Consider the following 72,089-nt stretch of genomic DNA (forward strand, 5'->3'; position numbering starts at 1 on the left):
ATCCAAATACTTTCATGTTGCTATGATGACGTATTGTATAGGTTCCTAAGTTATCTTAAGTGTTTTACTTATATTACTAAACAATCCTAGTTAGCGTCACATAAACTGATATTCTTACTTGCATTCAATTAACCAATATAATCACATATATTCGCGCATCACATAAACATTGTAAATTAAACCCAGAACGCAATATAAGGAGATGCATTAACAGGAAATAAATATAGAATTTTCAAAATAATTCTCTTTACTGATATCTTCAGTTTAATACAGACTCTATCTTCCCTACTCACACAGCTGCAGGGGTCTGCGCACTCAGTTGCGTACTTCCACCCTAGGCCTTTGCGCACTTAGCTGCAAAGCCTCTACCTACGCTAAGACCCAAAACACTTAGACTTCTCTACCAAGACTCCAAATCTACCAACTATGTAGAGCTTACTTAGCTTCTTTTTATACAATCCCATGGTCTACGAACCATGGGTGGATCTTTACAGTTGACTTTACTTTTTAAAAAATAAGGGTAGACAACCCTTTATGACTCTTGACACCTTCGTGCTCTGCGACCAAAAAATGTGGAGACTTTACAACTTTATTACAAATTTTTCCCAAAACACGGGCTTTTAACCCCAAAACTGTCCTTGGGGGAACCCATTCCCAATAGGCCCCCAACACAAACATGGTGACTCGCCCTTGAGTCACTCTGTGGGCACGGAGATCTTGGCGCGAAGACCTCCTGTCTTGACCTGTATGATGGAAACCTTGGCAATGCATTGTGTGGCTACTTTCTTCGCTTCTTCAACCAATTGCTCGGCCGTTGGTCCTGAATTGTTAGCTTGAAGCTTCTGCTAAGTTGCTTGCAGATAAGCAAGCTTGCCTTCAATAGAGGCTGTGACCGAATAAGCCTCATCCAACTAGGGTTTCAAGCACGCCTTTAACACTGCCTCCTCGTGCTGCACTGCATCTACTTATTCTTTCAATTGTTTGACCTCCTGCAGCTTCACTAGTCTCTGCGTGAGAGCGACGGTTCGCATTGTACCTTTTACTTTGTGATAGCACTACTACAGTTCTCGCCCTTCTGTCTCTAGTCATTATACATTAGGGTCCTCCTGCAGGCTCGTTAGGACCTCAAACATCTGTTCAAAAAGTTGTGTGCAGTCTTCTATTGCACTATCTACCGCCGTTATCACCTCTATGATAGTGCTGGCACACTGCACCTTTACTTCTGGTGAAGTTGAGGGCTGGGTCTTCAACTGTAAATTTGCAATCTGTAGGTTCAACTCTAGTTGAACCCTAGCCAACTCTATGCGAGCGTCGCACACCCCTATAGCAAGCTTGCGAATGCGCACCTCGACCAGTTCTTCCTCAAGAATGGCCAACTCCCGGACCATGCGGCATGCCTCCTCCACGACCTGAACTATGCGCTTGTTTCGGTTGGCTACCTCAGTCATGGCGACGATGGAAAAGTGTTGTTGTAGGGCCATATGTTCATTATTAATCTTTTTCTCACTGATCACCTACAAAGTGCGGTGTTCGCGGGCCCTCAGCTCCACGATCACTCCATCTTGTAATAGGTGGAGCGCTGCCAAGTTCAACACCACTCCCTTGAGGGTGTTGACAGTGGTCCTATCATCTTCCTTTTCTGTGGTTAGTGCTCCATCTGGAAAAAATTTGTCTTCTTCCCTTAGACGCTTGATGTGGTCTGATGTCATCTGCGGGTCTGTGCCATGCTGCTCTATTTTCTCGTCCATTTCTTCCTCTATTTCGGGCGGAGGCGACTTCACACCTTTGTCAAAGCTAAGCTCTATTTTACCTGTCTGCTTTTTCTTCTAGTGGGCGGCATCGCATTCTACCTGGGCCTTGTTAGCGGCCTCCTTCTTCCTCTTCTAGGCTAGCTGTTCCATCTTGAGCTTGGCCTCCTCCTTTTCGCACTGCGCGACAAACTTGCTCAACCCCACTGCCAAATCTGAGGTAGTGCGCCACTCTTCCGGCCAGCGATCAAGTAATACATCAATTGCGTTGTCCATTGCCAGGTAAGGCAAGTCATACCATGTCTATTCAGGGTCCTTCCATGCCTTGATTGATACCTAATGAAACTCTACCTTGAACTCTGCATACCCCCGCAGTTTATCAAACATAGTAGGTGACAATCACAGTTTGTGATTGATAGCAATGTGGATGTTAATTTCCATCAAGATCCAGAAGCTCTTGTTGTCCTTGATGCATTGAGCATCATTGGTCTCCCACAGCGAAGCGTACTTCACTCCTTCTGGAAAGTCCGACGCGACCGAGGGGAATTGACTATCTTCTGGAAGCTCCCAGGCTACCAGCACAATAGATAGCAAGAGACACGCATAATGGAAGGTCTTGCTAAGCTCCTGTGCCTCAGGAGTTCGCAAGGAACTCCCTGCAGAGATAACCTGCCCAATTAAACTGGAATCCTTCGATGCATTGGGTTGCAAGAGCGATGACTAGTTCTAGCACTTCATCTGTGCGACACTTACTCATAACCTTTCCTGCCAAAATCTGCATGGCCACCTTAACTCCAAGGTCACAGATACTCGAGGTAACATAGCCCCACGACTTGTTCACGAGCTTGAATTTCTTCTTCATGGCCTCCACTAGGGCCATCTCGCCACCTTTTCCACCAAACATCATGGCCAGATTTTCCCCTGTGTAGGGCAGCCATGTGATCCTATGGATCAATCTTTCGGTGATGGGTATTGGCTCCTCCAACCACAGACACCCATCGTGCGCCAAGCATAGTAGCTGTTTGATGACCAATACTGTAATGGGGGTGCGATTATAGTGCGACACCCATAGCAGGTTGAGAAGACCTACGTTGTCTACTCCCCTGAGCCACTTCCACGGTTCCAATGTAGTCATCCTGGTGGTTGTGTCAATAATGCGGTGCATTAGCTACTCTATTGCTAAGTACTAGAACTTCTCATGCTCAGCTAAGTCCCAATCTTCCATTTTTAAAAGAGGAACCTACCCCAAGCGCGGTCCTTCAAAGACAATCTCGTCTGGTAGTAGAAGGGTTTGCAAGGGGACCTTTGTTATGTGGAATTTTGCATCTACGAATAAATACAATTTCCATAGGTTGGTAGCTACACCTAGAAGAATAGATTTAAAGCGTTTATCCTTTTTCTATAGAAGATAAATAAGACAAGGGACCTACTTGTTATCTTTCGCTTTCCCTTTGTCTCCTTTGTATGGCTCCCATCGCTCCTTCTCAAACTTAATCCGCTCGACAAGTACCTGCAATCATAAAAAGAGGACAAAAACCAATCAAAGTAAGAGATCTATCTACTATAAGCAAATGGAATTGAAAGCATTTACACATATAATCATCATACATAAAGACAAGAATATGGGAAAAGGTGTAAATAGCTTTATTAAGTAGAAGGAAGAGTTACAACCATGAAGTCCAATCCAATGTCACTCCTCCAGCTTGAGTTCCATCCAACATCACATCAAAAGCACAACACTCCGACAACATAACAATACTTGCTTACAATCTCAAACCTCACACCAAAAATATCTCCTTACAAATTTTCAAAGTCCAGCGCTTGATCACTTAGATGAGTGCTCAATTTATAGGAAAATGGAGGTGGTTTGGTCATAAATGAGGGTACTGACTGGCCTTCCAAACTTAGAGTTAGTTTCCATGGAGGAAAGGAGGAGAGGATAGGAGGTTACTTAACTCATTCCCTATCAAATTTCGAGCTCATAGGAGATGATAAGTGTGGGAATCGTCTAGAATACTCCAGAAGATAAGAATATTCCTAGAACCTTATGAAGAATTCACTCAATCTCTCCCAACGCAAGTCAAAGTGGGCCTAAGTGCACTGAAATTCACCCTTACATGGGTCTACTTGCACTGAAGTGCATTTACCTCTAACTAAGGTTGTGCTGGTCCCTCAAGGAGGCATTTTTGGAGGGTTTCAGGCCAGGAAACTTTCAAGGAACAAGGCATTTAAAGTGATGAATTGTTTAGGGCACGTAGCAAATAGATTAGGGTTTGATGAGACCTAATAATACTGATATGAATGTTGGGAGTGATGTTCCCAAATGGATCTGTAACATCTGCCCCCTAAATCATGAAGTTGAAAATGGTAATGTTGAGTGATGTGCTTTATAATGTGATGAGGAGGTTTCAAAGTAGATGGTGATCTGCATCAATTACAATACATAATATCATGATATTTTGGATTTTTCATGAATTGCTGAGGGAAGGCATACCCATGCTCTGCATATAAACTTTTCATTACATGTACGTAGATAGTCGTCTACAGATATAGACCCATGATAGGATGACCATCTATGTAAAGCCATTGTACAGATGATTTAGTACTTTCCTGAAATCGTAGCCCGGATGGATGAAACTAGATCCAAGGTCTTATATCTCGTTCAATCATTCACTCTAGTACGAGTCTAACCATGTGAATATGTGATCTGAAGTCAAACATGGAAAGACACCGTTTGATTACCAGCCAATGATGTAAGTTGTTAACAGACGCGAGAGAAATCACCAATAATGATAGTGATCCTCAAGGTACTGCAGTACATTATGCATGGTGTGAATGGATGTTTTGATGTCAAACACCATACAAAGTCTTTCAGTTGAAGGCTAGTGATTTCAACCTATCATCGGAAGTGAGAAACTTGCCATTGATGTATGCAAGCCTCAAGGTACTAAAAGGGTGTTTCTAAGTCAACTTCTTGGATAATGTGCTAATGTTGATAAGAAGTGACTCATCGCAGGAGGGCCTTGATGTGTCCCACAAAAACGACATGAAATGAGTGTAATGAATTTTGGAGATGGAATGTGACTGACGACACAAGGTTTAGGAATGGCAGTCATGAAAATGAAGGTTTATGAGTATTGCAAAGGATGAATTTAACTGAGTGACTTCTCTTGAACATGTCGGTGATACTGAAGGAATTGGCAGCATTGATCCAAAACCAAAGTAATGGATGGTATGATAGACCAAGGTATGATGACCATCAAGCAGATTACCCACCCCAAGTAGTCACAATGATGAAGTGAAAGTGTCATGTTCAAGAACGACCTGCTGTCATAAAGTGGTTTACCCTTTTTGCGATTTTTCCCAGTCATTGCTAACCAGTACCTCTTTATTTTTTATCAAGATTGAGGAGGATAATATATGCTTGTTGTATAATTCCACCCTTCGAGTGAATCCATCGCTATGTGATGTTTTAACAAGTCCAATGAAGGTGAAACTCGGTCTTGTCATGATGGACAAGTTTGTCGCTATTTGATGTTTTAATGTGTTTAACGATAATGATAACTCGGTCCTTTTCATGTTTAGAGAGTTTGAAAAGGGAAAAAAAGAAAACTCCACAAGTTCTTTTTCGTAAGTTTGTCTCTCAAGTCCGAAAAAGCGTACAATAATACGAGAGATAAACTATTGACCATATTTGATCAACATATTCCTTTTTCATAAATAATCTATCTCAGTCCGGAAAAGGGTTAAACTTATACTGAGTAGATATCATTTCCAATCCGTTAACGAGCTGAAAAGGACAAGCACTAGACAATCTTTTCATATTTCGAGAGTCTGAAAAGAGCTTAAAGAGGACTCCAAGGGGATTCCTTTTTCAATGTTTAACAAAGCTCGGAAAAGAGATAAAAGTATGCTCTGTGGTCAAAGTATAATTCACGATCGTGCAAGTCAAAATCTGTAAGTCAGCTATAAATCTATTCAAAGTAACACCAAACAGATCAAACATGCCTGTTTCATTAGTAAAAATAGGCAAATACTAAAGTTTACTCATTTAATGATCATGAAATAAACATAAAACAAGAATTTACCATGTCATTTTCACCATTTGATATTTACCATTCAATTTGTGCTTTGAACCAGTCTTTTACCTCGATCTTCAGCAACTGATTGCCAAAGGATCTGTCAATCATATCTTGTTCCGTCTAGACTAGGTAGAAGATCTACCCCTCCTCTTTCTTTTCATGTCACTCTTTTACAATTTTAGGCAATTTTTTTGGGTGTTTAGGGCCCCCGGGGTTAGAATATTTCACCCTGGGATCAACACAGCCTTCTACATCGAAAACTGCATTGCAGAGCACCCAAACAAAATGGTACCTGCTCTGCAGTGCATTGTCTCCTTGCATAGGCTATGCTGGGTGATTTTTACAAATTTGTTTCACTTGTTTGGCCCAAACTTTCTCTAGTTGTTTGCATGAAATGGATCCTAACTAAGATTAGGGTTTGATTTTAGGCTTTCATCGGATCAAAATGTCTATTACTTGGTGAGAAAGAGAGCATGAAGAAAAAGACATGGTTTTTCTAAATGATCTAGGTACTGTTGAGGCCCTCAGAAAGTTGGGGTTTCTCAAATAATTCAGGTTATCCGGGATGAGGCAATAATTAGAACTATTGCAGTTCTTAGTTCATGCATGGGATCCAATGGATCAGGCTTTTCACATAAGAGACAAAGTGGTCCCTATTATGATCGATGATGTTTACTTTCTTATAGGGTTGTCAAGAAGTGGTGCCCCATTTCTCTTTCAGGTTCTTCCCATAGGGGTGAATCAGTGAGGGACTATGTTCGACAATCTTTTCGGCTAGGTACATAGCCTAGCAAAGACGAAAAGACAATCATCAAAGATATTTGTGATTTGCCTTTGAGACCAATCCTTTTCACTATCACAAAGTTGGTAGGTAGTGTGACACTTCATCTAGCGAATAGATCATACATGCAATATGCACTTGAGTGTCTTGAGCCAACTATATTCAACTAGTGTGAGGTTGTACTTTCTTCACTGAAAGAGAATCTGACAAAGGTAAAGAGTGGTAAGACGAATAATTTTATCTATGGATCACTCTTAAATCACTTTTACCTTAGAGAGAATTCCATTGATGCAACCTCAACATGTAACACTGGGTGTAGCTGGTCCCAGAGATCCACGGATGTAGAGGTAGGTCGAATTGATGGCTAGACATGATGGTCCATCATCGATCACATTTTCTACTGCATTATTCAATTGGCTCGATAGAAAACACATTGTCATTGAGGAGCATACGTAGGGATGGATTTTCATGGAGATCCAGAGTTGAGTTTACCAGTGGGCACTCAATGGGGTGCTATATGTAAATTGTTGTTGACCAAGTGTTTTTGATTTTTAAGTTTCTACATGTTTTTGTGTTTTTGATGTTTCTAGGACTAACTAAAATCATTCTCATGCATACAGATGTTGGTACTATTCAACCTATGGGACATCAACAGGAGGTAGGTGGACCAACACGTAGAAATTTCAGGAGGGCAGTTCTCTAGGATTTGGATTTGGCCGAGACACTGGCAGAGTTGTAGGATCATATAGAGGGGTTAACCCTCGGTATTCTGGATATCTGGATCGAGGAGTTACCTATGAGGCTGCAATGCCATACTATTGGTGTTCTTGGCTGTTGGATGTGGCTATTGAACATGATAGCTCAGGCTGTGACATGTTATCATGAGCATCACTAGGTCTACTTAGGATGATTTTTGTATGCATTTTGAGTTTTTAGGTTAGATGACCAAGCACGTCTTGGACACAAATTTTGTAAAAAAAAATTGTATGCATTTTGAGTTTTTAGGTTAGATGGCCAAGCATGTCTTGGACACAAATTTTGTAAAAAAATTTAAACATCTATCTATTTTTTACTTTTAGAGTTTTTATATATATGGTTATGTGCAATCTGATTCAACTAATGATGTGAATTAAAAATTTACTTTTACATATGTCACAAATGTCTGTTTAACACATAGTTCGCTAATGAATCAGTTAATGTGTTAAAGTTTCTGGAAATATGTTGATATTGAATACACTCAAAATGTCTTTCCAAAAGATGAACTCTAAGGAACATACAAAGAATAGTTTGGTTTCAGATGGTATAAATGTTTGTTAGTTGCAGTACGACGAGTTGTGAGTCTAGCCTAATGATGATTCGGCGAATGCCAAGTGAAATGGCATCAGAGAGAAGTTCGATGAATGCGCTATACTCAACGATATTGTTGGTAGAATGACCAATAAAAATCCCTTGAAAACTCAAGCACCATCGGTGTAACCAACAAATGGTTCCAAAGATTCTAACATCTGCAACAAATGCAAAGAGGATTACTTAGCCACATAAAAACTCTAAAAGATGCACTGACACACACACATGTGAATAAAGCATATATACAGTGATTTTTACTACACCCAATTAAGCACAGTAGTGTTTGAGATACAGCCTGTTTTGGGGCTACAACAATGGAATTCCATCATAATCCACCAACTCGTAGGCACCTTTTCCCAAAACATGCTTGAGAATATAAGGGCCCATCCATAGTGGTTCAAATTTTCCTATTCCTAGTTTATCGGCTTCCTGATCATAAAGCAAGACCAGGTCTCCTTTTAAGAAAATAGGAGGCTTGACATTTCAGTCATATTACGCCTTGATTCATTTCTTATGCACTTCGTTAGCCAGTGCAGCTTCACGACGGGTTTAAGAGATGAAATTTCACATTGTATCGACAAAATTGCCTCCAGACCATACACCAATTGAAAGGGTGTGAATCTAGTTGCATTCCTTACCAAGGTTTTATATGCCCACAAAGCAGAGTACATGATTAAATGCTAGTTTCGTTTATGAACCCCTACATTATTTGAAGTATTCTCTTTAGGACTTTGTTGATGGCCTCAACTTGTCCATTAGCTTGCAGGTAATAAGGAGTAGAACTATCATGTGAAATTCCTAACTTAGCAGTTAATTTAGTCATCATGTGACTATGAAAATGTGACCCATGATCTATAACTATACCCTTTGGTACACTAAACTGGGCAACCACATGGTTGAAAAAGAAAAGTGCAGTCATCTCACCATTGTTGTTTAATGTAGGAATCGCCTCGGCCCATTTTTTGAAATAGTCAACGACAACTATAATGTACCCATGCCCCCTAGCTGAGTGAGGGTTACATGTCATGAAGTCAATGCCCCATTTGGCGAGTGGTCCAACAATGACAACATGATGCAATCGTGCAGGTGGTAATCTATCTTTACAGTCATAGATTTGGCATGCATGACAGATTCTAATGACAATACTGCAATCTTTGAATATGGTAGGCCAGAAGTAACCAGCACAAAGAATCCTCTGTGCGGTAGAATAACCAAATAAGTGTCCACCACAAGCACCTAGATAGAAATAATTCAAAACTTTCTCGGCTTCCTCATGTGTGATGCACCTCCGTAAAATCGTATTGATACCATGACGGTAAAGAGTGTCACAAATTATCAGATAATATTTGGCTTGGCATCGGATATGTCACTATTACGAGCGAGAGGTAACCGGCTGAAAAGTTTGGGTCTGGAGATAAATCAATATATCTCCATACCACAGGTCAGATAATGAAATCAGAAAGAGAGACTCATCCAGAATTGATGGTTCTAATGTTGAATCAATGGTATCCGAGGGAAGGTCGCAAAGAAGTTTGGTGAAAACTAGAGATTTCTTTAATTTGGATTTGATGAATTCCAAATCAAATTCCTGCAAAATGAAGATCCATTTTGAGTATTCCCCCCCAAGCAATTGACGTGACAAAATATATGTCATAGGGTTTCAATTCGAAATGACAGTGGTCTTTCAGAGCAAGATATAGTGGTGAAATCTCTGTACCACTTGAACAACAGCCAGAGCTAATTTTTCGATGTAAGAGTACTTAACTTCTGTATCGTTGAGATTGCGGCTCTAATAATATATTAGATGTTAAATCCCATCTTCTTCTTGAACTAAAACCATTCCAATGGTTGTATCTACAACATCGAGATACATGAACTAGTCGTTTTGATAATTTGGGGAATACATTAATGAGGCTCTAATCAAGGTATCTTTAAGAGCATCAAAGGAAGCTTGACCAGGTTGTGAATACACTAAGCCAGTGTAAGTCTAAGCCATTCTATTAAAAGGTAAATGGCCTGAGGTTTTTGGACTCCAGGCACACGTGGTTGTTATAAAACTATTTGACAAGGCTGAATCTATAAACCTGAAACTTGGGGGTTTGAGGTTGAAGGACCAGCTTGCACAGGTTGAGATATAACAACCTGAGCTTGTGACTATGATAAAGTTGTAACAACAGGCATTGTAGGTATGGATGAGACAGATTGCGTAGGTTGTGATGGATGCACAAGCCTAGGTTGAACGGGCATTGTTGGCTGCCACTAATAGACAGTCATTCCAGGCTGACCTAAAGACGACTTCATACCGACATATGGTTTCCCCCCAGAAAATGGATGATAAGGAGATTATGCATATTGTTCTCTGTATGGGGGTAGTCTAGTGTAAAGCAGATACATAGGAAAATAACCAGATGAACCAGCTTGATATTGACTTGATGGGTCCAGTTGTTCAGTATCCATTAATGATGAACCATATAAAATTCCTATAGAGGACATTAGTGAAGACCAAGGGCTAGAAGCAACACTTGAGTGGGTTCCAGATAAAGATTGGTAACCCGACGGGACGCACAAAACACCATACAAATGTGACTTAGGTGTCGTAGTAAAAGTCGAAGAGGTTGCGATAAAAGATTCTGCCGTAGCTATAACAGATGGTACATTCTGGGATGTTGACTTTACCATAATCAAAAGTCCAAATAAATTTCCTAACAAATCAACGAGTGTCTGAAAGTAATCAAGATCAAAAGGAGTAGTAAAATGAGGAGTATGAGGATATAGATAAAGTCCAGTTCCAAAATGGAATGGAGTTCTGGGTGTTTCTACCTCAGGTTCCTCTTCTATTAAAATCAAACTAGGTGGAAGGATTTCACCGTCAGGTCCATAATAGATTTCCAGTATTTGTTCCTGAGGTAAAGAGGAAGTATTGACAGTTATGGATGTCTTAGGATGTACTGGTTGATCTTCTTCTAATATGGTAACAACTTCTGATTGTTCAACCTCAAGATCCAAGTGTTCTGGTAAAAGAAAAGGTTCAGGTTTGGCTTCTTGAACACTTTTTGGTTCAGAAGTAACTTCTGATTGAACAGTGATATTTTCAGGATCAACTTCTGGTTGAACAAATTCAGGTTCAGAAGAAATTTCTTGTTGAACAACTTCAGGTTGAGAATCAACTTGTTATTGAACAACTTGGATTGCCATTTCACTAGATTTAGTTCTAGTATCCTCAGGTAATTGTGGAGATTCCACTTCAATAATTGATGTACTAGTAACTGTAGGAGTAACTGGGGTCACAGTACTTACTGGTATAGGTGTTTCTAGTAATTCAGATGAAGAACCAGAAGTTTGTGAAGTACTGGATTCAGTCAAACAAGACTACTTTGACTGGATAGGTGTAGCTTCGGGCGGTAAAGGCGGTTTACTCACTGTCCTCCACGAACGATGAGGTAAGGGTTGATGTTCCTCCATGATTTTTGATTTATTTTATTACAAAAAATAAATAAACAAAAAGGGGTAAGCTAGGAAAAAGGTTTACCAAGCAACTGTGAACTACAGAATACCTCCCAACGAAAAGAGAACTATGGGCAGTCAATCTCCCTGAATGTTGTGTTCGGTGTATCAAAGTGTACAAGGCGCCCGACTCGGTTACCTAAGGATGGATAGCAACCTAGTGTTTTCCTCCCATATATACTTGAAATTATGCGGAGGCCCAATCTGTATTAGCACTGTCTAATGCGAAACTGCACAGTGAGAGCATTCCTTTATACTTTATGTACTGTAACATCGCCCTATATACTCGAAGGTACGTGGACGAGTTATGATATACTCACGTACGTGGAATGAGGTATCAAACTCGGAATGTATCGCAAACAAGTCAGCGATAGCTGCTATATTTTACGACTTCGGAATACGTCTCTAGCCTAGAACCTCTAAATGTTTTGCGTTAGGTGACAATGCTCCATTAGGTTAATTGAGGTTAATTTTAATTTGAGCTTTATTAAGAATTTGCCTTTCAAGGTTCACCACGTGATGTATTTGAAATTCCTAGAATGAAACTAGTATGATAAGAATTCTTTTCATTCAATTTGATCAATGCAAACCTTAGCTAGCAGGGAGAGCAATCAGATTATTTTAATCAAAGAACAAAGAGCACATCTAATGCAATTTCCCTAAACTATTCCTATGAGCACACTCAAACTTTTCAATGCATAATGCAAATTTTTCTTTTCAATTCCCTTAATGTTGAAATGAACAAAAGGAAACTAATGCACATACAGTCAATCAATCTTTTTGCAAGAATAAAGACTTTACGACAGTTCCTTTTCAAAAGAAATGAAGACTTTTATGACACTTTCTTTTGAACAAAGATTAATCGACTAAAATCTAATTTTGACAATGAATTGATAGTGATAAAGAAATCATTTAAGAAATACTAAACAATCAAGGCCAAAGTAGGGCTAGCAAAGTGTTATAGACATTTTTGGGCACTACAACCCCAAGCATAAATGTCCATAAACTAAGGGCTCCTAAGTCCCTAAAAGTGTTGTTTCATACCCTAAAGGAACAAGGTCAGCTGATTACATCATCTCCTAGAAGTTCCCCATGAAAAACTACTCAGAACTGGTCAAAATTGAATCATCTCACTTGCTCCATGGCCAGGGTGCGATGCATCGCACCTTGTACACACGGGAAGTGCGATGCGTTTCAAAAAGCCCTTCTATGGGGTGTGATGGACGAGAGTAGACAAATGGTGGAAGCAGTTTGCTAAGTGGATTATCTTGGAATCTTCCAGAAACTTCTCCTGTGACACTTGCCTCTCAGAATCGCCCAAGGATGAGTAAGAGATCAATGAGATCTCCAAGTGGAAGCAAGAACTATCAGAGAGAAGACACTAATCAAAAACCCAGAGCTGACTCACACCTCTGCAAATATCTATATATAAATCTCTCATCCCAGAGATCCAGAGGTTGGAGGCTGGAATTTTGCATCTTGTAAGGAATTGTTGTTGGTTTCTTGAGGCAACATCATAGTGTTGGGTGATCTAAGCTTTGCATGAGGTGAAGAAGGGCTTACTTGCTGAGAGGATGATGCTAGGTCAAAACAACTGGTTGTAACTCTCTTGGCTCTTTCTTGATTATCAATAAAGCTATTCAAGTTTTCCTCCATACTCTTGTGTAATTTATGTTTTGTGCATTTGTATGGTCAATTTACATATGATCCTAGATTGTTTATGATAATAGATCCATGTTCTTGTATAGTGTTATGTTGCTTTGATTCTACAGGTACTGTGTGAAGCTGGGTATACAAGAAAGCAAGTAGCAAAAGACTATCAGAAGAGAGAGGAATCGAGCAAGGAACCAAGCGCAAGACAGAGGTTGGTCTCCTTTATTCTTCTCTCATCTATCTTTCATAAAGGAAAACAAAAGTAGTTTTACTTTGTTTCTTTCTAAGGTAGCTACTCGCCTTAGTGGGATTAGCAGTTCTGCATAGACACTTTTCCCTGTAACAAAACGGCGACTCCGCTGGGGAGCGACTAGGTTGTTTGTTTATCTACATTTGTTTACTTTATAAACTTACAGATGGAGCCTGAAGTTGAGCCAGGTAACCTTCGAACTACATTTGCTATGCAAATGCAAAGTAGATAAATGCTGCTTCAATCAATCTCTGGGTTTTTTTTATGAATTAAACAACTGATTTACAAACTCTCTAATTTCCCTTGTGGTGGCTCTAGTAACCTCCTTAGATCTACCCCTGTGATTGATTTACTTATTACCACTTGCTCGGCCAAAATCCCTGAACTGAACTGCAAACTGTGACCCGGAACCCAATCAAAGTCTCGTACCTGGTCCAGCGCACTGTCTGTTCTATGAATCTCAAATTCAGCGCACTTCCCGAGTGTAGTAGGTGCGCTGCATTTCAAATTCAATGTGTTATAGGTGTGCTGATCAGACAAGACCTTGTTCCTAAATTTTGGTTTCTGTGTTCACTCTTTTCAGATCTATTCAGGAGTTTTGTTGCCTGTAGTCAGTGCAACTCTGTTTGAAACCCCTTTCCTTGTTGTTATTCCGCCTCCATTGTGCAAAGAACTATAAATGTTTTTATGTATTTGTTGAGTCATTTTCAGTTCTCCTTTACAAAAAGGTAACGTAATTGTACTGTCGTTTCTTGATTTGAAAGTGTCGCAAGTGTCGTTTTCAGTCATAGAAGAGAATTTGATAGTTCTTGATAGTCAATTACCCTGTTACTATTGTATTCGATCTGAATTAATAGTTTTTCTAGTGTCGAAAGCAAGTTTTCATTTCCAAATCGCAAAGTGTTGTCATTGTCTTCATTTTGATTTTGAAAAGAAACTTGTTAGTAATTGTTGCTTTGAAAAATAATTCAGATTTGCGCATTAGCTTTCTTTTTATCATTCACATATTAAGAAGGCTAAAAAAAAATACATGCATGTGCATTTGCATTTAGACTATTTGATTGCTTTGATTTAGGACAGTGCATTTAGTGTGTGCTCTATGCTCTTTGCTGAAAGAACGCCATTTCTCTTTCCTTAGTAGCTAGGATTTTCATTTCACAAAGAAGATAAAATGACTGTTTATCATCTTAGATTGAATTTTAGGAATTGTACATCTACATCACGCGGTGAACCTGAAAGGCAAATTTCTTAAGCAAGATCAACTATAAAATAAATTTAATGAATCTAACAACGCTTTGGAACCTAACGCACAACATTTAGAAGTCTAGGCGAGAGACGTATTCCGGGATTGTAAAGCCTAGTAACTGTTGTTCTCACTGTTGGTTGGGTGATTCCTCCACTTTGAGACGATAAGTGCTAGTACGGACTTGTGCTCCCACGTACCGTCGAGTATATTTTGGGAGACCACAATAGGCTTAATCCTTTATCCATAGGAAGCCGTGTCTGCCGCCCTATCGGTCGCAATGCACTGAACACAACATTCAGGAAGATTGACTGCCGTACCGTAAAAAGTACTCTGCAGTTTTGCGATTGGTTTGGTAATCCCTCTGCCTAGATTTCCAGAGCAGTCCCTTTTGTTCCTTTTCAGACTCCTTAACGGAAAAGGTCCATCTGAGCACTTGTCACTTCAGGCTCATTAAAAATCGAAGGCGACTAGAGTCATCTTTTGTTTTTTCTCGACTCTTAAAAATTGAAAAAACAAGTTGTGTCAAAGCGTCTAAAATTCATTTAATTTGGAATCATTTTCCCCTTTATTTTGAGTTGATCGAGTAATCCGCAATCGTGGAAGAAAGTCAATCAAAATCGTTAGAAAATCTTTTGGATAGACTAGATATGTCTGACAACCGTCGACATCCAGGACTGTGTCATCTGACGCGGCAGCGGCAGAGCCTCCTGCTGCTACTCCAACGATGTTCACCAGTATACCATCTGTCCCGGTAAGTTATCAACAACAAGCCGGAGTCCAATCAGGGACTGTTGCGATGACATGGTCAGTTCCTATTTCTTCATCCGGATTATCATCTGGTATTTCTTATGTTGAAACTCAACAAATTGATCCAATGTGTCTTCAAAGGCCAATCTACCCCTTAAGTACTGGATTGCCACCATATGGAGGGCAGTATGCCTTTTCATTGTTCCCTCCCGGAGAACAACCATATGGGAGTTTACAACAAAGTTCAGGTCAAATTGGAATTACATCCAGCGGTTGGGTACCAATACTGCCTCAACGACCAAGGGTTGTATATTCAACGCAACCAGTCCACCCCGTGTCGAATATTCCCACTATACCTGCTATGGTGACTGCATCGCAAGTACAAGCGCTACCTGTTGTATGTCAACCCCAAGTTTCTCAGGTTGCAATACAATAGCCTCTTGTCTCAACGACTCAATCACAACCTCAGGTTAGTGCCTCCTTATCTAGAGCGATTCAGGCTCAAACAAGTACTATGACTCCTCATCTTGGTCAATCATCCAGTATTGGACAACAGCAAATGGTCCAACAACCATGGCTGATTCAATCTCAACAACCGCCATTCCAGCAATCATATCAAGGACCTGAGCAACAAGTCTTTGTAAGTAATGGGCAACCGCATTTCCAAAGCGGTTATCAACAACCATATTATAATGGTTATGCCCATCAACCTTATCAAAGTTACCAGCATCAAATACATTATGCTGGTATGCAAAGACCCACTGCTCAGGCGATTCCATCTTATCCTGGGTATGCTTCGCCTAACCTAAATCAACAGTTTCCCTTTGTAGCAACTCTAGAATTACCAGATCTAAACCGACTGACGAATGATCCAATTGCTTATGCCCCTTGGTGGCCGACGATTCTGCATAAACTTCCGTCAGATATTCCTAAATTTAATGGAAATCCGGGTGAAGACTCGTCGAATCATGTGATGACCTTTCATCTGTGGTGTTCATCAAACACCCTAAACGATGATTCGATTAGGCTTCGCCTTTTTCAGAGGACGTTAACTGGTCCGGCAGCAAAATGGTATATCGAATTACCCAGAGCTTCGTTTGACAACTTCAGTGCCCTAGCCACAACCTTTTTAACCCATTTTCAGTTACCAATAAGGTACGAAACAGGAACAGAGCTTCTTACCAATTTCAAACGGACAACAACCACTCACATATCTGATCATATTCATGAGTGGCGACGTCGTCGTAGAATGGTAAAAACGTACGTTCCTGATCAGCTTTTAGCTGAATGGTTTATTAAGTCATTATTACCTTCCTTTACAGAAGATGTGGCAAAGGGAGGAGTCGTCACTGAAGAGAAAGTTATTGCTCATGTGTAATATTTAGACTTGATTTATACTCAGTCTGGCACGCTCTACAATAAAATCCCTGACGCTCCCAGACCGGAATTTTCCGTTCCTCCTCCTCCTAAATCGAACAATGACTCTCATGCCAACGATGGCGTGATTGGTACTACAAACACGAAATCAACAAAGGCTACATCTAAAAAGGCCCGTAAGATTTCTAGTCAAAATGCAAATGAGGAACTTCTTGCCTCGGAAGTAAATGCTGTGTTGACCGACAAAGGCAAACAACTGAAGCAACCAGGGGGCAAGAAGAAAAAGAAAGGGAGAAAAAAGAAGCAGGATGAGTCATCTCCTGAAAAACCTTCTGCAAACCCTTCCGGGCAAAGGAAACCGCCTGTGGGGTGTCAGATATGCGATGAGGATCATCAGACGAGATATTGTCCACATAAAGCTGAAGTTAAGAAACTCTTTAAGAGTTCAAAAACCTCAGCGGTATTGACTGATCCGTTTCCAAACTCAGGAACCAAACTGGTTGCTAATCAAAATGCTTCCCGATCCCAAGTGCTTATGTTGTCTATCTCAAAGCAATAAAATGATGCTTTTACAAGGAATAAAGATTACGGGAATCAACACCTATCAAACAACAAGGCTAATGATCAACCTAGTAGTTCGACAACAACTTCAACCGAAGTTGTGCCACCCATCATTCCTAAACTAACGATAAATCCGCCAAAGGGAGTAGTACACAAATCGACATTTAATCCTCGTGCCAAAGTAGCACAGAATTATAATATAGTAGAGGACCTGGCCCAATCGCCGTCCGCTATGTCGACACTTGATGTACCGCAAAATTGCCTCTCCCGAAAGCAGGATCTATTATCAGTAATAGGTGGGATTGACCCAACAGATTCCAATCTTGTATCCTTTAATCACAAAGGATATGACCCTCAGTTACCAGCTCAACTAGCTTTCCTTATTCAAGTGAAAGCCCTCAACAAAACTGTTCATCGAACAATTATTGATGAGGGTGCATATACATGTATTATGTCGATGAGTTGCTGGAAAAATTTAGGCTCACCACCCTTGTCGCGATTATCAACAATGTTAAAAGCATTTGATGGACGATCATACACTCTGTTGTCGCGCAGATTGGCACGACAACGCTCGGATCGGGGGCTGTCACTCTGATCCCCGATCCCTCCGTTTAAGCCTGTCTACCGCGGCTAAGGGGGGTAGACCCTGTGAGATGATGAGACCAACTGTCGACCAGTTGGTTGGGAGACACGAGATACGATAATAAAAAGCACTCGAAAGATTTGTTTAATTTAGCAGACCAGTGCCTTGTGGAGTTAATGTTTAAATGATTACTTGTTAAATGATATAAAAAGATAGACCATGAACAACAATCATCTATCATCAGCTAAAAACACAATGCTCTTAGAATGACAAAAACGATATCCGGCAACTGAAAATTTTGAGAAGATAAATGCTTAAAATCACCACAAGAATCGTACATCATTTACCAGATATTATGTTCGCATCTCGGCTTGAAAATTTTAGATTTCAGCATAAAAGATATAACGTGAAAGCAACTGAAACTGGCAAAATAAAATTTCCGCAATTTTTTTTTTTTTTTTTTTTTTTTTTTTTTTAAATTTTTTTTTTATTTTTTTTTTTTTATTTTTTTTTTTTTATTTTTTTTATTTTTTTTTTTATTTATTTTTATATCATAAAAATCTACTAAAAATTAAAACCTAAACAAAAAATTAAAGTTAACATCTACATATGAAATGAATCTAATTAAAATAAAACAAAATTTAAATCTAACTAAAATTAATCTAAAAAAAACATAAAATAAAAATAAACTATATAATACTAAGAACCTAAAACTATACAAACATTTTTATGATTTTTTAACTATATGAAATCTAACTAAACTCAATACTAAAAATCTAAACTATAACATTTCGATTTTTTAATTTTTTATGAATCTATGAAATCAAAATCTAACAAAATAAGCTCAAATCAAAATCTAAAAAAAATCTACGTAAATATACAAAACCAAAAATAAACTAAAGTCAAAGCTACCCTAGACCACGCATATACAATGGAATACGGCCTGCAATCAAAATATGTCACGGGCGGAGGGTTTACAATGGACCGAAAAATGGAACAGCACCTACGCTAGCAACTAACCCGCAGACTACGCAAACACACGAAAATCATTCAAATACGCTCAGATTTAAACGATACCTCTGGCGATGACCAAATCTGAAAACGTCAATGACTAGCTGAGCGATGAATTTACCTGCTGCGATGGATTGTTATTCACCTGCGGTTTCCAGATTTTCTGACGGCGGACAGCTTATGCCTGCGGGTACCTTGCTTCCACGTAAAACCTGCATATGCTGAACGATGCTGCCTGGAGCTTTCACGGATTTGCCCAGAATCGTGATGTCGGCTCAGAGATTGAATGCATGAAATATTTTCAGGGGACGGCGGCGATTTAAGGAGTTTCTTGCATGAATGCAGTGGCAGCTTTCACTGATCACGCCCTTCTCTCTGCGTGCTTCTCTGCCCAAAAATCCAGCGTATAAATTACGCCATTTGCTGTGCGACTGACGGCTCAGGAAAAATAAATCTGCCACAGTTAAATATGCAGCGAATCTGCAATCACATCATGAGATCTGTCTGTGACGCATCATCCTTGAGAAAATGGGTGGGTGCAATACGTCCATATGAACTCTACAGCCTGGCTACGCAATCTCATGTGGATGTCAAGCAGGATCATCTAAAATGCATGGTGCTACACCCCCAGTCTGGACCACATGATGCTTTTCAGAACATAGATAAATTGTTGCTTGACGGGATTACGCGGAATGACTCCTGCAACAATAAAAAGATGGCAGTCTTGATGAAGAGCCTGCAATTTCAAGGAAATAAAACCCTAACGAAACAAAGACTGAAAACCCTAATGAAAAACTGTACAGAACAAAAGCTTAAAACCCTAGAACAGTTTATTGATGTACAGATTTGGCAATAAGAGCAGAATATTTTCGAAATATCAGAAAAACTTGAACTTCACTGTGAATCATAAAGAAAATCTCTCCATGTAAAACACGCAATAAAATTTAAAAGATTAACCCAGGGCACAATCAGCTGGGCTCTGCACAGAAAAGCCTGTGGGAGTCGGCTGGTTCAGCCCAGAACTTCCCCAAACGCCCACCTGTACCTTTTACCTAAAGATCTCCTGCACACTTCAAGCAAACATCAGTAAAGAGGGCAAGAAATGCTGCTAGATCTCAAGGAATAATGGAGATACCTGCCATTATTCCAGAAACCCTACAACACTCAAACCCTAGCACGTGAGCAAGATACCTGTACTCACAATGCTCTGAAAAATCAGCTATTTTAAACTGCTGAAAACTGAAATATGCAGGAAAAATGAAAATCTCACAGCGATTCCAGAGAGTAACACCAGCCAGTTTTGAACCCCAAAGTCTTTTTATTGATCAGAAAATCAGATTTACAAGAGAGCTTTCAGTACAGACTCACAGATCAGATAAGCCCTAAAATGACCCCCTAAGACCCTATATAAAGGAAATGATCCCAACGGCTAGTTTTGGGTGATCCATGTTGAAGCGATCTCGACCGTCGATGAGGGTTAAGGCACCCCTTAATCTCATCCGTCGATTTTATTTAAAAGCTATTTTTGCATGCATTCACAAAAATATTATTATTTTATTGCTTAGGGTTTTTGCTTTATGTTTTTTAATTTTTTATTATTTTTTTAATTTTTTAATTTATTTTAAGATGGATCATCAAACTAAGCCGTTTGGATCATCACCTAGGACCTAGGACTTAAGACTCATGAGGGGATTTACAACATTTTCAACCCTCAAGACACATTACATCATGATTTTTACAAAATTACACCTTAAGGGACAAACCCATTTAATACAGACCCTCATAAACCACCCAGTTCTGCGACACCACGATAATCTAGCAGATCAACACACTAGGATTCTCCTAAAGTTCTAATGACAAAATCAATCCCGGCTTTGGGGTCAGGTTTGAAGGAAAACTTTGCCGATCCGTGGATCGGTGAGACAAAAAACCTTCCGGGACGTAGATTATCATCAGAAAGTTAGGTCCACCTAGGCAAATTACATACATGACTTCATGTCTGCTAAGATTATTTACAATTAATACATGCAGACTGGGTTTACAATCAGAAAGATCAAACTGCTGATGATGGCATGGCACGGACATGCTGATCAGGTGCTGCTTCTTCTTGTCAAGAAAAGACGGGGTGCACTGCATGGGAAGTTGACCAGTAGGGGTCAACACACTCCATACGGGATTTTAAGTAACTTGCAAGTTGAACTAGGGGGCAAAACAGTAGAAATTGATGTTGAAGTAATCAACGGAAACCTCGATTACAACATCGTACTAGGAAGGCCCTGAATATATGCCATGGCCGCAGTTGTGTTGCCCCACTTCAGGAAGATTGCATTTCCCTTTCAAGGAAGAATTATAATCATCGACCAACAAACATTTCTCCCCAATAGTTCACAAGTTACGGGAAGCATTCCAATGATCCATCGAAGCAATCATTCGCTTCAAAATATCGGAGTAGGTCTCCTAAAAGACCCTGCCTTAATGGGTACTTTTTCCCTACCGCCTCCGAGTAATCTGGCGGAAGTGGCCATAGTGGAAACCTGCAATATGAAATCTTCTATATCTAATGGATTCGGAAGATTCCTAAACATTTTGTCAGCATGGATCATTTCCATTTTAGAAATATTGTAGCAATCAATTTTCTTGGCCTGGGGGGCAAACCCAAATCAATGCTCATTGAGTGTTTGGATAGATAGGTCTAAGGAATATGGCACCTCTTTAGATCCTTGGTCGCATGTACATTCTACAGACGAAGGAATCATTCAATCAATGATGATAGGAGAGGCACCATGGGAAGATTACCACCATCACTCCCATCTTCTGGATTACCACGAAGATTATTCCAGCAACCTTAATCATCCATCAGTTTTTGACTTTCTATGAAATACTGTAAATATGGTGGATTCCGAGGACGGTTCTTATCTCGTGTCGACCTCGTTAAAAAATGAAACAAGGAGTCATGAGGATAGTTCTTTTACTGTGTCAACAAACGACCCCCTTTCCAAATCGAGTCTTTGATTATGATCTCGTAAAATCAAAGTCGAGTCTTTCGAAGACCTCGAAGGTAAACCTTCATTCCAACCATCGAGTTGAATGCAATGAAGCTTGGGGGGCATGCACCTCGATTTGCGTTATTATGCTGGGAGCATGCAAACTTATCACGAGCAATGTTTCTGCAAAGTTCAAGCTCATTAAAAAATAAACCTAGCCACGAGCAATGTTTCCGCAAAGTTCAAGCTCGTTAAAAAATAAACCTGCATCGAGCAGTTTTAACGCAGACTTCATGCTCGTTAAAAAATAAACATAAGCAATGAGCAAATGTTTCCCCCAGCGTTTAAGCTCAATAAAAAATGAACCAATTTCCAGTAAATAACCGTCGTGAATGTAGTACTTCAGCCTTTAAAGCCTTGGTCGTGTTCTCATCATCACCTCCACTCTGTATTGGCCGATCATTCACCTCCATTTGATTGTTTACCCCTTTTGAGGAACAACTGTGAAGAGTGATCCTGTTAGCCATCCTTGTAACACTACCGTGATTGGAAAATTCCAAACCTTACCTGGAATCAGCTGCTACCCAAATTTATCACTCGTTCCTCAAAGACGAGTCTCCTTTAATCTCTTTTCAACTGACTCGTAAAATGTGAAAAGATTGTCGAGCCATTGGCCTCTCCAGCTCGTTAAAGGGACCAGAAGTGCTATCCCTCCTTTAGATTTTAATCTTTTTGGACCTAAGGGATTATTACACAAAAAGATCGAGCACTTGTTTTGATCGGATCGTTAAAAGTATCGAAAATTCATCCCTTCTGTATTGTTTTATACTTTTTCGGACTTAAGGGATTAGATGACGAAAAAGGATTTTTAGAGTTTCCTTTACGTGCCCTTTTCAGACTCTCTAAAATCGAAAAGGACCGAGTTATCTTTGTCGTTAAACTCGTTAAAACCTAATAGCGACAAACTTGTCCATAACAGACAAGAACGAGTTTCATTATCGCTAGGCTCGTTAAAACATAGCGATGGGTTTTCCCGAAGGGAAAATTATAGAACAAGCATATGTTATCCTCCTCAAGCTTGACAAAAATAAAGAGGTACTAGTCAGCAATGACTGGGGAAGAATTGGGAAGAAAACTTGAAGAAACTTTGTTGGTAGCAAGTCGCTCTTGAACATGACACTTTCGCTTCGCATCCAAGTCGGGTTGGGTTGTTCCATTCACTAGTCACATCACCATGGTCACATCACACCATCCACATTTGGGGTTAATGCTACCAATCCATCATGTCAGTGTCACCGATATGTTCAAGAGAAGTCACTCAGAGAATTCACCTGTGTCTCACCCGCTGCAATACATTTACGCTCCATTCTTTCATGACCGCCACCCTGAACCTTATATCACCAGACCGTTTTCACCTCCATTAAAATCATTTGCTCCGTTTCGTGTCATTGATGTGGGATTCGTTAAGGCCCTCCTATGATGGATCGCTTCTTGTCGACACCAGCCCATTATCTGAGAAGTCGATCTAGGAACACCCATTTCAGTACTTTGAAACTTGCATGCCTCAATGGCAAGTTTCTCACTTCCGGCGACAAGTTTACATCAATGGCCTTCGACCGAAAGATTTTGCGTGGTGTTCGACGCCAAGTCCCTTATTCACACCACGTGAATTGTACTGCAGTACCTTGAGGATCATTATCGTTATCGGTGATTCCTCTCGCGCCTGTTAACAACTTACATCATTGGCTGGTAATCAGGCGATGTCTTTCCATGTTCGACTCCAGAACATCTCTCACATGGATCGACTTGTACTTTGAGTGAAGATCGAATGAGATTGAAGACCCCGGATCTAGTTTCATCCATTCGGGCTGCGATATATATTCAGGAAAATAAAGACATCAAATGTACATCATTGCTGCACAGATAATCATCCAATCTAAGGGATGATGGCTCTACCAGAATCATCAGTCTACACTCAGACGATTGTCTGTCCTATGTACATGAAGATGAATTTATAAATCTGAGCATGGGAATGCCCGCCTCAGCTAGATCATGAAAATATTATGAAGATAATGTATTGTTTGTATCTTATTACAGGTCGCCTTCCAGCTTGAAAAAACTTCGGATCCTCATGATAAAGCATTTCACCCGACATCAAAAAGATTAACAACCTCATGCTTTAGGGGGCAACTGTTATAGACATTTTTGGGCACTTCAACCCCAAGCATAAATCTCCATAAACTAAGGGCTCCTAAGTCCCTAAAAGTGTTGTTTCATACCCTAAAGGAACAAGGTCAACTGATTACATCATCTCCCAGAAGTTCTCCATGAAAAACTACTCAGAACTGGTCAAAACTGGATCATCTCACTTGCTCCATGGCCAGGGTGCGATGCATCGCACCTTGTACACACGGGAAGTGTGATGCATTTCAAAAATCCCTTCTATGGGGCGCGATGGATGAGAGTAGACAAATGGCAGAAGCAGTTTGCTAAGTGGATGATCTTGGAATCTTCCAGAAACTTCTCCTGTGACACTTGCCTCTCAGAATTGCCCAAGGATGAGTAAGAGATCAATGAGATCTCCAAGTGGAAGCAAGAACTATTAGAGAGAAGAAACTAATCAAAAACCCAGAGCTGACTCACACCTCTACAAATATCTATATATAGATCTCTCATCCCAGAGATCCGGAGGTTGGAGGCTGGAATTTTGCATCTTGTAAGGAATTGCTGTTGGTTTCTTGAGGCAACATCATAGTGTTGGGTGATCTAAGCTTTGCATGAGATGAAGAAGGGCTTACTTGCTGAGAGGATGATGCTAGGTCAGAACAACTGGTTGTAACTCTCTTGGCTCTTTCTTGATTATCAATAAAGCTATTCAAGTTTTCCTCCATACTCTTGTGTAATTTATGTTTTGTGCATTTGTATGGTCAATTTACATCTGATCCGAGATTGTTTATGATAATAGATCCATGTTCTTGTATAGTGTTATGCTGCTTTGATTCTACAGGTACTCTGTGAAGCTGGGTATACAAGAAAGAAAGTAGCAAAAGACTATCAGAAGAGAGAGGAATCGAGCAAGGAACCAAGCGCAAGACAGAGGTTGGTCTCCTTTATTCTTCTCTCATCTATCTTTCATAAAGGAAAACAAAAGTAGTTTTACTTTGTTTGTTTCTAAGGTAGCTACCCACCTTAGTGGGATTAGCAGTTCTGCATAGACACTTTTCCCTGTAACACAAAGGAAACAAAAATTCATTTCAGAGACAACAATCATTGATCTTTCAACAAGGAAAAACATAAGGAAATTTGGGAAAAATCAAGTCAAAGGTGGGATTTTTGACCTAAGGAGGATCAACACAGCCCTGAATGGGAGATAGTGTACTTTAGAGCATTGTCCTCAAGCCAAGGGTGCTCTCCAATGCTCTATCTCCTAACCAAGCCTGCATTGATGCTAGAGAGGCCATTCTAGGGGCTTTCAAGCACAATTTTTACCAAAAAACACTTCAAAAAGGTTGAAACAAAATCAATGGAAGCAAGTAAAGTCTACTAGGGTGTACTAGGATGAACGTAAACCACCTGGAATGATGATTTTTCCCCAGCAGATTCACCAATTTGTTATGTTGAATTTTGCATCTACAACTAAATACAATTTCCCTAGGTGGGTAGCTACACCTAGAACAACATATTTAAAGTGTTTATCCTTTTTCTATAGAAGATAAATAAGACAAGGGACCTACTTGTTATCGTTCACTTTCCCTTTGTCTCCTTTGTGTGGCTCCCATTGCTCCTTCTCGAACTTAATCCACTGGAAAAGTACCTACAAGCATAAACATAGGACAAAAACCAATCAAAGAGAGAGATCTATCTACTATAAGAAAATGGAATCGAAATCATTTACATATATAATCATCATACATAAATACAAGAATATGGGAAAAGGTGTAAACAACTTTATTAAGTATAGGGAAGAGTTACAACCATGAAGTCCGATCCAATGTCACTCCTCCAGCTTGAGTTCCATCCAACATCACATCAAAAGCACAACACTCCGGCATCATGACAATACTTGCTTGCAATCTCAAACCTCACACCAATAGTATTTCCTTACAAATTCTCAAATTTCAGCCCTTGATCACTTAGATGAGTGCTCAATTTATAGAAAAATGGAGGTGGTTTGGTCATAAATGAGGGTATTGAATGGCCTTCCAAACTTAGAGTTAGTTTCCATGGAGGAAGGGATGAGAGAATAGGAGGTTACTTAACTCATTCCCTATCTAATTTCGAGCTCATAGGATATGATAAGTGTGGGAATCTTCTTGAATGCTCCAGAAGATAAGAATATTCCCAAAACCTTATGAAGAATTCGCTCAATCTCACCTAGCGCAGGTGAAAGTGGGCTTAAGTGCACTGAAATGCACCCTTACATGGGCCTACCTACACTGAAGTGCATTTACCTTTGACCAAGTGTGCTGGTCCCTCAAGGAGGCATTTCTGGAGGGCTTCAGGCCAAGAAACTTTCAAGGAAGGAGGCATTCAAAGTGATGACTTGTCTAGGGCATGTAGCAACTAGATTAGGGTTTGATGAGCCCTAATAGTACTGATCTAAATGTTGGGAGTGATGTGCCCAAATGGATCTGTAACAACCTTTCTCTCGTTAATGTCCTTTGGCACCTTGGTCTCCCCCTTGCGTGAAGGGACGTACTCGGGAAACTTAGTGATAGGGTAAACACCCTGGACTTCAACTTCCTCCACTTCTATCCCCATGTCCTCATCACCCATTGGGATGTCCTCAATTTATTCCTCCTCCTGTGCAGTAGGCTTGTCCTTCGGTGGGTTTCTTCTCGGCAATGCACGCACCGGTATCACAACCTGATTTCCCTTCTTATCCTTCGTGCTCTCCTTGGTTTGGGTCAGCTTCGGTCTAGGTGTCCGTGGTGATTTGGAAACTTTAGCTAATACCTCTGCAACCTCTGGAGCCACTCTCTCTGCCTCCCTAAAAACCTCTGGCACATCCCCCTCGGCCATCACTGCTTCGATGTCCATATCTTCTGTAGGTGTTGACATGATTCTATGCAATAACTCCTATGTCTCCTTTGGCAATGTCTCAAATACTGAGCTGGCTATCCAAGCTTCGAAGTTTTCACGATTCATGAGTGCCTAAGAGCTCAACAACTCAATTTTCAAAATTCCAAGTGTTTTTTGTTGGGCTTCCACCTGTAATTTATAGGACATTTTGAATTCAAATCCAACCATTCCCCCCACATTCGGTTCATTAATGCCGGATTGGTGGCAAATTTTCAAGGATCTTACCCATAAAGCTTGTCTTAAATGCCGGCCACTCACTCCATTTGGCCGAATTTCTACTGTCAAATCATGAATAGTGACTTTAACGGTCACTTTTCAGCTGACCTATGTGATTTCTCCCTTGGTAACATAGTTCCCTTTGCACTGTCGCGAACCCTGTGACATTTTCTCACTCCTCAAAATCCTCCAATCATGCAGTTCCCCAACCTGGGTAGTGTAGTTTATAGTCCTGCACCTCCTTTCAGTTGCCTAGAGCACTAAGACTATGCTACCCTCATATAGTCACCTGGCTAGATCACCGGTGTATGGCTTCAATCAGCTGCCATTCACCTTTCCTAGGAAGGGATCTCCATTCAATTTAACCAACTGAACTGCTCCACCATCGGTAATCTCCTTAATGACATAGGGCCCTAACCAGTGCATTCTGAATTTTCCTGGAAATTTATTAAACTTGTTGTTATATAACAAAACCAGATCATTTACCTTAAAGGTGGAAAGCTTAATGTGCCGATCATGCCATGCGTTTTCGTGCTGCTTTTGGACCTGTTGGTGAAATCCAGCTAGAAATCTCTCTTCCTCAAGCTCAGGCAACTGTGTGAGCCTTTCTTCCAGGGCTCCACAATTCGTCATACCCATTAGTGCCACTATGCATAGACTAGGCACAATGTATTCCATGGGCATCACTGCTTTAACACCATATACAAGCCTAAAGGGTTTCTGTCCAGTCAACTTTTTGCATGTCATCCGATAGGCCCATAGTACCGCGGGTATGTGCAGGTCCCAATCACTTTGTTGAGCATTGCAAACCTTGGTCAGCGTGTTCTCCAACACCTTATTGAATGCTTACACCGTCCCACTAGACTGTGGGTGATAAGGCATATTTTTCTGGTGATATACCTAAAATTCTTCTGTCAGCATGTTGATCATCTCGTGCAGAAAGTGCGTACCACAATCGCTCATCAGAATCTTCGAACATCCAAATCGCGTGAGTACATACTCAAATAGGAACTTCATAGCAGTCATGCCTGTTCAATCCTTCACATGTTGTGCCTCCACCCATCAAGTCAAATACTCAGTCGCGGTGATAATGTACTGTGCTCTCGTCTTCTTCCCTCGGGGCTGAATGGGTCCCACAAAATCTATCGCCCATTTCTCAAAAGGTTGTAACATCATATGTGGATTCAGAGGCAACTCATCTCTCTGTGATGGCCTACCAGTCCTTTGACACACATCACATGCCTTATAGTAAGCTTTCGAATCTTGATGGAGGGTTGGCCACCCCAACCCTGCACATAGAATATTATGCACGGTCGCTCTTCCTGCATAATGGCCTCCCATGGCACCCCCATGAGCATCTGCGAGGATACTACTTCTTTCAAATTCTGGTACATATCGTTGTAATACTTCATCAGATCCCATTTTGTACAGATGTCCAACAATGACAAAAAAGTCTGCTATGCGTACCACTAATTCCTTCTTCTACTAGACAGTGTAACCTTTCGGGGTGATTCTTGTCATTAGGAAGTGTATGATGTCTTCAAAGTGACCATCCACAATGCGCACTGCAAATAGCTACACGTCAGGCAATCCCTCCTTCAAATTAGTGGGCTCTTCCCTCATTTCGATGTGCGATAGATGGTCTGGTCCCGCGTTTAGCCATCCAAGCTTCACAATAACCTCAAAATAATACTCCTAGAACAATAACAACCACCTATAGATTCTCTCCCCCAACACAAGCTTATTGACCAGGTATTTCAACGTGAAATGATTCGTATACATCTTAAAATGTCCACCCAATAAATAGTGTCTAAACTTTTGGAGCACGTATACCATGGCTAACCCTTCGCGCTCAGTGGTGGAATAGTTCTTCTCAGCCTTGGATAACCCCCTACTTGTAAATGCTATAGGATAGTCCAATTCTCCTCCGCCAACCTGTGTCATTACTGCTCCGAGTGCTATACATGACACATCCACATGTACATGAAACTTCTTCTTCCAATCCAAGAAGACTAAAATCAGTGCGGTGACCATTTTTTCCTTCAATACATCCAAGATTTTCTTATAGTCCTCGTTCCAACAGAATGTGACATCCTTTTTCAACAACTTCTCCATAGGCGCGATGATCTGGGCATAGTCCTTGATAAACATCTGCTAATATCCAATATGTCCTAGGGTTGCACATAGATGTTTCACACTCCTCGGTGCCTCCAAGTTAATTATCACTGCGATCTTCACGGGATCTCCCATCAATCCCTGTCTACAAATGACATGACCCAGCAGAGTCCCAAAAGGAACACAAAAAAGGCATTTCTTCAGATTGAGCGCAATATTGTACCTTTGACAAGTATCTAGCATCATGTGCAAACTTGCCACATGGTGTTTTACCAACCCAAACACAGTTCAGTCATCAAAGTACACCTCCAAAAACTTATGAATGGATTCTTTGAATGCAGCAATGACTACGCGCGAAAAAATCGTAGACGCATTCTTCAATCTGAAAGGCATTACAATGTACTAAAAACATCCCCATTCAGTCATGAAGGTCATCTTGCTTCCATCCTCAAGTGCAATTTTAATATGATGGTACCCAGAGAACCCATCAGTGAAGGATTACGTTTCCTGGCCACCTACATTATCCAATACCTCATCAGTGAATGGAGTCGGGAAATGATAATGTATGCAAGCATCATTTGACTTTCTAAGATCCACACATATCCTTATTTCATCCTTCTGCTTCTTTTCCTATACCACCATTTGGCTTACCCAATTAGTTTCTTCTACTGGCTCAATGATGCTTGCTGCAAGCATCTTGTCTAGCTCTAAGCATACCTTCCCCTTATACTTCGGATTAAGATGGTAAGGTCTTTGTTTAACTAGCTTTGCATTGGGTTTTAACGTGATCTTTAGAATGCCCAGGTCTCCTATTATCCCTTTTAGCTCTATAAACTTGGTAGGGAACAAATCCTGGTATTTGCAGAGCAATTCGGCGACCTTATCTACCGTTGCATCATCCTAGTAATTTCCAATCTTCGTGAATTTGGGTTCCGCCTTCGTACCAATATTTACCTGTTTCATTTTCAGTGGTGCGGTTATATAGGGATTCTCAATCTGCGGTCCCTCGACCTCGCAGTGAACCTCAGTTTTAGGGATATTAATCTTTTGTGGATCCTCATCTTCTTCTTCAGCAGTCACATTATAGCATTTCAGCGCATGGCTCAGTTGAGTAGTCCAATCGGGTTGAATCAAATCCAGAGGATCGTGCAATATCATAAAGATTGTTGCTTTAACTTCTTGTAGCGCTTCGTCAATATAGTCAAACCCATCTTCAAAGCTGAACACCGTTATGAATCCTTCACGCAGAATATCACATTCACCTGTACCATAGCGGAGCTCCATCTCCAAGTACCAGTTCATCGGGATGACATCCAAGGTGTGACAGAACAAGTGCACCCATTCAGGTTGGGGCTTCGCTCCATAAGCCTTAGCCCATTTGGCCAAGTGTGCACACGGGTCATCCTTCTCATCATATTTTTCTATCATTCATACCTTTGGCTTCCCAAAGCATGTTCTTATCTTCCTCCTACACTCGCGTCAATAATCAAATCTACCCTTATGCGTACCCCACCATCTTGCAAGTGAGCGCGTAGTGCCTAGTCCAAAGACTGGAAGCATTGCTTTTCTGGTACCTCCCTCTCAGATGCAGCCAAAATACATCTACATCATTCAGGCCATCGTAAGTGGGCAGATTTCTTACCTTTGACGATACACAATGCAAGGACTAGGTCATCATGTTACAGCTCAACGTGGTTACTTCATGTAGCTGATTCTGCCAGTGCTCTAATTCTTCATCAGAGTCTCAGGTGCAGGAACTCTCATGATCCCATGTAATTCGTCCATCCTCTGTCGGATTCACCCAATCTTGGTCTCACACTATTATCTTATATATGCAGTCCAAATCGTCATCACTCTTGTAATCATGGACTAGTTCAGTATAGCGTTATCCTTCAGTAGGATCTAGGGGTACTACTACACAAAGCGATTTTTTTCAAATATCATCTTTCACTTCTTTAGGTTGATTACCCCGTTCATGTCAGTATCCCAATCAATGCCAAGCAGCACAGGGTAGTGGTTGCTGTCATCCACAATTTCTATTACTTCAAAGTCAGCCAATGCGTTTGCCCCTTCAATATCTATAGTCACTCCTTGTAGCCATCCCATGGGGATGATATTTTGCTGATTTTCCATCCTTAACTGAATCGGAGACCACTGCAGCGCGGGTCTCCCCATCCACTCCCAAGTTTTTTTTGGTAAAACGTTCATGTCCGACCCCAAATCCAAAATAACCTGATCCATTTCATATTCTCCTATTTGCACAGTCAGTCTCATGTCACGCCCTGTCCTTGCTTTATGCTTACCAATCTTACATACCACACACGGTTCACTTGGAGTGTTTCCGTTGCATCTATTTATAAGTTCCTGTAACCCCTTCACAGCCTTTCTATCATGCAGTAGCTTCGTGTAGGTTTATAGAAAGGTTGTAAGCATAGAAGGGTCCATTTCCTGATCAGGCTTAACCCTGCACCCTGAGGTAGAGGCCTTAGCGAAGCTCTTCTTTGCTTCCATGAATGTTTTACGTGTGCGCTCCAAATCAAATTCAGCCTCTTTCACCGGAGCTTTGCGAATCCATGTGTTATCTTTGGGATGTTTCCCCTTATCATCGCCCGTTGCAATTCCACTTCGAAGCACTATATTCACATTCGTATCCTCTTTGCAAGGATCAAACCTCATCATATACAGGTTTTGAGTCGGCTGAGGTGGTAGCACCCCCTTGTCACGTATCCTTGCTATCAGTGTAGGAAAATCCTCAATCTCATGATCAAACTGAGTATAATATTTTCACGATGGACGTGTCTGGTTAGTGCATTCACAGGCATAGTGTCCTCGTCCTCCACAGTTGTAGCAGATTAGCTGTCCCAGACCTCTAGCAGGTCCTCCTCTGCCTCGGCCTTGTCCACGCCCCTATAATCCTGCTTGTTCCATCCCAGCACTCTAGTCAGGGGGCTATGTTTCTACCTTAACCCTATAGGCAAGTGTTCTATCCATCATTAATTCGTAACTTTGATAGTTGCACTCATCATGCTCTACTGACCTGCAGAAGTTGTAGAACAGTTGTTGCGGTGTTTGTACAAAGTTTTGAAGCAAATGACAGTTATTCGTCATATGTTTCCTTGCTATTTGACATATAGCGCACCACAATGCAGGCCCCGTGCTCGGTCCTGCTTGGGCTTCTGGCCTCAAAGGCATCATTCCTCCTCCTACAATATAGTTTACAAAGACCGGGCATTGGTCTTTGTCTTGCCCCTAACCCTTACATTTCAGGCACCATATCTCTTCGCGCACCTCCGGTCAAACTTTTCTGTCCCGCTTCAAACTTTGCATTTCAAGGCAAAGATTTTGCAACTTTGCATGGATTTGCTGAACTCCCAGATTCAGATCTTGCATCAGCGTTTCATACAGTCTTATTTAAATCTCCAAGGCCTCTGCTTGAGTCATAATTTTTTGTTGTGACAGTGCAACCCTTAGGTGAGGCAAGAGCGAAGCCACAAACCATTTACGGTGCTGTCCATCTGTTAAGTTCATATTCGCTTCATAGATTTTACACTTCAATATTTGATCCAATTCCCATGGTGTCTCACCCGGTTTCATCACGATTTCCTTGAACCCCACAATCGACTGTGCCTCAGATTTAAGCCTACTAAACTCTTTATTTAGTGTGGTCTGAATCTTTGCCAAACAAGCATTTGGGTTATCATTAGAGTACTTGATGTACCAATTTAGCGCATGATCCTGCAAAGCACTAACCAATGTTTCCTTCTTCATGTGATCATTTGTGATACCGTGAGCTTCCCATACAACTTTCACAACAAACCAAAATTGGTCTGGGTCCTCATTTCCCAAGCCCTTAAACAAAGGTAGCTTCACTAAATTTGCCATGTTGAACTACAGTGGAGGTGGTGGTGGTATAGGCGAAGGTTCAAGTGACGGTGGTGAAGTTGGGGGTGGTGTAGGTGGAGGTGGCAGTCACAGGAATCCCTGTCTTATTGACTGAACTGCACTTTGCGAAGAAGCCTGCGCTGCTCCCTATTCATCACCCAACAGGGGTGAAATAAGTGGGCTATATTCAAGACCCTTTCTTCCTTCGTTCCTGTAAGTATTTCCACTTTGCGTAGCTCTGAACATCAAGGTAGCTGCATAACCCATTTTTCGCACAATAACATCTTAATCTAGGTATTCAAATACTTCAAGTACTTACCTCACAGACCTTTGAAAAAGTGTCGCTCTGCCTCACTGTAGGTAACTGAGGTATTGGCCACAAATTCAGTCACAAATCCTCCTATGATGCAATCGAGCCAATGATTGACAGCACGAGCGATCTTATCCTCAGAGGCTTCCAGTCTCTGTACTAACTCTGGGGTCTAGACAATAGGACCGTCAAGTCTCCACCTTCCTTGGCTATCTGCTAGCTTCGCGATCCACTCGTAAAGCTCAATCAGAAAGGAACAAAAAAATATGTTGTGGATTTCTGTATACAGGTAACTATCTAGCCACTATTCCTTTGTCAGCCGTGTATTTATGTTCTCCTGCGCCGCGAATTTGTGGATCTTCCTATCCAACCATTCTTTGACCTCTTTCTTAGTTTGATTCCAGTGATACGACATCACACATCTCTCATGCAGATTTCGGTCCCGGCAACCGAACCATTTGTTGGTCTTGTGGGGCTTGACCCAGGTTTAGCGTTAGATAGCCAAACAAATCCCTACACTACTAGCCCTTTTGGCATCAACCCATGGAGTGCAGATCGAAGTCTCACCCAAAGCAGTATGGGTGGATGCTGGAACCAATTTTCCGCACCTTGAGATGGTCGTGATGTCGGTTTATACCATCTTGTTCCTACTTTCACGCAGGTCACTAGCTTTAGGGCTCTGTTAGTCTACCCATTTATTCCACCCTTCAGTACCTCCACGAAGGTGTACGATTAACCTTCACGCAACCTTAACCTGCGATCCAGGTACTTTCGTGCTGCTATGACAACGTATTGTATAGGTTCCTAAGTTATCTTAAGTGTTTTACTTATCTTACTAAACAATCCTAGTTACCGCTGTGTACACTGATATTCTTAGTTGCATTCAATTAACCAATATAATCACATATATTTGCGCATCACATAAACATTGTAAAATAAACCCAAAACATAATAAAACTAGATGCATTAACAGGAAATAAATACACAGAATTTGTAGAGTACTTCTTTTTTTGATATCTTTAGTTTAATCCAGATTCTATCTGCCATGCACACACAGCTGTAGGGGTCTGCACACTCAGCTACGGACTTCCACCCTAGGCCTTTGCGCACTCAGCTTCAAAGCCTATACCTATGCTAAGACCCGAAACACTTATACTTCTCTACCAAGACTCCAAAACTTCTCTACCAACTACTTAGAGCTTACTTACTTAGCTCCTTTTTATACAATCCCATGGTCCGGGGACCATGGGTGGATCTTTACAACCAACTTTACAATTTACAAAATAAGGGTGGACAAACCTTTATGACTCTTGACACCTTCGTGCCCTGATACCACAAAATGTGGAGACTTTACAACTTTATTACAAAATTTTTCCCAAAACATGGGCTTTTAATCCCAAAACTATCTTTGGGGGAACCCGTTCCCAACATGGAGTTGTCGGTTGGAAGGAAACCCATTGGCAGCAAATGGGTGTTAAAGAAGAAGACAAATGCAAAAGAAAAGGCGAACAAATACAAGGCTCGATTGGTAGAAAAAGGTTATTCCCAGGTGCTGGGAATTGATTTTGGGGTAGAACAGATGGATGTGAAGACAACATTTCTTCATGGGGATCTGGAAGAGGAGATCTACATGAAGCAACTTGAAGGCTTTGCGGTGAAGGGTAAGAAAGAACTAGTATGCAAGTTAAAAAAAGCCTTTGTATGGGTTAAAACAGTCACTGTATGTGATACATTTATACGGGGACTTGGCTTCACCAGAAGCAAAGAAGATCACTATGTGTATTTTAATTTAATTGGTGACCTTGTTATATATCTGGTCTTATATGTGGATGATATGTTTCTGGATGGAAATGAAAAAGAAATTATCCAGGATTTGAAGACCCAATTGTCCTCCAAATTCGACATGAAAGATTTTGGTGCTGCAAACTATATTTTGGGCATGGAAATTAAAAAAGATCAGGCAAAGAGGAAGCTTTGGTTAAACCAGAGGAAGTACATCGAGACAATACTGTAGAGGTTTAATATGCAGGATAGTAAACCAGTGAAGGTTCCTATTCCTGTAGGTGTAAAGTTATCTATTGAATAGTGTCCCAAGATACAAGAAGATGAAGAGGACATGTCCCATGTTCCATATGCAAGTGTAGTTAGAGCCTGATGTATGCGATGTTCTGTACTAGACCAGATGTTGCACATGCAATGGGAGTATTGAGCGGGTTTATGTCAAAACTAGGGAAGGAGTACTGGACATCAGTGAAGCGAGTTTTCAGGTATTTGCATGGCACTAGTGATTATGGCTTGTGCTACGAAGAAGAGACCATGATTGGACAGATTGTTGGATATTCGTGGCTTTGTTGATGCAGACTGGGCTAGAGATCTGGATGAGAGAATATCTACAAGTGGGTGTGTGTTTAACCTATTTGGAGGTGCAGTCAGTTGGATGAGTAAGAAACAATTTGTAGTGGCACTATCAACTACAAAGAAAAAATACATGGCAACCACTCATGCAAGAAAGGAAGTAGTTTGGTTGCAAAGGTTGTGTTCAAGTATGGGGTTAGTACAAGGAGTTATAAGGATAGACTATGATATCCAAAGTGCAATTTTCTTGGAAAATAACCTTGCTTACTATTCAAAGACAAAGCACATTGATGTTCAGTGTCACTTTGTGAGGGATATGATAGAACACAAAAAGGTGTTTCTAGTAAAAGTGGACACTTTGAAGAATATTGCAGATGCATTGGCAGAATCTGTGAGCTCTGAGAAGTTCTCTTGGTGTAGACAAAAAATGGGTGTTCTAGGGCTGGATAAATGACTAAGCTCTCCTGTGGCCCTCTGTGGAAAGAAAACAACAAGTGGGAGAATGTTGGGTTGTGTTATATTTTTTGGACCATATATTAGGTAGGCGGACCTACTTATGGTTTTGTGCATGGTTTTCGCACATGGTTTTGGGCGCGATGGTTTTCAGTCCATGGTATTAGATGCTTCAACATGATTATATACTTATTGTAACATTGAAAGGAACATAATGAAAAATCAAGTTGGTAGTCCCGGTTTTGGGATCTAGGGGAAAATCTATGTCTATATGTGTTTTATGTGTTATGCTCTCGCATTGTTTATTTTCTGTGTTTTAGAATTCATATGTAGGTAATTTCTGTACAAGGTTAATACCTACAGATTGTAGCATAAATGGTTATGTTTTCTTTCTACTGAATTTACGATGATGATGGTAGTAAAGGATATGTAAGCTCTCTATTGATATCATGATGATGATAGATTTGATGGATATGTATGTTTCCATTGATGTTATGATGATGATAGCCGTGATGGATGTGTTCCCTATGTTACCTACTTGCATTAGTTTTGGTTCACAATGAACAGATGTGAATGATTAGGTGATGTTGATGATGCTATTATGACAATGACTAACACTAAGAAACCTTTTTACTGATGATTATTGAGTATGACAAGAAAACACCAAAGGCACTTGCATATGATGAGTTGATGACACCTGGTTTGATGAAAATATATATTATTTTATCTTTGAAAATATAAGTCAATTTTGAAACCTACTATATATGTTTATCTGTATTTTGATGATATGTCAGTGGTTGCAGGCACAAATTTGTTGCATGACCGAATGAATCACATATGGGTGATGGGGTTGTACGATTAGATGGAACTGCATGGGAGGGGTGGGGCAGTGTCCCTGACCTCACCCACTAGCATTCCCGCCATGACTTGGGTTGGAAAGGTTGAAACACCTTTGCCTTGAAGATCACGATGTCATGAGGGCAAGTGCCAAAGTTGGGTTGCTCATGAGGTTTTACTGGGGTGTGCACATCAAGGCAGATTCCTTGATCCCCGACAACACTAGTCTCACTATAGCAGGCAACATAAAAGATGATAGTGGTCTCTTTTGTTGCACCTATACTTTGCCCTCGTAGCCACTAAATGCTTGAAGGGCAAGTGGCATGGCACCCTTGGAACTTCAAGGGAATTTCTTGAAGGGAATGACCAACGTGGCACCATTGGCATCAAAAATAAACTATTAGGCGTGACACCCTTGGAACTTCAAGGGAAGTTCTTGAAGGGCACGTCCAAACTTGGCACCCTTGGAATAATTAAATAAATAAATATAATCAAGATATGAAAACCATGTAAATTCACATCAAGTGGTAAATGATGATTAGAACTGAGATAGTTAAATCAAGAATAAAACTTGGGTTAAGGGGATCATAGGAAGAGATAAAATATTTTACCTTAAAAACTCTACCCTTCCCATGTTGGAAAATATTAGGTAGATAATATAATTTAATTAGGTAAAGAGGGGAAAGAGGGACATAAATGTAAGGATAAATATTAATCCTAAAATAGTTAAACCTAATTAAGAGAAGAGGATGGTGAATTAAAATAAGATTAATAAATTAAATTTTAGAGAAATTTAGAGAACCTCCATGTGGACACAACCAACATAAGAATATCCATCAAAGAGATAACTTGAGTTAAATTAGGGAGTAGATAGGGGATCAAATCTTGAATTATCAATTGGCTTTAGAAATGAACACAAATTAAGGAGTTAAAAAAGGGGTCAAGAGACAACTAGGAGAAGAAATAGGAATCTTGTGAGGTGAGGAAAAATATTATTTTTATATTAAAATTAAAAAAAATAATAATTTTGGAGATGCTTGATGAGAGAGTGACACATGGGTGGGTGAATAATAAAAATATTGGGTTAAAAAAAATAATTAATTATGCATGAAATGCCAAGTGTCACCTATGAGGACTCCTATAAAAGAAAGGGTAGGCCATGGGAGAAGGGACTTTTCTTTACCCTACTGTTGGATGGATGAGACTATGTCAGAGTAGTGACTACGAGCTATAGTGAGTTTGGTGTGGTAGAGAAATTTAGAGAGGGGACTCTTGAGCCAAAGAGTGCTCTCCTCTACTAGCTAATACATTCTGCCGTTATACAACCCCATTATAGCTTGGGGGTCCACGAAGAAGGAGAGTACCCAAGGAGTAGGCTGGGAGGTCAACCGGTGGGTCATTGCATTCGTATTAAGCACGTCGACATTCACACTTGGAGGCGACCAACAAAAAAGGAGGGAAAATAGTGGCAAGTCAAGTTTGAATCTCGTCTCCTGGTGAACGATACCTATGTTGTTATAATATTCTTTTGTATGACTTCATTATGGTTTTAGTTAATAATATGTAAATTTGATGATATCTTCAATGAAGTGAAATTCAAAAAAGTTTTATATAATGCTCAATATTTTTGAGTTCCCAATGCTATTTTCTTATGGTTGTATTTTTAGTTTGTTTAAAAAAAATAAAAAAAAATATGGGGTTGGTCCCTACATGAGATGTGGAAACAACACAACTATATACCACTCTTTGTGTTGTTCATTGGAGATCTGGAATTTGACTTGTCCCAGTAACCATTTTAACCTTTGATCTACATCCCAAGCAGTCTCATTGATTGATTGCTTAATTTCCTTTATTTCCTTAATGCACTATGACTGTGACTTGGGCTTCTTAAACTCTGTGTTCAGTGTGTTCTTTGTCTCAGCTAGCGAAGTAGATGGGTTTGTTGTACTTTGCTTGATATACCATGACAACGCTATGTCCTTCAGCGTTGTGCTTTATTCATATCTTCATCATTGATTTGTTGTGATTTCCACACAACTTCTATGACAAACCAAAATTGATCAGGATACTCTGATCCTTGTCCCTTAAAAATAGGAATATCCGTTGCATTAGCCATGTTAAATGGTGGAGGTGGAGGTGTAGGTGTAGGTATATGAGGTGGAGGCGAAGGTGGAGGTGAAGTGGGTGGATGGGGAATCCCATAAGTGCCTTTATTATCTGACTTTGATGCACCTCTAGGCGTATTAGGGTTATTTCTTTCTTCTTTGCTTTCTGATTCACCCAATAATGGACTAGACTCACCCTCAATGAATTTGTCACAATCTATTTTGAACCTTTTTCCGCATCATGTAGATCCAGTCTTGCTTTTAAAAATCAATTCATAGGAAATACACCCTTTTGACGTAAAAACATCTTAACCCAGAGCTTTAAAGAATTCAGATACTTACCTCGTGGACCTTTGAAAAATCAGTGCTCAGCTTCACTGTAGGATACTGATGTGTCCATCGCGAATTCAGTAATAAAGCCTCCGAGAATACTATCTATCCAGTTTTCAACAAATCTTGCGACCTTATTTTCAGTCTCCTTAAGTCACTTAATCAGCTCTAGGGTCCACATAGTAGGATCGCCATGTTTCCAATAGGGGTCGTTTGCGTCTAGTTTTGAATGCCACTCATGCAGATCGTTAGCGAATGATGTGAAAAAGATCTCAGGTTGTTCTATATAGATATACCTCTATAACCACCTTTCTATCTACTGACACAAATTTTTATTTTCCTATGCTGCAAATTCATGCAACCATTTGTTGGGTTTGGAGGCTCAGGCCTAGGTTCAAAGTTAGTTGTGCTCACTAACAGAACCCTATATTACCAGCCCTTTCGGCAACGATCCACGTAGCGCAGACTGCAGTCTCACCCAAGGCAATATTGGGGGATGCTAGAACCAAGTTTCTGCATCTAGAGGGGCTATGTAGTGTGGTTGTAGGGTTTCTTTCAATTTAGGGCTTAATCTGACCTTTGCGAACCATTAAACTTATTGTTACAGTCATAGAGAATTTTCCTACTTAACAGACTTGTAAGCTGCGCGTAACTAGTCTAACATGCATTATTCATCATATAAAATAGTATTTGAACCTTCGCGATGAAATTACAGAAGAAATATACAAAAGTGAACCCTAATTATGTAAAAATATAGAAACTACGTGAACATATAAAAATACACAGATCCATTCCAAATTCTTCTTTATTATCTCAAATATTCACATATACAATCTTTCTGACCCTGCGCATGTATTTGTAGCAACCTACGCACACAGCTACGGAATTACCAAGGTCTCCATACACACAGCTACATGAGTCTTCCCCTTCACCCGAATATAAAAAGATATCACAAGTACAGATTCATAATCATATCATAACATAACATGAATTCATTCATTTGACTCACTAAGACATCCCTTTATATATCTTTTACTCTTACAATACCATGGTCCGCGAACCATGGACGAAGCTCAAAATAGCCGAATATATCCCATTCCTTTACAAAATAAGGGGCTTTAACCCACCCTAAAGCCATTTTGACTCCTAGAACTCTGCGTGAATCGCACTCCACTCCTCAAAATGCCGAGACTTTACATGAATTAGACAAAACTTGGATGTAGGGGACCCCTACCCAACAACTTTTGAATGAATAAATGGACCAAAACCCTAAAAAACCCTTGAGGCACTCTGTATTTGTATATTAAACAATTCAAACTTATGATTTAAGAAAAAATTGACACTGGATTTTGAAAAAAATTAACCAAAAAAGATGTAGAAAAGAGCCATTTTGTGTATTAGTTAGAATATGCCCTTATTGAATCTATTTTAAAGACAATCTCTATCTACTAAGGTGGCCATGTAAATTAAATGATGGGTAAACATTGATAGGCATCAATCCATAATAAGCATCAAAACACTTACCACATAATACATCTCATGTTGCTAAAATTATAAAAACATAAAATCTAACTAAATTATAACTTTTTTTTGAAGTATTATTACTCTTGCTAATTATAAATGTAATTAATATATAAGTTAAACATATATACATTTAAAAAACATGAAACACGATTCTTAAGTATGAATATTTATCCCCACTTTATTATGGAGATCTTTAATTTGTAAATAAAAATTGTTACAATACCATGGGCTAATACCATGGTTTATCAATACCACATGCCCCAAATCCATAACTCACTTCATATGATTTTTTTTTTTAATTAATCAATTTGATTAAAAGGGAAAAAGGGTTGATAAACTTAGTAAATTTGATCTTGCCAAGTGGTTTTGTGAATATGTCGATGATCTGATCTTCTAAAGGATAATACTTTGGTTTAATGGTGCCCTTTGCAATGAAAGTTCTGATGTAATGATATTTGGTGTCGACATGCTTTGTTTTGGAATGGAATATTGGAATTTTGGAAAGTTTAATAGTGAACTGGCTGCCAATAATAAATGAAGTGGCTTCTTGTTGATGAATTCCCAAATCCTATAAAAATATGTGTAGCCAAACTTTGTCACATGTTGTTTTCCATGATGAAATATATTTTTCCTTTGTTGAAGAAGTTTTCACTGTATTTTGTTTCTTACAACTCCAAGAAATCATTATTGATATGATATTCATTAAATATCTCAATGTTGATTCCCTATTATTCATATTTTTGACAAAATTTGCATCCGAATATCCAAAAAGTATAAAATTCTTATTCTTTTTGTATAACATGCCATAATATTTGTACCCTAGTGTTGTGTTGTACAACAAACCCCCCATTTCATAAACTTTTTATACAAAATCATAATAAGAAATGGGTCCCTTTTGAAAATAAACTTAGATGTGTGAATAAATTGGTATTAACCCATCATAAGAAAAAACCTTATCAAAAGGATTAATGTAAATGAATTACTTTAAAATCCCTTTTGAATAGGAATAAAGTGCATCTTTTAAAAATTATAAAGTTCGTCGTTATTGTGATAAAGCAATCGCAAGATCGCATATCGCAATGAAAAAGGAAACATATATAAAGACACATCTATTCACTCTGATCCAAAACAGTAATCTCAATCTGATATCGGGAAAATAAAATCACAAAGCACAATGAAATAGCCCCCTGGATGTCTCCGATGTGATAAAGCATATCGCCATCGGTGATCGGCAATAAAAAGTCAACACATGATTGAAGGCACTTGAATCCTTCGATGCGATAAGGCATATCGCAATCGGCGATCGGCGAAATCACAGTGGCACGGCAATAAAGCCCGAACCCATTCCCCGATTGCGATGCATTAATAAGGCGCATATCTCAAGAACATATTTAAAAGGCTTGCATGCATTGTATCACCTTTCGGTGATCAGAAGATGTTTAAGACAAATATTAAAGCCTTTCCTTTCACGTTACCGATCGCCGATTGCGATTTACTTCTGATTATCCGTCAAAGAAATCTAAGCCACACTTCAATGAATCATTTGGCATATAAACGACGTGATGGGCATTTAAAACCTCCTTTACCATGATTGACAGGTTAAACGGCTAATCAATGAAGCAGTTAAGGGAAGATTTTCCTTTAGATTTTATCCACGGCAATTTCACTATAATCCATTATCACCTACTGATCGACGTAATTCTTTCATATTAGTCTATAGCAGCATTTCTCTGTATCATGTTTTTCTCATCGCTTGTGCAGAACTCCACTGAAATAAGGAATTTGAAACAAATGGGAAAGAGATCAAAGAAATCCGCAGCAGCAGCGGCTCCTACAACAATAGTGCAGCCAGCCAAGGATCTAGGGCCAAGCAAAAAAGGGTTAATCTTAGACACTACGTGCCTCGACCTTGGAAATACTAGTTGGGAGAGCATTTACAATTTAATTGAAGCAGAGGAGCCCGAGGAAATATCAGAAGAAGCCACGATTGACTCAACTAGAAAATCGGAAGTGTCCCTCAAGGATTTACCATGTTCATATTTGCACAAAATAGCAGCACGAGAAAAAATCCTCCCATATACTGACGTAGTGAGATGGGTGGTAGAGGAAATTCCAGTCTCAAACAGAACATTTTTCACAATTGATGGGAGGGATTTTGGCTCGTTTCAACCTGAATATCTAAAGAAAATGTATCACTTACCTGAGCCTGAAAAGCGGTACAACAAAGTCTTCCTTGAAAAATTTGCAAATGAAAACGAGACAGAATCGGCCCCGATTAAGCAGTGGAGACATAATCCCGAGAAGCACAAGCATGAATCATCAGGTAAGTACTCCGTGGACTCATTAGCTTCTCCTTACTGTTATGCCGAGGCTATGATGTGTAGAATGTGGGGGATACATGATTTTGCCAAGTTTACTATTGAAATGGTCCCTCTGATGGAGGCAGTCATCAACAGTTATGTGATGGATTGGGAAAACATTTTGTCCGATAAATTAGCCACAACAATTCTCGAATTCAGGTCAAATTCACGAAAAACCACCAGGACCATTCCCCCTTTTTATTATAGTGCTTATATTATGGATACTCTCTGTTTTAATTCTGAATATCCGATACTTGGATGGAGATATACTCCCGAAGACCCTAAGCCAATCCACATTTATCATCAGATACTATGGAAAGATCACTGCAAAGATCATTTGTACAAAATTTGTAATGGTTTTATGTTTCCTATCTACTATGCCATTTTTGATAAACCTGCCCCTAGGATTTCCGAGGAAGCATGGATCGACTTGACTGTTGTAGGAAATTGGTTCGGAGAAGACAAATTCACCTATATAAGGCTTTTTGGTAGCCTTACAAAACCCCATATTCTTCCCTTATATGTGCCCGATAAGCTATTAGCTCAGGAAATGGCCTATCAGATAACAACAGAAGGGACATCCAAAACCCTTAAGAATTCCAAGAAGTAGGTATGGCCTCATTTCCTTTGAGATGTGGTGTTTACACTCTCCATGATTACAAACATGCAGAGAAGGAAACAGAAAAAATAAAAATGCTCAATCTTGCAACAATTCCAAACAGACAATATGATCCAAGAAAAGTTGTCTATAATGTTCTGGAGCAGGCCAAACTTGCAAAGTTTGATCATGAGAAGGATGACTTTTATGACCTATTTTCCTTAGCAGAATCAATATTTCAGGTAAAAACATTGGCCAGGATCAGGTATCAAGATAAAGGGCTGGAAGTGTTTAATAGGCTTAGAGAAAAGAGGTTGCAAACTCTGCCTCTAGACTTATTAGTCACCGCTCCGGCAATCCAGCCAAGCAAGCCTGAACAACAAACTATTGACAAATCTCCTACTGTAGAAAAAATTCCTGAGAAAGGAAAAGAGCCAGAACAATAGAAAGAACAGGAAAAGGGCAGTGAACACATGGATATAGATACTCAGATTGATCCCAAGCTCCTTAAATAATGGCAACAATTCGATTCTATTATAAGCAATCCTGAGAGTTCACAGGGTTTCAGTACACCTGAAGTGACAATTGGTCACAAGACAGCAACAAGTACGGTTCCAATTGAAGGAACCAACGGCCTACCCACCAGCAAAGATGTAGAAATAATTCCTAAGGATCCATCGGATGAAATTGTTTTGCAAATAGAAGACATACCACCATTAGATGTCTTTTACAGTCCTAAACATAGGGCTATAGTAAAAAGAAAAAGGAAAAGGAGAAGGCTTGATCAATCTTCCCTTTTACTTGTACAGATAGAGATGGCTAATGTGGTATGGAAAGAACAATTCAATCCCTCCGAAGACCTCACAAAACTCTCTCAATACGCTAGGGCCTATTCGGCAGCCACTATGGATAAAGCATCAGAGGTTAGCAATTTATTAAAAGAAAAAGATCAGATAATTATTTCATTGGAGGCATAGGTATCCGAAAAATAGCAGAGAGTAGATCAATTGGAAGAACAGTTAGCAGCTCAATAGCAAGTAAACAACCAACTAAATGAGCAATTGCTCAAGGAGAAACAGAGGATAGACTAAAGCGCAGTGCAGAAACAAAAAGAATTATCCACAACATTGGCCAAGCCGAAGACAATGAATGAACAGATGAGTAAAACAAAATATTAGCAAATCGCTCAGTTATAACAACAGATAGAAAGGTTCAAATTTCTTCCTCAACCAGCAGAGTTCAGGTCCGAGGCTCTCTAGATCAATAAAGCATTGATTAAGCAGCTAAATTTACTATGTCATAATATTTCCCTTGTTGAGCCCCTCTGTGAGATTGCTTCATCAATGATTGACAAATCAGTTGACGCCAGGCAGAATTTGGAACAGGCCGATGAGACTTTAACCAACTTTCTTGCTTGGCAAGAAACCAGTGAAGGGAAAGCCGCAAATCTGCCTAAAATTCTAGAATCACACAAGGAGATCCTTTTCCTAGAATGGCAGTCGCAATTGATGAAGGCAGAAAGGGAAACTTCAAGATGCAGATCAGCAACCAATAATTTGATCGAGTTAATAAATGATACCCTTTATATGTCTAATTTGATTTCACAATGCACTCCAGGTAAATTTCCATCAGCCAAAGCATTGGAACAGACATGCAATCAAGAATTGGAAAACAAGGAAAGATTAATCGTCGGCATTCAAAGTTTAACTTGGGATACCTTTTGGTTCTTCCTAGTTAAACCATATAGTCAAAGGGCAGCATTCAAATGTTTAAGCGATGTGATTGGTTATACGATTCCCGAAATTCATGATGCTACGTATTCAGCCCAACTGCATTCTCATCTAAGTCACCCTCCAGAACTGCAACCAATGCTTGCTATCTGCCAGCTCAAACCAAAGGATGATTGGCCAAAACAGTGAATCATTCTACGGACTGCAAATAGGCCTATTTCAAGGAGATTCTCATGAGTTGGTTATACCACCTAATAGCATTTTTATTTCATAGTCAGTTAGCATAGATAGTATTTATAGACCCTTTCATGTCTTTAGAAAGGGTCCTCAATTTTTGTATCAAACTTGGATTGGAAGTCACACTATTGTGCTTCTGATATATATTTTTTATGAAGACTGGGCCTATATTTTGAATTTTAATGAAGGATGCTTTGACGAGATATGCACTACTGTTTTTTGTGAGAGTATTTGTAAGTTAAAAGGTAGAATCTGAATGCGATTGATATCGGGAGGGATCCAAATTACATATGGTACTATTATCTGTGTCTTTGCTCCATTCTTTTATATGAATCAACATTTATTTAATCTTGCTATCATTGGATATATGTATGTGTTTTAACAACAGTCCTTATACTTATCACTATTGAATGTTTAAGGAATGTTATTCTTTCAAGCATATTTATGTCAATGGTATATGAAGAATAGTGTAATAATGTTTTAATGATTACTTTGTTCAACTACTTGAACAAAGTAATTATCATATGAATGAATGTCTTTGTTCACCAATGGAGTCATCTATATGCCTATTTGTAAATAAAGATCATCAAAAGTTACACTAAAGTCGAAATTTCCCGGGATAGTTTAGTTGTTTATTATTTTACATTTTAGAATAAATCATTCACCATTATCATTAGATAATAGATAATCAACCACTTATCCATCCTATTTACCAACCATTGGGAAACTGGTCCCATTATATCCAGTCGGAGCCACAAAACCAAATGGAAAAGGAGCTGCCTTTAAGGTCCGATGCAGTGATTTTCGAGGCATCAACATTTTTGGTGCTAGAAGGAGGGCATGAACTGTGAATGGCGAGCGAACCCAAACCTACAACCCATTCTGAGAGTAAATCTCCCTCCACTTCACCTCCGACCTCTCCTTTGCATGCTGGAACTCCAGCCTTCAAACGAGAAGAAGAGGAGTCAACTACCACTGCTCAACCACAACCTATCTCAGACATATTAAGCTCTGAATCTCCTGAAGTTCAGTCTCTTATCCATAAACTTCAAGGCTTTTAAATATCACCACAGAAATCTGAGGTATCTTAAGGCAGTCAGACTTCGCAATTCATTCCACCTCATCACCTCACCAGACTTCAGAGCAAAAAGCTTGGTATTGAACCAACTGAGTGTCATTTACCGAAAAGGAAAAGAGAAAGAAAAACAACTGAAGGATTTGATAGTGAGACTTTCTCATCGTCATCCTCCATTTCATCTTCTCTAGTGCGAAGTCAGCCATCCACTCCTCCATTACACATTGTTGTTCAACAGGGATCAAGAACTTCAACATCCCAACCTACTCAAACCTCAATATCATCTCCTTCCCAAACATTTGGAATTTCATCGCCAATATCATCTACTATTGGTTCTACAATGGTTCAGAATCCACGGAATAATCCTGGTGTGGTCAGGATGCCTACACCATTACATTCAGTGCCAGCACACCCTGAAAAATGGTTGCCGAAATTTAATCTAGATGCAGGAATACAAGCCGATGAGCATATTAACAACTTCATGTTGGCAGTTAACTTAAAAGGAGTGACAGAAGAAGATGTTGTTGTTAGGCTTTTCCCTTATACTTTACAAGGATCAGTTGGGTCTTGGTATTTTTCCTTGCCCTTAGGATCCATTACAAGTTGGAACATTTTTCAAGAGCAGTTCCTGACTAAGTATGGTGATGACAGATCTCTAGCAACTCTAATCAATGATCTCTCAAATCTTAGGATAGAATCCAAAGAACCTATAAAGGAGTTCAATTCACGGTTCAATAAACTCTTGAATAAGATTCCAACCGCCTCTAAACCAAGTGAGCAAATCAGAAGTGAATGGTACATAACAACCCTACCTTCAAATATAGCTATTTTTGTAGATAGAGCCGCTAAACCAACTCTAGCTGAAAACATGAAAGAGGCACTTGCTGTAGAGAAACACATTATTGCTTTAGAAAAAAAGACTGCTCTTGAAGATAGAAAATCCAAAAAAATTTCTTTCAAAGATGATTCAAAAAAGAAAATGCCTAAAGATCCATATGATATGGAGGGTCTCCAAAAAGTTCTCAAAACTATGTCAAATGAAATGGTAGAAATCAAGAAGCAAGTAGTTGGGACTTCAATAAAAAGGCCATTTAGAAACTTTAAGAAACCTGAATCAAAACCACCAAATACTATATCCAATGCAGATTCAGATCCCGAAGAGGAAGAAGAAGAAGAAACAGTTTTGTCATCTGAAGAACCTAAGGAAGAGGAGACTGTAGAATGTCATGGGATGTGAGACTTTATTTTGCCTACTTCCGATATAGAAAATGAACAGGAAGCTTTCCCTGTAACTACCAGGAGTAAGGGTACTCCTGAACTTGTTCAGATAACTTAGAAGAAAAGGAATGCAGGTACTACTGCTACCAAAGAAAAGGTTCCCACAAAGAAATCTACAGCGATACCATCCCAAAATCAGCCATCAGCTTCAAATCCACCTCCAACAGCTAAGACATTAGTAGTTACTGATTCTATGGACTACAATATTATTGAAGACATGAAGAAAACAAAGGAAAACATCACTATGTTTGAGCTTAGCAAACTCAAGTATCAACAAAAACTCCTGCTTAAGGAGTTAAATGCTGTACCTTCTTCTCCTCTTCCCAATGTTGTATTGTCTAAAGCTGCTAATGAGTCAGGTAAACCACCTCCTGGTAGAGTAGAAGCTACTGATGCTGTTTTAATTGGGGATAGATCGAATTCCCATACTCCTCCTTTCCTCTTAACCTACGAGATCTATAATAGAAATCTACACAATTGTTTGATTGACTCATGGGCTTCCTCTAATATAATGCCAGCTTCAGTTTGTTCCAAATTGAACATTAAACCCCAAAAGTCCGCAATTCATAATGTACAGTTGGATAGAACTAAGGTTCAGGTTTTAGGAGAAATTAACTCAGTTACTATTAGGTTATCAGCTGATCCAAGAGTGGTTCAGAGAATCGATATTTTAATCGCTGATATACCTGAATTCTATGGTTTGATTTTGAGTAGAGACTAGTCTGAGAAACTCCACGGTTGAATTTCCACCGATTGGTCCCATATGTGGCTACCTTATAAAGGAAAGCCAAATCAGATTAAGATTGATCGAGAGAAACACATGACCCATACTGTTACTGAATTCGAACAATAAAATCAACCAATAGCATTCAATAACAATATATTGGGGAATTACTCATTTGAATCATTCTTTGGCAATCTCACCGCCCAACCATCACCTTTCTCAATTAATAATTTCACATCTCAAATTGAAAATTTTTCACAAATAGATACATCAAGATGTGTTAAAATTGCTGAGGAAACTGTAAATAAAACTGTAGATAAATCTTTGTTTTGGTCATTATATTTTGATGGGTCTAAATCTAGTGAAGGTGCAGGAGCAGGATGTATTTTAGTTAGTCCTGAGGGGGAAAAGACCATGTTATCATGTAGATTGGAATTTGAATGCACAAACAATACAGCTGAATATGAGGCCTTAATTCAAGGACTCTACAAAGCAATTGGTCTTAAAGTTCAATATTTGAAAGTGTTCGGTGATTCAGAAATTGTTATAAAACAAGTTAGAAATACAATTCATTGCCTTTCTAGTCACCTTAAACACTATCAGTCTTTGGTACAGGACCTTATATCTCAATTTTTAGCATTCAATATTTCTCCCATCCCTAGATCCCAGAATGCAGCAACAGATTTACTAGCTAATGTTGCTTCCAAGCTCCTTCCATCTGAAGATTACAGCCCAGACAGATTTTCAGTAGAGTTAATTTTTAGACCATCAATTCCTGATAATGTCACTAATTGGCGAGTGTTCAATCACGATGAAGACATTTTAAATTTCTTAACTTCTGACAAATCCTATGATGACCAAATTATTGATGAAAGTGATCATGACCTTCAAATGAAGGAAAAGCAAGAAGAAAACTCAATACTTAAACCAGTGGTCAAGCTTGAAGATCTTTATGACATTAAGGACAGGTTTAAACAGGTTACTAATTCAAAACTCCAAAGTTCTACTTTGAGATTTGAATTGATAAACCTTGGTACTGAGCATAATCCTCAAAACATCAATTTGGGATTAGGACTTTTCTCAGAAGAAAGAATTGCATTCATTAAATTACTGCATAGATAAAAAAATGTCTTCACTTGGAAATATGATGATTTGAAAACATACGATACATCCATCATTCAGCATACTATTCCAATGCTTTCTGAACAAAAACCAGTGCAACAGAAGTTAAGGAAGATTCATCCTAACTTAGAGAGTCAAATAAAAGCTGAATTAAACAAACTCTTGAAGGCTAAGATAATTTTTCTTGTTAGACATTCAAACTGGGTGTTCAATATGGTGCCAGTTAGAAAGAAAAATGGCGACATTAAGATTTGTATCGATTTCAGAAATCTTAAAAAAGAAAGCCAAAATGATAACTTCCCTTTACCTACCATGGAGCAAACACTCCATTCAATAGCTAGTTCTGAGTTAATGTCCTTTTTAGATGGTTTTTCAGGGTATAACCAAATTTTGGTCCATCCTGATGACAGACTTAAGACTACCTTTAGAACCAAGTGGGGAACTTATGCCTACCAAAAAATGCCTTTCGGATTAATTAATGCTAGAGCTACATTCCAAAGAGCGATGGACATAGAATTCAAAGGATTGATCAATAAATCAGTAGTTGTCTATTTAGATGATATTACTGTATTTTCCAATAAGAGATCAAATCATTTACATGATTTGAAACAAATCTTTGAACGCTGCAGAAGGTATGGTATTTCACTCAATCCAAAAAAGTCCTTTTTGCTCTTAATCAAGGAAAGCTCTTGGGCTTCATTGTCTCAAAGGATGGTATTTATATTGATCCAAATAGAATCAAAGAGATTTATGATATTCCATTCCCTCATAATAAAAAGTCCATGTAGTCATTTTTAGTTCAAATTAACTTTGTAAAAAGATGTGTTCCATATTTCTCTCAAATTGTCTTACCATTACAAACCATGATTAAGAAGAATTCCGTGTTTAAATGGAGGGCTGTAGAAAGAGAGGCATTTTATTCCATCAAATAATCAATCATAAATGCTCCTGTTTTGAGCACTCCTAATTTTTCAAATCATTTCATGCTATATACCCTTGCATCTTATTCATCTTATGCAGCAGTGCTGACACAAATTAACGATCAAAACTTGGAAGCACCAATATCATTTTATAGCTCAAACCTTCAATGTGTTGAGCTTAATTACTCCGAATTTGAAAAAGAAGCCTTTTCTGTAGACAAAGAAATTAAACATTACAGAACCTTTCTCTTAAAAGCTCACACAAAAGTTATAGTTCCTTTTTCGGCAGTAAGACAGTTACTAGTTCAAAGGGAATTAGGAGAAAAGAGAGCAAATTGGGTCACAGCATTACAAGAATATGACTTGGAAATCAAACCAGCAAAGATTGTCAAAGGCCAAGGTTTTTGCAGGTTGTTAGCAGGAGCATCCAATATTCAGGAACCTGAAGGTACAAAAGATACTGAAGAAATCAATCAGATAAGTATCACTAATCCTGAATCTCAATACGTAGATCTGATTTTCTATTTGAAAAATGGATATGCTCCTTCTAATCTTTCCTATAAAAACAAACGTGCCATAAGATTGAAAGCAAAAAACTTCATAATTGTAGATGATGTGTTATTTAGACGAAACTATGATTCAATCTTGTTAAGATGCTTAGAAAAACCTAAAGCGCAAAAGGTCTTGCAGGAGCTACATGACAGACTAGCAGGAGGACATTTTGGAGTTGATACAATAGCTCACAAAATCATTCATGCTGGATATTATTGGCCCACCCTGTTCAGAGATACTCATGAATACGTAAGGAAATGCCAAAGTTGTCAAACCACTAGTGGAAGACAAAGAAAGCCATCTTTCCCTTTGTAACTGGTCAACATTGAACAGCCTTTTGAATAATGGGGATTTGACATCATTGGAGAAATCACTCCACATTCATCGAAACAACATAGGTATATCCTTATAGGCACTGATTACTTCACTAAGTGGGTTGAAGCAATTCCTTTGAAGCCAACAAACTCTGAGGCAATTATTGAATTCATAGATCAGTTCATTATTACCAAGTTTGGTGTCCCAAATGCTCTTATTTTTGATAATGCATCTTACTTGTCTGGAAATTCTATATTTGAGTTTGCTATCAAAAGGGGATTTAAATTGAAGTATTCTGCAAATTACTACCCTCGGGGTAATGGTTTAGAAGAATCCACCAATAAAAATCTTATCAAAATCATTAAGAGAACTATCGAGCAGAATCATAAAAACTGGCATAAATCTTTAATATTTGCACTATGGGCGGACAGAATAACACAGAAGGCCTCCATAGGCACTTCTCCGTTTAACCTAGTATATGGAAAAGAAGCTGTTGTATTAGCAAACTTGGTACTCCCATCACTAGCTTTAGTGCAGTTTATTGAAGAAAGTCCCTCATCTTCTATTCAACTAAGACATGATCAAATTCTGAAATTAGAAGAAGAGAGAGAGAAATCCTGAATTGTACATGCAAAACATCAACAAATTATTAAGTCATCTTTTGATGCAACTTCAACCGGCTCAAAACATTTACAAGTTGGTGATATAGTTTTGAAGTGGGTCAAAGCCCATGAGGATAAAGGAAAACACACTAATTTCCAGAAAGTGTGGCTTGGACCATTCCAAATCAGCGAGAAGATAGGCCCTTATACATTCATATTACAATATCTATCAAGAAAGAGAGATTCTCTTCCTGTTAATCGCCTTATCTTGAAAAAATTCTTCAATTGAAGAGGTAACCCATTCTCCCTTTGTAAATATTCAATTTTCAGCAGAATTTGTGTGCATAACTTATTTTGTTTAGAATCCTAAAAAAATAAAGTTGTAAAAAGCCTTTCATTGGTCTTTGCTATATTGAAAAAGTTACTCAAAGGAAAATAGTTTTGATATTTACTTTTAAGAAATGGAAGCCTTAAACGAAAAGGAAATTTCTAGGAAATTAAGTATATTTAGATTCTGAAAACCCCATTTTATTTTTGTGAAATCTTCTCAAAACTTAGAATTACTGTAAATCATTTTAATTTTTTCAAAAAGCTTGAAAACGGTTATCAATACAAAACAGAAACTGATTCAATCTTAGCATCTTCAACTCTCACCCTGTCATCCATATTATCTTAAGGAGAAAATTATTCATCCCATCCATCAAAGTTTATAATTACTCAGAGTGTAATTCCAAAATGTGTTTTATATAAAAGATAAGAGGTCTTATTGTAAGCCTGCTTACTATGATCATGGGGGAATAGTTCAACTGACATTACCAATACTGCATACCAAAACAGGCAATGGCTTATAATTATAAGACAAGGGGTATCATCACAAGCCAACTTGTTCAGTTAAATTACAACCAGTGAATGGCATTGTCAACAGCTAGCCACCAAACCAGGGCAATGGCTTTTTATCTTACAAAATTAAGAAAAACAAACTAATATAAAAAATATGGAAACATATCTTTTGGATTCATTCTTTTTAAGTATGCTGTGAAATGGATGGAATAATGAATAGTCAAATGGTAAAAAGGTATCCCTGTTGAAACTATAGACGTTTGCTGGCAGCAGAGGCTCTACCTATGACAAAGGAGTCATTATAAAGCTAAGTTGGAAATGTCTTTTGTTTTATTAGTATCAACCAATTAAGGCTGATTTAAAACTTAGAGTGTATTTAATTTTAGAAAAGAGAAGAAAATAGCAAAATCGTTATCATTATATTCAGAATTTATGATTACCTAGTTATATTAGATTTTCTCTATCAGATAAGATTCTAGATTAAGAAAGTTTAAGTATTTTAATTAATTTCTCAGAGGTAACTGTTTCTCCCAGTAAATCGCCAATTTTTGTGCTGTACAACAAACCCCCCATTTCATAAAATTTTTATACAGAATCATAATAAGAAATGGGTCCCTTCTAAAATAAACTTAGATGTGTGAATAAATTGGTATTAACCCATCATAAGAAAAACCCTTATCAAAAGGATTAATGTAAATGAAGTACTTTAAAAGCCCTTTTGAATAGGAATAAAGTGTGTCTTTTAAAAATTATAAAGTTCTTCGTTATTGCGATAAAGCGATCACAAGATCGCATATCGTAATAACAAAGGAAACATATATAAAGACACATCCATTCACTCCGATCCAAAAAGGTAATCGCAATCGGATATCAGGAAAAGCAAATCACAAAGCACAATGAAATAGCCCCCTGGATGTCTCCGATGCGATAAAGCATATCACCATCGGCGATCGGCAATAACAAGTCAACACATGATTGAAGGCACTTGAATCCTCCGATGCGATAAGGCATATCGCAATTGGCGATTGGCGAAATCACAGTGGCACGACAATAAAGCCCGAACCCATTCCCCGATTGCGATGCATTAATAAGGCGCATATCTCGAGAACATATTTAAAAGGCTTGCATGCATTGTATCACCTTTCGGTGATCGGAAGATGTTTAAGACAAATATTAAAGCCTTTCCTTTCACGTTACCGATCACCGATTGCGATTTACTTCTGATTATCCATCAAAGAAATTTAAGCCACGCTTCAATGAATCATTTGGAATATAAACGACGTGATGGGCATTTAAAACCTCCATTACCATGATTGACAGGTTAAACGACTAATCAATGAAGCAGTTAATGGAAGACTTTCCTTTAGATTTTATCCGCGGCAATTTCACTATAATCCATTATCACCTGCTGATCGACATAATTCTTTCATATTAGTCTATAGCAACATTTCTCTGTATCACATTTTTCTCATTGCTTGTGCAGAACTCCGCTGAAATAAGGAATTTGAAACAAATGGGAAAGAGATCAAAGAAATCCACAGCAGTAGCGGCTGCTACATCAACAGTGCAGCCAACCAAGGATCTAGGGCCAAGCAAAAAAGGATTAATCTCAGACACTATGTGCCTCGGCCTTGGAAATACTAGTTGGGAGAGCATTTAAAATTTAATTGAAGCAGAGGAGCCTGAGGAAATATCAGAAGAAGCCACGGCTGACTCAACTAGCAAATCGGTAGTGTCCCTCAAGGATTTACCATGTTCATATTTGCACAGAATAGCAGCACGAGAAAAAATCCTCCCATATACTGACGTAGTGAGATGGGTGGTAGAGGAAATTCCAGTCTCAAACAGAGCATTTTGCACAATTGACGGGAGGATTTTTGGCTCGTTTCAACCTGAAGATCTAAGGAAAATGTATCACTTACCTGAGCCTGAAAAGCGGTACAACAAAGCCTTCCTTGAAAAATTTGCAAATGAAAATGAGACAGAATCGGCCCCGATTAAGAAATGGAGAAATAATCCTGAGAAGCACAAGCATGAATCATTAGGTAAGTACTCCGTGGACTCATTAGCTTCTCCTTACTGTTATGCCGAGGCTATGATGTGTAGAATGTGGGGGATACATGATTCTGCCAAGTTTACTATTGAAATGGTCCCTCTAATGGAGGTAGTCATCAACAGTTATGTGATGGATTGGGAAAACATTTTGTCCGATAAATTAGCCACAACAATTCTCGAATTCAGGTCAAATTCACGAAAAACCATGAGGACCATTCCCCCTTTTTATTATAGTGTTTATATTATGGATACTCTTTGTTTTAATTCCAAATATCCGATATTCGGATGGAGATGGACTCCCGAAGACCCTAAGCCAATCCACATTTATCATCAGATATTATGGAAATCTCACTACAAAGATCATTTGTACAAAATCTGTAATGGTTTTATGTTGCCTATCTACTATGCCATTTTTAATAAACCTGCCCCTCGGATTTCCGAGGAAGTAGGGATCGACTTGACTGTTGTAGGAAATTGGTTCAAAGAAGACAAATTCACCCATATAAGGCTTTTTGGTAGCCTTACAAAACCCCATGTTCTTCCCTTATATGTGCCTGATAAGCTGTTAGCTCAGGAATTGGCCTATCAGATAACAACAAAAGGGACATCCAAAACCCTTAAAAATTCCAAGAAGCAGGCATGGCCTTCATTTCCTTTGAGATGTGGTGTTTACACTCTCCATGATTATGAACATGCAGAGAAGGAAACAGAAAAAATAAAAATGCTCAATCTTGCAACAATTCCCAACAGACAATATGATCCAAGAAAAGTTGTCTATAATGTTCTGGAGTAGGCCAAACTTACAAAGTTTGATCATGAGAAGGATGACTTTGATGACCTATTTTCCTCAGCATAATCATTATTTCAGGTAAAAACATTGGCCAGGATCAGGTATGAAGATGAAGGGCTGGAAGTGTTTAATAGGCTTAGAGAACAGAGGTTGCAAACTCTGCCTCTAGACTTATTAGTCACCACCCCAGCAATCCAGTCAAGCAAGCTTGAACAACAAACTATTGACAAATCTCCTGCTGTAGAAAAAATTCCTGAGAAAGGAAAAGAGCCAGAACAAGAGAAAGAACAGGAAAAGGGCACTGAACACATGGATATAGATACTCAGATTGATCCCAAGCTCCTTAAAGAATGGCAACAATTCGATTCCATTATAATAAATCTTGAGAGTTCATAGGGTTTCAGTACACCTGAAGTGACAATTGGTCACAAGACAGCAACAAGTATAGTTCCAATTGAAGGAACCAGCGGCCTACCCACCAGCAAAGATGTAGAAATAATTCCTAAGGATCCATCGGATGAAATTGTTTTGCAGATAGAAGACATACCACCATTAGATGTCTTTTACAGTCCTAAACATAGGGTTGTAGTAAAAAGACAAAGGAAAAGGAGAAGGCTTGATCAATCTTCCCTTTTTACCTGTACAGACAGAGATGGCTAATGTGGTATGGAAAGAAGAATTCAATCCCTCCAAAGACCTCACAAAACTCTCTCAATATGCTAGGGCTTATTCGGCAACCACTATGGATAAAGCATCAAAGGTTAGCAATTTATTAAAAGAAAAATATTAGACAATTGTTTCATTGGAGGCACAAGTATCCAAAAAACAACAGAGAGTAGATCAATTGGAACGACAGTTATCAGCTCAGCAGCAAGTAAACAAACAACTAAATGAGCAATTGCTCAAGGAGAAACAGAGGATAGACCAAAGCGCAGTGCAGAAACAAAAGGAATTATCCACAGCATTGGCCAAGCTGAAGACAATGAATGAACAAATGAGTAAAACAAAAGATGAGCAAATCGCTCAATTATCACAACAGATAGAAACGTTCAAAAGTCTTCCTCAACTAGCAAAGTTCAGGTCTGATGCTCTCCAGATCAATAAAGCATTGATTAAGTTGCTAAATTTACTATGTCATAATATTTCCCTTGCTGAGCCCCTCTATGAGATTTCTTCATAAATGATTGACAAATCAGTTGACGCCAGGCAGAATTTGGAACAGGCCGATGAGACTTTAAGCAACTTTCTTGCTTGGCAAGAAACCAGTGAAGGGCAAGCCGAAAATCTGCCTAGAATTCTAGAATCGCACAAGGAGATCCTTTTCCTAGAATGGTAGTGGCAATTGATGAAGGCAGAAAGGGAAACTTCAAGATGTAGATCAACAACTAGACATTTAATCAAGTTAATAAACGACACTCTTTATCTTTCTAATTTGATTTCACGGTTCACTCTAGGTAAATTGCTGTCAGCCAAAGCATTGGAATAGACATGCAATCAAGAATTGGAAAAGAAGGAAAGATTAATCGTCAGCATCCAAAAAGTTGGAATACCTTTTGGTTCTTCCTAGTTAAACCATACAGTCAAAGAGTAGCACTCAAATGTTTAACCGATGCGATCAGTTATATGATTCCCGAAATTCATGTTGCTACATATTGAGCCCAACTACATTCTTGTCTGAGTCACCCTCTAGAATTGCAACCAATGCTTGCTATCTGCCAGCTCAAACCAAAGGATGATCGGCCAAAACAGTGAATCATTCTACCGACTGCAAACAGGCCTATTTCAATGAGATTCTCATGAGTTGGTTATACCAACTAATAGCATTTTTATTTCATAGTCAGTTAGCACAGATAAGTATTTATAGACCCTTTCATGTATTTAGAAAGGGTCCTCAATTTTTGTATCAAACTTGGATCGGAAGTCACACTATTGTGCTTCTGATATATATTTTTTATGAAGACTGGGCCTATATTCTGAATTTTAATGAAGGATGCTTTGACGAGATATGCACTACTGCTTTTTGTGAGAGTATTTCTAAGTTAGAAGGCAGAATCTGAATGCGATTGATATCGGGAGGGATCCAAATTACATATGGTACTATTATCTGTGTCTTTGCTCCATTCTTTTATATGAATTAGCATTTATTTAATCTTGCTATCATTGGATATATGTATGTGTTTTAACAGCAGTCCTTATACTTATCACTATTGAATGTTTAAGGAATGTTATTCTTTCAAGCATATTTATGTCAATGGTATATGAAGAATAGTGTAATAATGCTTTAATGATTGATATTTTCAACTACTTGAACAAAGTAATTATCATATGAATGAATGTCTTTGTTCACCAATGGAGTCATCTATATGCCTATTTCTAAATAAAGATCATCAAAAGTTACACTAAAGTCGAAATTTCCCGGGATAGTTTAGTTGTTTATTATTTTTCATTTTAGAATAAATCATTCACCATTATCATTAGATAATAGATAATCAACCACTTATCCATCCTATTTACCAACCATTTGGAAACTGGCCCCATTATATCCAGTCGGAGCCACCACACCAAACGGAAAAGGAGTTGCCTTTAAGGTCCGGACCGGGTGGTTTTCCCCAATGTTGATGCAGCGATTTTCGAGGCATCAACACCTAGATATACCGAAGAACCTATTTTGCTGCACTCTAGTGGTTTTCCCTTGGTTCTTGCATAAATATTGAGAGAATACTGACTGCATATGATAAATTTGGATGATTGGTTTTCAAATAAATAAGGCTTCCGATCAATTTCCTGTAACAAGTGTTGTTTACCAATCCACCCCCTTCAAATTTTGAAAGTTTTAAATTTTGTGCCATTGGGATGAGAACGAACTTTCTATTTGGTCAAACATTTTCAAATTTTTAGATGCATATTGTAATTAACTAATGAAAATGCTATTTGAATGTTGGAATACTTCAACTCCAAGACAGAAGTGAAGCAATCTAAAATTTGTTACCTTGAATCCATATTGTAATTCATGTTTCACTTGTAAAATATGACCATCATTATTCTCAGAAAGGATCAAGTCATCCACATACATTACCAATATCACCATATTTTCAACTTGTTGACACACTTACAAAACATCAACTAATTTACTTTGTTAAATATTAAATTTTTAAGGTAAAAATCCATTTTAGCATACCAAGCTTTTGGAGCTTGTTTCAATCCATATAAAGCCTTGATTAATTTACACACTTATGTTCCTATCCTTCAAGCTCAAAATTAGGAGGTTGAGTCATATATACTTCTTCCTGCAAGTCTCGATTGAGAAAGTCACTTTTAATATTCATCTGATGTAAATTTTGTCCTTTTTGTGTTTCCAAAGAAATTACCATTTTAATTATGTTCCATTTTGTTGTAGGTACGAATGTTTCGTCATAGTTAATCCCTTATTTCTATGCAAAACTCTTAGACACAAGTCATGCTTTATATTTTTCAATCATTCCATCTAGTTTATACTTGCTTTTGTAAACCCAATTACATTTGATGGGTTTTACATTTGGAGGCAATAAACAAGTTTCTAGGTACCATTTTCAATAGTTGAATTATATTCATTAATCATTGCTTTTTTCCATTCTTAGTTGAATTATATTCATTAATCATTGCTTTTTGCCATTCTTCATGTTTTACTACCTCTTTGAAAGTTGAGGGTTAAGTAAAACCATTTATTAATAAGGAATTTTTTTCTTCTACCCTAGCACCACTTCGTGTTCTAGTTTTGTTAATTTCATTTGGATGAACATCTTTCATAAGTTTTTGGGTCCACTTTGTCAATCGATGTTGACTATATTGGGGATTTGAATGATTACCATTGTGAAAAACAAGATTGACATGAATAAAAACTTTGCTTTCCTCTGGAATATCTAATTTGTCTCCATTACAATCTTCTCAACTTTCATTTCCTAAAGTATCATAAGAAAATTTTGACTAAGATTTAGAGGATTTTTTATGAAGAATCATCATTTGTTTTTGGTAAATTCAAATCCATTTCAAACCATTATTCTTTTTGTCTCCTTTTTTACTTTCCTTCCCAATTTTTCAAGAATACTTCCAATTTTTGAAACATTTTTTTCTTTGTGTTTTTCGATGATGACATCTCAACTTACAATAAATTAACCATTAGATAAAAGATATCCTTTTTTATCCTTGGAATATATAAGAAGCATACACTTCATACTTCTTGATTCTAGCTTAGTTCTCTTTTCCTTCAGAACTAAAGCATACCAAACTAAACCAAAATCTCAAAGATGTTTAACTTTTGGTTTGAAACCATACCGTGCTTCATATTGGATGATGCCATCAAATCTGAAGCATTGGGAGATCTATTTCTTAAATAAGTTGTAGTATGTACTATTTCAACCCAATATGAGGCACTTAATCCTTTGAAATTTAACATTGATCTCACCAAAACTTGATCCTTTAAAATTTAACATTAATTCTAACAAAGTTCTAGCCATCCTTTCTGTTACATTCCACTATGGAGTATCAAATTTTGGGAATTTCCTTCTAATCCCCTTATCTTTGTAATATTTTTAAAATTCATTTGAAGTGAATTCCCCACCATTATCAATGCTTAATGTTCCAATATTTTCTTTGGTTTTCTTTTCAACTAGATGACAAAAACCCTTTAAATTTTCAAATGTTTCTAACTTTGCCTTCAAAAAATATTCCCAAGCCATTTGACTAAAATCATCAATATAAGGAAAAAAATACTTGCATCCTCCAATAAATCTTTCTATACGTCCACAAATGTCATTGTGAACAAGCTGCAAAAACTTGTTTTCTTTCCATGATCTTGTAGGGAATGTTTATTCTATTTCCCATAAATGAAAACTTCACACTTTGCATTATCCTTTTAAAAGTATGAAATCATTTTACTATACCTTGTTTTTGTAGTGTAGAGAGGTTGCCAAAGTTTAAATACCCATAATGTACATGCCATAATTTAATGGGTGAAATATCTGAACTTATAACTCCCACAAAATCTTTATTTCTAGGAATGAATTTTCCTATTAATATTAGAAGCTTGCCATCTTCATAACCTGCCATGATTTCTTTAAAATTTTGTTTGAGGGAGTTGATTTTCACTAGTCCATCTTTCATAATAATTTGATGTCATACTTGAAGAATCACCACTAAGGATAATAAATTATTTTTGAATGTTCATACATACCAAAACTTTGAAATCATTCTCTCTCCAATTCTAGGAATAAAAATTTTCACACTACCCTTTCCATGTGGTGTATGTTTTGCATCATCATCTAAGAAAATTAAGTTTATCTTGCATTCCTAAACTGTCCAAAATAAGGCGTTTCTGAATGTCATGTGTTGAGTGGAACCTCTATCAAATATCCATGTATCTTCATAATCACTCTTAAAAGAGAAATATGAGACTAAAGAGCTTAATTATGTATCTTGAAGAGTAATACATGTATATTTAGAATCATCATTTCCATATCAAGTTGAAGTTGAAGGTTGCTTGAATTTTTAGATATTATCAATTAATGTCAAATAATTTTCAAAATAATTAACAACTCTATTGCAATGTCTACATACAACTTGAATTAAGTCTCAACTTCATCCATATTGTTGATTATGATTAGGATGCCTCTTTGATTGACTTCTTCTGAAATTGTTTTATCCCTATTGAAATTTACCTCTTCCTCTTCCTCTTTCTTGTCCATGTCCTCTTCCATAATTATTTTACCTTCCATGATCACTTTCTTTTCCATTTTTACTTTCACTTCCTTGAATTTTTCCTCTGCCTTGTCCTTTAATCGATGCCATTGATTATGAGTTCCTTGACCTCTATTATTCACTCAAGTTCTTCTTCCTCTTGAACTTTTAGTTGATGAATTACTTGAGCTTGCACTTGTAAAGAAGACATCTTCGCTGTTGAGAAATGAGGAAACAAGAAATTCCAGTTTAATTTGTCCTTGAATTAAACTAGAAATTAAATTTGAATTCTATTCTCATAGCAACTTAAAATAGTTAAATTAAGTTTATTAAACTTAATTAACTTAGGAAATTTGAGTTGGATGTCTTTTTGAAGTCATGTATATGTTCTCCCTACTTTGTAGGAGTCGAGTGTGAGTTAATTGTGAGTTGTAAAACAGAAGACTCAGGTTAATGAGTCAGCTCAGTTAAATTAGTTCTCAAACAGATTGAGAGAACTAATAGTGAGTTAACAATCAGTGGTGACACTAATGGACTACATCAGTGCTACTCTAGTTAACTGAATATTTACTCATCAGAAACTCATGCATGTCGATTCTGAGAAAGACCCAGCTGAGACTAGAGTGTAGGGATAGTGTACTATTTGTTTTAGATTTTTCTGAGTTGCACTGATAGTGCATGCAATCAAGAACTGATCCTTGCAGGATTTCACTATTTTTAGAGGCTTTATTTCCATTTAAATACAATCTATCCTTCATAGGAATTATACATTGGAATAGAGAATTAGAGAGCTTGTGAATTGGCTAAGCTTTGGCCTTGAGCTTGCTTATGATTTGTGTTGTCGCACAAAGTGTCTAGGCACAAAGTGTCTAGGTACTGGAACCAAGTTTTCGCACCCTTGGGATGTCTTGATGTGGTCTGGAGGAGTCACGCACCATTCTGGGGCCTTATACCACTCGACTTCCGCGTAGATCCAGAACAAGGCTAATCCTTACTACTTATTAATATTGAGTTTGTTACAGATCAGATCTATTCCTTACAGTCTTTAAGCAAACATTTAATAGAGAGAACCAATGCGCGCACTCAGAAATGTGATAGATTTGCATAAACTCAGAACATAAGCATAAGCGCGTAGATCAAACATATATGTAAACCAGAAATTAACCAAATCCATAGTATTTCAGAATCAACTTATCTTTATTCAACTCTTTCGCCAATACAACTAGATTTTCCCTATGCACTCAACTGTAGGGGTCCACGCACACAGTTGTGGCCTCTACCAGGCCTCTGTGCACATAGTTGCAAAGCCTCTATCTCTCTACCACCACCCTCAACTCGGACTTACAGACACAGAGAATATTGTCTTCACAAACCCATACACATCAAGATCCAAAAAAAGACTACCAAAAACCAAAACTTACTTCTAACCATAGAGCCTTGCAGCCCGATTCACTTCTTATTATTTTACATTATTTTCGAGCGGACAACCCTTTGACTTGACTTCTTACAATTCGCACTTCGCGGAGTCTTTACCTTACCCTTTATCCAAAATTGTGGGCTTTGAGCCCCAAAACAGTTACGCGGAGCCTACGCTACCCAAAAACGCTTCCAGCGTGATGGAACCATTAAGCTTAAAGTAGGAAGCGCGGTCCCAAACTGTAAAAGCCACGCTAACCACCCTCAACCCAAAAAAATTTCAATCCCTCCTTGTTACACAGTAATTTGTCACCATTGGTCACCGTCCCTATTACCCCTTTCCCGCACTTTGGAGGACTCATTCCGGGACCTGTGAGAAGTGACGTAACTTGAAAACACTTGCATTATGCTCCCCTAAGTATGGACTTCATATGCCTTGAAGACATCTCCTGTAGATTATCCTTAAAAAGTCCCCTTTTTCCATTAGCGTGGATCCACAGTGTATCACCCGCGCCAATGGGGGAAATTCTCCAAAGAGGGCGTGCCCGTTGGTGCTCTGTCTCAGAATCTTACCCGCACCAACCAAGTTTGGAAAAGTATTTTATCAAATGCACACCCGAAAGTTTTTTCCTTTCGACTCAAGAGGCTTTTTAAGGATAATGCCAATCTCATGGATGTCGAGATTCATCGTATCTCTATCCATAATAGCTTTTCAAGGATAATGCTTATCCCATGGATGTCTGGATTCATTGTATCTCTTCCTCCTCCTCCATCTATAAAAGCTTGTTCTGGTGCATTTGACAAGCTAGTTTTGAGCATAGGAAGAATTATACTGTCAGAAGTCTGAGAGATTGCTATAAGAGTCTTCTTTGTATTCATAATCAAAGAGAGAGAGGCTTGTTCCCAATCCTGGCAAGCCTTGCAAGACATATGTAGCTGATCACCCAGCCAAAGGAGGATTTGACGTCAGAACTACAGTTGTATACTCCTTTGTTGATTATCAATAATAGATTACTATCATTATGGTTCCATTCTTGCTATTCATTATGATGATGTTTGGATTATATCTTTTCTGACCGATATATAATTGCATCTATTGGATTTTATGCTTGTATTCGTGTCGTTCTTTGCATGTGCAGGTGTCCATTCACGGAGATCGTGAGGATCGTGACCGGCCGGAGCAAAGGAACGGGAGTGTCAACTCTTCTACAACACTAGCGTTGGAATCCAAGTAGGTTCTCATAATCTACCTTTAATTTGCAATTAGAAACTTGCGTGGTAGCATTGTTTGATTGTTGCTAGACCCATTTTGGGCTAGTGGGATCGCCTCTGTCTGCAGAGGGGATTTACCTCTCCAACACTCCTAGCTACCTATTCTATGGGTGAAATTACTTAAAATACTATGAAAATGTAGAGGAATGACATATCACACTCCTTGCTTGAATATTATGTGAGTTTAGGGGAAAATGTGCTCTCCAAATTACAAAATGACAAATGGGAATTTTATTTTTACTTTTGGAGTTTATATAAGCTTTTTTGAGTATTTTTACCATTTATGGCACATATTTACCTATATTTGTATATGTTTCTTGAACTGGGTAACATTTGTTCACATGTGTAGTGACAGGTTATTACTAAGTAGCGATGGTAATTGATTTTGGATGAACTATCAAGTTTTATTTTATCACTTTTCAAACTCATAAAAAATAAACAAAAAATGAACCCCCTTAGAGTCATCTTTCAGCTCTTTTCTGACTCTCGAAATATGAAAATATTGTCGAGCACTTGTCTTTTTGAACTCGTAAAAGTAAATGAAAATACATCTACTTAGTATAAGTTTAACCCTTTTCCAGACTGAGATAGACTAATTTACAAAAAAGGAATACCTTGGTCACACATGGCTAAGATGTTCTCTTAAATATTGCTTTCTACCTTTTCGGATTCGAGAGACTATCTACGAAAAGGGTCCTCTGGAGTTTTTTTTTTACCTCTTTTTCAAACTCTCTAAACATGAAAAAGATGTTGAGTTACCCCTCTGTCAGACTCGTAAAACTAAAACGACGAAGGACTTGTCACCATGACGAGACCGAGTTACTCCTTCCTATGGTTCGTTAAAAATAATAGGGTGGATTCATCCGAAGGATGAACTTATACGACAATCTTATGGTATCCTCTTCAAGTTTGAGATTAAAAATAGTTAGGTGCTTGCTAGAAATAGTGGGGAAAATGGAAGGAAACATATATCCTGTATTTTGTATAAAAAATAGCAAGTCACTCTTGAACATGACACTCATCTGTATCTCGTGTTAGGTTTGGTTATCCTCACTTTGCCACTTATCTTTCTGGGTTTGGTAAATCCATTTTCCTCCCATTCGATCACATCTTGTTGTCACCATGACCTTTGATAATATTTTGAGTCAAATGCTTCCAAATTCCGAAGTCGTGTCACTGATATGTTTGAGAGAAGTCATATCTACAATTCAAACCCCTTATACCCTATTTGAATTTTCTACAACAATCCTGAATCACTCTTGCCAACTCTACAAAATCCTATGTTTTGTATCGATGATGTGGGAAACATTATGGCCCTCCTTCGATGGATCACTTTCTGTCGACTCCAACTCATTATCCAGGACAATGGTCTAGAAAATCCCTTTCAGTACCTTGGAGCTTGCATGCCTCAATGGTAGGTTATTCACATTCGATGACAGGTTCACATCACTTTCCTTCGCTCAAATGATTCTGCGAGTGTTTGACTTCGGCATCATTGTTCACACTCGTGGATTGTGTTGTTGTAACTTGAGAGCCATCATCATAATTGGTGTTATATACCTAGGGGGGATAATATGGGGTACAAAGGGAGGTACTCAAGGGAATAATGTAATAATGGGATGGGCCATAGTAATTAATAAGGTGGTTAACCCATATCATGTAAAGGACCACAAGTAGTTAGTAATAATGTAATGGGCCCATGGTATTAGATAGATGGTATTAGGGAACCATGGTAATGACCCATGGTATTTTATTTATGAGGCCTATATAGAGGCTAGAGACTCCACATTGAGAGATGTCAAGGATTATTGTATGAACCGGCATATGGCTTGTGGAGTGTTCTCCTTCCTTAAGGAGTGAATGTATGGTGTTGCCCTACCTTAAGGGTTTGATACTAATATAGAATCATTTCTATCTATTTAGATATTATTATTTCATGGGTTTATTTCTATTATCATATATTTTTGGGTTAGATATATAAAAAGTGGTATCAAAGCACTTTCTTGGGCCAAAGTGGAGAATTTTATTTTTATTTTTTGCAGGATTTCTGGGGCGGTGAGTTTGCATATCATATTTGTACGTTTTGGGAAAAATTTTGCAAAATATAATTTCAGATCTGGATTCTTTGTGAAAAAATACCCGATTTCAAAAAAAAATCGGCCGAATCAGAGTCCGGATGAAGGAGATATCATTGATCTAAAAATCAGTGGTGTTGCAGAAATTTTTTCGGGGCAGTGAGTTTGCGGCGAAGGTCTGTATGTTTTGGTGCAAAATCTACAAAATCTAATTGTATATCTGGATTCTTTGTGAAAAAATACTTTATTTCAAAAAAAAAATAAGTCAAATCGAAGTCCGAATGAGGGAGATATCGCTAATTTAAAATCAGCTCTTTTTTCATAGTTTTTTATGACGGCGCAAATCTGAAATTCTAGAGCCTGGATCAGGATTTCTATCACATGGACTGATGCAGAATGGTTGTTCCATTTCTTAAAACAGGTCATAATAAATATTCTGAGCAATATTGAGTAAACTGTGTCCATTTCAAATTTTCGCCAAAATTTTGTTGTGATGGCGGGCCTAGATCAGAGTTTGAGTGACGTGTATAAATTTGATGGCTCTAATCTGACTAGATGGCTAGCACAAATGGAGAAATATTTCATATCAAATTACATCATGGATGATGCGACTCAGCTGAGTGTGGGAAAAATGTACTTGGACCACAAAAGATGGCAATGGTGGCAGTGTCATCAAAAATGCCATCCAAGGACAACTACTTGGGAGATGTTCGCAAAATCTATTTGTGACCACTTTGACCGTGCATCTAATTTTGTGGATCTTCTTACTAAGCTCACACAGATAGAAACACAATCTAGCCAAAATTTTATTTTTACAAGAAAGAAGGAAACCAAGAAACCTAAAGGGTTATTTTATGTTGGTATCTCCTTATTGCAGGTTCATGGATTGATTCAGAAGGAGAGGATCATTGTTTCTATAAATCCTAGTTGCAAGAAAAATCTCATAAATGTCAATTTGACAAAAAAAATGTAAGTGCCAGCAAAACACATTGAAAACACACAGGTTAATGATGAGGATGTTCAAGTGTATAAGGATTTGAAGATTTCTATGGATAAGTATGTGTTGCATGGTGATTTCTATACTTCAGAGATGGATAATATGGATGTTGTTTTGGGATATCCTTGGATGGAATTTGTGGGTACTATCAATATTAATGTGCAGAAGAAATTCCTAAAGCTCTAGTATAAAAAGAAGAAAAATATATTACAGGATATTTCCATCAATAAACAGGTAGAAGCAGAAGTTGTTCCAGGGACTGACATATCAGATGATGAGCCATTGATGATTGACAATCAAACACAAACAGAGGCTAGAGTAGAAAAGGCTACAGGTGTTGATACATCAGATGAGGGCTCAGTGGTTGAAGTGATATTGCAAGATAAGACACCACAGCAGGCACCACAACATGCACCAGATAACAGTTAGGCTCTAGTAAGGGGTGAATTAAAGAAAAAGACACTGTGGGTTAAAACTTCAACATATCATCACCCACATCACCCCGCAAGAAAACAACCAACAAGATGGCAACCAATTAGCCACAAGGATAACATCCCCCGCATGACAGATAGAGAGGAGCGAAGATCCACTTACTACACATCAACACAGAAGAGCAGCCACGGTCAACTTCCATCTCAAGCGAGCGAGGCACCAGCGAGATCGAGGGTTCACCTTTCTCTTGGATGGCTAGATGCACATGCATGGTACCAGTGGACTACTCTTTTGAGTAGATCTTATTATTTGTGTTCTTCCCATGTTTCGGAGACGAAACATGTTAAGGGGGCTGGAATGTTATATACCTAGGGGGGATAATATGGGGTACAAAGGGAGGTACCCAAGGGAATAATGTAATAATGGGATGGACCATAGTAATAAATAAGGTGGTTAACCCGTATCATGTAAGGGACCACAAGTAGTTAGTAATAATGTAATGGGCCGATGGTATTAGATAGATGGTATTGAGGGAACCATGGTAATGACCCATGGTATTGTATGTATGAGGCCAATATAGAGGCTAGAGACTCCACATTGAGAGATGTCAAGGATTTTTATGAACCAGCATATGGCTTGTGAAGTGTTCTCCTTCCTTAAGGAGTGAATGTATGGTGTTGCCCTACCTTAAGGGTTTGATATTAATATAGAATCATTTCTATCTATTCAGATCTTATTATTTCATGGGTTTATTTCTATTATCATATATTTTTGGGTTAGATCTATAACAATTGGTGGTTTCTCTCATGCATGTTAATGGTTTACATCATTGACCATAATCAAGTGACTTATACCATGTTTGACTTCGACACATTTATTTTCATGGTTAGGCTCGTGCTTTGGTTGGATCGGGACAAAGATGAAGACCCTAGGTTTCATGATTGTACATATGATCCCTTTTATTCAGTTGGTTGTGTCAATGTCATGGATCCATAAACATAATCCTTTCTATTCAAATGGCTACGTCCATGTTGTGGATTCATGATTGTTAGATGCTTACTCAAAGATGTATTATTAGGCATACTTATATAAGTGTTACAAATACATTTGGGCACATCAATCCCATCATCCAGATCAATGTTTTAGGGCTCATCAAACCCTAATTTCAATTGCTACATGCCCTAAACAAGTCACCTCTTTGAATGCCTCCTTCCCAGATAGTTTCATGACTTGAAGACATCCAGAAATAGCCTCTAGAGGGACCAACGCAGGTAGGCCCATGTAAGGGTGCGCTACAGAGTAGTTAAGTCCATGATAGGGTGCTCTGCAAAGAACTTAGGCTTCCTTTCACCTGTGCTGGGCGAGATTGAGTGAAATTCACATAGGGTTTGGGGAATATTCTTATTTTTGGGGTCATCTAGAAGATTCCCTCACTTATCAACTCCTATGAGCTCGAAAATGGATGAGGAATGAGTTAACATGCATCCAATCCTCTCATCCCTTCCTCCATGGAACTAATTCTAAGTACGGAAGGTCATTCAATGCCACCATTTATGACAAAACCTACTTCATCTTCCTATAAATTGACCACTCATCTAAGTGATCAAGGGTTGGATTATGTTGAATTGTAAGGAGATAATGTTGCTATGAGATTTGGATTTGAAGCAAGTATTGTAATGCGACAAGTTTTTCATGCTTTTGATGTGATGTGGATGGGTTCCAAGCTGGAGGAATGGCTTTGAATCAGACACAAATGGTTGTAATTCCTTCTTCTATTCAATGAAATGTTTGAACCTTTCTCCCATATGTTTGTATTGTTTTATAATGCTTATATGTGTGAAATGTATCTGATTCCATTCACTTATATTCAATAGATCTTTTCACTTATATTCAATAGATCTTTTTATTTGATCTATTCTTTGTTTTCTGTTGTGTTTACACGTACTTCTCAAGTGTATTAAGTATGGGAAGGAGTGACAGGATTGATACAAAGGAGATGAGAGGAAAGCAGAACTACAAGTAGGTCTTCTCATTTTCTCATCTTATCTATTGCTTATAGGAAAATACTAAAACACTTTAAATTGTTGTTCTAGATATGGCTACCTATCTAGGGAATTAGTATTTATCCGTAGATAACAAATTCTCCAAAAACGATTGGCAACCATAATGGGGACATTTTCTTACCTAGCATCTTATCCACCTCCTAGGACATCCTTGGAGACCTTACTTGTGTTCATAGATTGTAATTCAGCTCTTTTGCATTGAAAATTTGGTCAAAACTATGTCAAATTGCCTTTTGAAATGGCTCATTGTCGCCAACACAGGCTTGTGAGAGACACAGTGTGTTGCAGAGCACGCCTGGTTTAGGGATAGTGCTCTGAAGTGCACTGTCTCCCATTCAGGGCTGTGTTGATCCTCCTAGGGTCAGTTTCCCACCTTTGGAAAGTGTTTTTGCCAACTTTTCATTGTTTGTCTATTTGTTGATTGATAAATGAATGTTATGTCTCAGAGAGCAAGCTTCTATCTCCTTGTCTAGCCATACTTTGATTTGATTTATTAATTTTTCTTTAATGTTTTCTTTGTCATTATCAATTTATAGTCAAAATTAGAATATAGTTGATTAATATTCGTTCGAAAGAAAGTGTCGTAAAGTCTTCTTTTCCTTCGAAACAGAACTGTCGTAAAAGCCTTCGTTCTTATGAAAGATTAATTGATTGTATGTGCATATTTCCTTTTGTTCATATTCACATTAAGGGAATCAAAAAGAAATACATGCATGTTACATTGAAAATGTTTGTGTGTGCTCATAGGAATAGTGTAGGGAAATTGCATTAGATTGTGCTCTTTGCTCTTTGATCGAAAGAAATCTGATTTCTCTATCCCTAAGTAGCTAGGATTTTCATCGTTAAATTGAATGGAAATAATGCTTATCATGATAGTTTCATTGCTAGGAATTTCATAATAAAACGCGTCGTGAACATGAAAGGAAAATTCTTAGGCAAGGTCAACTTAAAATTAACATCAATTTACCTAATGGAGCATTGTCATTAACGAAAACATTTAGTGGTTCTAGGCTAGAGACATGTTCCAACGTCGTAAAACAAAGAAGTTGTCGCTAAATTGTCTGCAATACATCCTGAGTGTGATACCTCATTCCACGTACGTGAGTATATCGTAGCTCATCCACGTACCTTCAGGTATATATGGTGGTGTTACAGTATGTAAAGTATATGGGAATGCTCTCACTCTAAGGTTTTTCATTAGACATCGCTTATATGGACTGGGCCTCCATGTACCTTTGGGTATATATGGGAGGACAACACTAGGTTGCTATCCATCCTTAGGTAACCGAGTCGGCCACCTTATACACTGTGATACACTGAACACAGCATTCAGGGAGATTGCCTGCTCGTACTTCCTGGTTTGCCAGGAGTATTCTACATTTCACAGTTGCTTGGTAAACCTTTTTCCTAGCTTACCCCTTTTTGTTTATTTATTTTTTGATAATAAAATTAATCAATAATCATGGAGGAACATCAACCTTTACCTCATTGTTCGCGAAGAACAACAAGTAAACCGCCTTTGCCGCCCGAAGCTATAGCTATTCAGTCAAACGGTCTCACTTAACTGAGTCAAGTACATCAAAAACTCCTTGTTCTTCATCTGAATTACCTAAATCATCTATTTCGGTAAGTACTGAGACTCTAGTTACTCCAACCATTTCTGGTACATTCGTTTCTGAAGAAGAAGTTTCACAATTACCTAAGGACATTAGCACTAATCCTAGTGAAACAGTAACCAAAGTTATTCAACAACAAGTTGATCTTCAACTTGAAGTTGCTTAACAAGAAATTACTTCTGAAATTGAATCATTTCAACCAAAAGTTAATCTAGAGCCTATCAC

Source organism: Pinus tabuliformis, chromosome 6 (genome assembly GCF_031772625.1).
Source record: "Pinus tabuliformis cultivar Carrire ecotype Pingquan chromosome 6, CPIR1, whole genome shotgun sequence".
Classification (NCBI taxonomy): domain Eukaryota; kingdom Viridiplantae; phylum Streptophyta; class Pinopsida; order Pinales; family Pinaceae; genus Pinus; species Pinus tabuliformis.